Genomic DNA, 51,881 nt, shown 5'->3' on the forward strand with positions numbered 1-51,881 from the left:
TTAAAGGGGTCATATGATGTTGCTAAAAAGAACATTATTTTGTGTATTTGGTGTAATGAAATGTGTTTATGCGGTTTAAGGTTAAAAAACACATTCTTTTCCACATACTGTACATTATTGTTTCTCCTCTGCCCGCCTTTCTGAAACACGGCGATTTTTACAAAGCTCATCGGTCTGGAAAAAAGCGAGGTGTGCTCTGATTGGCCAGCTATCCAGTGCGTTGTGATTGGCCGAATTCCTCAAGCGTGTGATGGAAATGTTACGTCCCTTACCATATTGTGGGTATGCCGGGCTGGACTCCGCTTCGTCCACGGTGAAAGCCGATCTGGCGATCCACAGCGCAAAGTTGTAGTATTTCCTCAGCGACCAGCACGGATCAGCTCCAGACATGATGAAGCGATATCGTCCTCTTTTGGAAGACCAAACAAAGTAGTTTCGCTTTCACAACGAATCACGACATGGTGGCAGCGAGAATAAAAGTTACGCCCTCTGTCTTTGCGTGAACATTTGGGCGACGTAATGCAAATCTTCCCAGATAGTGACGTAGGTATGTGGGGGCGTGTTAGAATGAGCCGTTTTAGGTAGGTGTGGCTGACTCCTAACTTTTATAAAGAATATCTCTTTGGATTTGAGACTTTAGTCTTTGCAACTATACAGATCTTCTTTATGCACCAAGAGCTTGTAACACTCCAAAGAGAAAGGAAAACTTGAAATCACATCATATGACTCCTTTAAATGTTTAGGCTTAATTTTTAGGGCATAACTGCATTTATGGAGTTATTGTCCTGCATTTGTCAATAGTCTGTATGGACTGTAAGATGACGTACATGTCTGGGCGCGGGGTCAGTGCGTTTACAGCGTTAAAATATTTTAATCGCGTTATTTTTCATAACTAATTAAGTTAACGCGTTAAACTGACAGCCCTAATATATATATATATGTTGTAGTTAGCCCTGTCCTAAAACCTTACCTTTGTTTAGTTAATTGTTTGTTTCATAAATGTTTTACAGCTTAAATGACTGTAATAAAACTATAATAAGCTCTAAATATTAAGCTATTTAATGTCAGGTTCCATTGTGACAACATCCACTGCTAAGATCAAAACTGTTTTTCCCCGAACAATAGTGGAAATGCCCAGTATCCCTTTTCGTAGTCAATACCTACATGTAGTCAAGGTATGTGCTTATATAGAACATAAATCAACACTGTGAGATCTTTACTGGAACAAAAATCCAAGTAGTCAAACTCTTATAATTTTAGAACAAATAACGCCACCAGTTGGCGACATTAGGAACTGTATAGCAGCAGTAGTAGTGTCAAAGCAGTGCTTGGCTGAACATAGCAACCGATTAGAAATATCAAATTTCATTTTTGCCATTATGAGGATAGTGTTCAAGACTTCATGGGATTTAATACTTTACTGGATATCGAAAGATACAGAAAGCAAATGCTTTGAGGACTGTCCCAAAACAGTCTGATCGCTTTCCTGGCAAACTTAGGAATGTCTGAAGGACACATTTGCTTTTATATTACAAGCTATTATAATAATACATTTATTTACACTGGGGTGCACATTGAGACGTGTAGCCCACATGATGTGAACTCTGCCACAAACCCTTGTGTTCTCCCTCTAACTTTTCTGTTGGTGTGTGACTGACTGCTCTTTGTGTGTTTCAGTATTTCTGCGCGTGTTGACATGAGCAGAAGAAGTGGTTCCTATCAAACAAACCTGCTTTTCTACTTTTCACTTCAAACCTTACGATATGCATCAATCTGGGTGATAAACAAATACTGAAACCACTAGTTTAAGAAACTCACAGTATCGATATTATTAGCCTATGTGAGGATCGTTCCTCTCGCCTGTCGCCACACAACAATATCAACAATAATTAATATTTCAAGATCGATCCGCCCACCCGACGTCAGCTGGATTGGACTTGAACTGTGACTCATTTATTGTGACCACCAAAAGAAAGTAAACTTTCGAACTTTATATTCAGAACTACAGAGATAAGAACAGCTTTCTAAAGGCGCGTGTTCCAGGTTCTGAATCAGATACAGCTCTACATCTGATATATCAAACAATTTGTCAGGATGAACGAACCAGAAAACACATCCAGATGTCAAGGGTGCTTGAGATGTTTTAGTTTTTTACCTGTGCACTTTACAAGAGAAATTGTAAACTTGTGCTCTCTAGCTCTGCCTGTGGTAAGTACAGTAGGCTACGTCCTCGTTTGTTTGTTTTATTTTAAATCTAAATCACATTTAACTGTATGGTTTAATCGCTTAACTTATCAATGTTAGAATTGTTCTAAGAGCATTATTATTTTTAACCAGTATTTAATTTTGTACAGTACATCAGTTTATCATCCATAAATGTGAAGTGTGTCTTCTTGAGCCCTGTTTAGTTATGTCAGAGGTGTCCAGTCCATCAATCAGAGTTTAGTTCCCTAATACACACCTGAACCAGCTAAGAAAGATGTTCAAGATTATTAGAAACTTCCTGAGATGTACGAAGCTTTCCACTTTTGCAGTTCAAGCAAATGCTTATTGGAAATTATTCAGTGTTTCACACGCTGGTGACGCCTGCTGGTCAAAACGTTATTTAATTTTTAGGGCTGTCAGTTTAACGCGTTAACTTAATTAATTAGTTATGAAAAAATAACGCGATTACAATATTTTAACGCAGTTAGCGCACTGGCCCCGCCCCCAGACCTGTACGGCATCTTATATTTCATATTGACTGTGACAAATATGATGCAGGGCAACAATTTCATAAATGCAGTTATGCCCTAAAATTCAAGATATTGATGCAAAAAAATGCCCCTGTATGAGTTTTGTCTCATATTTATATAGATATCACACTAGCAGCAAGAGCAATATCACAGGAGCTGATTTTGTCCTGATTATCGCGAGCTTAAATGTGATTTTATACAACAGTTCAGTAAATAAGTTAATATTGTGTTATATTTTAAACACAATATTATGTGTTTTTGCTCAATTTTGCAGAGAACATATTATCTATAAAGCCACAGCAGAACTGGTGTGCGTCTCTGAGTAACACAGCGGTGTTTAGTTTCTAAATGAATCCGCGTTTTGAACGAATCGAGTGAATCAATGATTCAAAGCCCATTCATTAAGAGAGCCGATTACTTCATTCCTGAATGAATCAATGAAAGACTCATAAAGACATTTACTGCCACCTGCTGGCAGATTTAGTTTGTTATTTAGAGTATCACTTCATTAAAAAATAATAATAATAATAACAAAAATAAAAACATTAAAGGGATAGTTCACCCAATTTTTGTCATCATTTACTCAGCCTCATGTTGTTTCAAACCTTTCTTTTGTGGAACATAAAAGAAGGTTTGAAGACTGTTGGTAACAAAGCTGTTTTGCTTACCAGTGACTTTCATTGTATGAACAAAAAATAGAGGTTACTGATATGTTTCTCAAATGATCTTCTTTTATGTTCCATAGTTTATGTTAGGCCGTTGCAGCCAATGTTTATGTATAATAAATTAATAAATTGGTTACACTTTACTTGAAGGGGTGTGCATAAGACTGACATGACACCTTCATAATCATGACATGACACATGTCATGAATATGAAGGGTTTTTATGCATGTTTATGACAACTGTCATTAAGTGTCATTCGCTCAGTTATGTAATTTTTAATGCATAGATGACATTGTTTGAGATGTCTTTGTTATGGGCTATGGTTAGGGGTAGGGGTAGGGTTAGGTTAGGGTTAGGTCAAATAATGTCATATTTGCATAAAAAATGACATAACTGAGCGAATGACACTTAATGACAGTTGTCATAAACATGCATAAAACCTCCTTCATATTCATGACATGCGTCATGTCATGATTATGAAGGTGTCATGTCAGTCTTATGCACACCCCTTCAAGTAAAGTGTTACCAATAAATTTTATGTTGAATCAAGTCAAATATTTCTTTCTAAAGCTACAATTTGTAATGTCTACTTGATACTTTCTAATTTAACACAAACATAGCTTTAAATAATCGTTTGTGGGTATTTTCACAGTCAAATTTATTTTGCAATTAATTAGATTAATTAATTGAAACATCATGTAATTAATTAGATTAAAAAAATTTAATCAACTGACAGCCCTATTTATTTTATATTTTATTTGATCTAGTATGTTCTCTGGTATGAGAATTTCTGCTTCCTTCCTACTACCTGCAACCAATTACAAAATAGCAAATAAATGGAAAACAGCTTTCTTTGAAAACCAATTGTCATCATGATTGTTTCAAGCCAGCAAAAGCAGTGTAATAGTATCGTTTTGGCATGCTGCTAAACCTTTATTATTCACCGACCATGTCCCCCATGTGACCCATGTCTCTGTTGTTTCTTCTCATAGTTTTTGTCCTATCTTTTCGACTATTTAATTATTTTTGTAAGCACTGTGTTCTGTGGGCACCTGGGAAAGGTAGAGCTTGATGGTGTGTCTCTTGCCACAGCTGTGAGTTTTATATATTTATCTCCTCTTTAACTGATATGTGTAAAGTGATTTTAAATATATATATATATTTTTAAATATAAGCGATTAATGAGAGTCCATTGTGTTTTCACCTACAGGTCATCAGTGTTATGGGTATTGGTATTGGTTATGGCTTGTCCGCAGCATGTGACACACTTATTTCTCAGGTAGAAATGAGTTTTCCTGTTCATTCACATATAAACAAATATAACCTTTTTATTTGAGTTTTTTACATTGCTACACTGTCTTTTGCAGGCTTTTGGAGCTGGTAACTTACATCTAGTTGGTGTTATAACTCAGAAAGCAATTTTAATTCTGCTGCTCGCATGTTTGCCATGCTGTGCTTTTCTTATCAATACAGAGTCAATATTACTGCTTGTAGGGCAAAGCCCAGAGGTTGCCAGGTGAGCACTATTCAAGATTGTAATTAGCAGATCGGCACATACTGACCCTGAAATAAAACAAGAATTAATCCATGCAATAACATCCTTCAATAATATCTTTATGGAACATATTCATGTGCTCAACAGGAATTAGTTATTAAAGAAGAAACAGGCTACAACATAACCTCAGAACTGTTATTCTGTTTCAGAGTATCTCAGCTGTATGTGAACATTTTTTTGCCTGGTCTTCCGGTATGTACTTCCATTATCTAGAAAAGTGATCCCCACTTCAATGTTACACACACTCTTATTTTGTCACATCTCAAATGTACTAAATGCTTAAAAGAAAGGCTCTCCTTTTTGGTCTAATGGTTGTTACGTCATAGATTTTGTGACTAAAATATGATTTTTCATGACCAGGTACATCTTTTAAAGTATTTAGGGCTCTCAGTGTAGAAAAATAACACTGTTATTTTTTGTCTCAGGCTGCTTTTGTGTTCATTATTGAAGCAAAATATCTACAGAATCAGGTATGAGAAAGACATTCAAATGTAATGCTCTGTGAAAGCATGAATGTGAAACTTAATGAAATCTCTCATTACAGGGAATTATTTGGCCCCTGGTCATTACCGGAGTAGTGGCAAATCTTCTAAATGCTTTAATCAACTATATCTTCCTCTTTGTCCTGGACATGGGTGTTCCGTGAGTTTCCATAATATTTGCTGTTAAACTACGCCACAGAAAGTAACTAGAGAACTTGCCAACCATGTGTATTTCATCTGCAGTGGATCAGCAGCTGCTAATACAATCTCACAGTACAGTTTGGCGATCATATTGTTTATCTACATCCGATGCACGGGTCTTCATAAGGATACTTGGCCTGGTAAGTTGGTGAGAAATCTGTTATTATATGGCCTCTCTCCATGTGTTTGTATGCAACAGTCACTGCAAGCTGATCCAGTTGACAGATACATTAAAGCATTTCTTTATTGATGTATAGGTTGGTCGATGGACTGTTTGCAGGAGTGGGACTCATTCATCCAGCTGGCCATTCCAAGTATGCTCATGATGTGTGCAGAGTGGTGGACATATGAGATTGGAGCACTGCTGTCAGGTTAGAGTGCACACTTGTCAAACTGTTGTACAACATTTTTTGAGAATATGTCTAGTCATTTGTTTAGTATTATTACAGTTGATATTGGAGTTGAATAGACCACAACTCACAGGATGTTGAACTGGAATGACAGCAAGAATTACATTATTTAATTAGCTCGCAAAACATAAATACATTATTAATTTTGAGCAATTATGACTTTAATATGTATTTATTTGCATTTTTTACATACAGCGCCGTTGCGCTACTGGCGTTCACTTCCTGTCAGTTCTGATCTGTCCTATCGTAATAAAAGGCAAAAATGCAAATAATAAGTCTTTAAAAAAATATGAAAATGTATTTTCTTTGATTATTAGTATTTTAAAATGTTTCTGATAATATGACTGTTTATGTGTATGATAACATAAAATGAGTGCTGTCAAACGATTAATCGTGATTAATCGCATCCAAAATAAAAGTTTTTGTTTACATTATATATGTATGTGTACTGTGTATATTGATTATGTATATATAAAAACACACACATACAATATATATTTTGAAAATATTTACGTTTATACATTTATATATTCCTATACTTATATTTTATATTATATATAAATATATTTAAAATATAAACGTATCATATTTTTCTTAAATATATACATGCATGTGTTTGCATGTATATATACATAATAAATATACACAGTAGTATACACACATTACATTATTATGTAAACAAAACATTTATTTTGGATGTGATTAATCGCGATTAATTGTTTGACAGCAACTACATAAAACTGATATAACTTAAAATTTATTTTTAAAACTATTCTTACAGCAAACAAATTTATGTATGAATGTGATTTAAATTGATCAAAAAAGGAATCACCCCAAGGCACTTGAAATTATGGGTGACACCCTAATGAAGGCTTGTTAGCTACAATGTGTGTTATTTTTTTATGTAAAGTCATGTGAATAATGGCTTTTTAAATTTTTACTATAATTTCTAGTGACTTGGAGTGATTTGTTTTTTTATTCATTTAGAAATCCTACATCCAAAAAGCATCGATTTATGGACTTTATACTGCAGCGGCATTTTTTGCATATTTTTGATGTATGATTTTAATTTATTTCTACTTTTTGAAATTAAAAATTTAATTGCAATTCTGCATCCCTTTTAATTCAGATTTGACTCAAAATTAACCCTGTTCCTGACCCTTTTTTTATGGCAGGTCTGATAAGTGAGGTGGAGCTCGGAGCTCAGTCAGTTGTGTATGGACTGGCAAATATCGCATATATGGTATATATTTATTAGTGTGAAAGTGTTTTATTTCAAGGTTGCATGAACACTTAAAGTCAGTGGCTTGTGTTCAGTTCCCTATAGGGTTCAGTGTAGCTGGCAATGTGAGGGTGGGCAATGCCATGGGAGCAGGAAATCTTGCTCAAGCCAAGCTCTCTGCCAAACTCTCTATTATTTGTGCAGGTAATACTTAGAAAGAACAAAGATTTTAGATTCCGCTTACACAAATCATTACTTTATGCCTGTATACATCACTAGCTAGTACTGTAAATTATTTTTATACCATGCTAATATTCTTATGGAAATGTGGAAAATATTTTATTGTATTTTATTTTCAGTCTCTGTTGCAGTGGTTTTGGCAACTGTCTTTGGTTCTTCAAGGAATGTAATTGCTTATATCTTCACAAATGACAAGTGAGTATTCTTCCTTAGTTAAAAACATTTGCTTCATAACAATTTTTCATCATTATCGCTGTACGTTTCTCCTAATATCACTAGTACTTAAGTGGCAACTCCAGAATGAACTTTGCTCATGTAGTACTTTAAATATGAACTTTATGTATTTAAGGCATTTCAAAATCTTTGTTGTTCAAAATCATTAGTATAGATACAAACAAAAAGTTAGTCATTTACAGTATACATTTTTTAATTCATAACAATATATTTTGCATCTATAATTAACATGAAATTAACCTGCTTTGAAAAAGAAATAAAATAATTTAAAGCCACAAAATTCAAAGCCTCAAAGTCATAAAATATGTAAAACTGATACTTTTGAAAACAGCATTTTGAGAAAAACAAGACTAATATTGGGGCAAATGTTTTCTTTCCTTTCTCTCACAGAGACATCACAATGAGGGTTGCCACGGTAATGGTTTTATTCGCTCCTTTCCATCTTCTTGACGCCACTGCGGTAAGTCATTAGCAGAGTTGTGTTAGAGCACTCACAGCCCTCATTAGTACTGACAATACTGACAATCAAACACATCTGAAACTACACTGCATAGAGTCATCTGGGGAGAAAATAGGAATTATTATTTCTTCCTTCAAACCAACCAGGCAGCAAGTGGCAGTATAGTGAAAGGTCTGGCCAAGCAGAAGATTGGGGCAGTCTGCAACCTTGTTGGATATTATGCTGTTGGCTTTCCTATTGGAATATCCCTGATGTTTGCTGCGAAATGGGGAATTTTTGGTGAGGCATATATATAATGTAATAAATGAAAATAAATATATATTTTCTATCAGTTACATATTGCATTATCAGTTAAATATAGTTTTTTTTACTGTTAAATACAATGTATCTTTATTATTAGTATGCTTATAGGTAATTAATGAATTCAAAATTTCTTTTTATCTTAATATTAATAAATTGTGTGTATATAATAAAAATAATACACATAAACAATAAAAAATAATATGTATTTAATATTTATAATTAATATTAAATATACATTAGAAATAAAATTTTCATAAAATTAATTAATATTACATGTAAAAGAAAAACAACTAATAATAGTACATTATATTTGATAATATTTCTAATTGAAATTAAAATACAAATACACATCAAAAATAGCATTTGATATATTTTATAATGATATTTATTATTAATATGTAATTTTTTTTCTGTTTCACTCACTGTCTTGCATTCTATGTAATCCATTCCTCTAATCTTAAGGTCTGTGGACTGGTCTGTTAATTTCCGTCTTCCTTCAGTCAGTGTTCCTCATTGTCCTACTTTTCAAACTGAATTGGAAGAAAGCCTCTGAAGAGGTGAGGAATATAGGATTTCCTTCCATTAAAAGTTGATTTAGACCTTTTACAGTGCACTTAAGTGAAACTTTTCACTGATCTACTGATGAACTTTTCACTTTCCAGGCACAGATCAGGGCTGGTGTACTGACGAGAGGGGCGGATGATGGTAATATGTTTGTTGTGACAGTCAAGAAGTCTGATTTTATTTAATGAGGCATGCTAATAAGGGTAATTTTCTTGAAAGGTGCGCAAGAGGACGGTGGATATATTGAGGGCTGTGATGCGAGTAATGCCACAGATATGGATGAGCTAGTAAATGAGGAGAATGAAGTGCTAGTTGCTACAGTGAGGGTGCAGCTGCCATTGAGTGTGTTAGTGCTGCGCCGCGGTCTGGCTCTGGCAACTATGCTAGTGCTCCTAGCTGCTGGACTCTCCGTTAAGTTCTTTCTAAAGAAATGATGATGTTATAACAGCTGAAGGACTGGTACTGGGGAAATGTTAGAGTGTCTTAAAGCAGACAGAGAGTCCAGCCAGTGCATGTCAGGGTGCCACCCAAAAGCAACCAGTACAACATGTCCATTATGTCCACTTTGTACTGTATCTGCAAGGCAGGTGAGGCCTGTCAGGCACAAAGCAGGGTAACTTTCTGGGATTTCAGACAATGTCCAGGCTTTAAATATCAAGGTACTGTTTTGTTTACATGACATTGGCTATGTCATTTTGTACTTGCTCATTTTGTATTAATGTTTATATTTATTTATATAAATATATTTATTAATATGTCATTTACTCAAAGAAAAACAACCTGTACAATCCCAAGTCCTGCAATAAATCCAGCATATAAGGCTATATTCTCATTCCCACATGCTCTCACATCTTTATCATCTTCCTTATCATCTTATGAATTTATATTTAAAAAAGCAAATGTTTTGCCGCAAACACAAATGACAAACATGAATATCAGGAACCTTTTTAAATGAATGCTATTTCATGCACAAAAATCTACTTTTCGCACACTGGTGTAATTGAAGCCACCGTGAAAATTCAGTATTCTTATTTATGAAATAATGCAGTTTTTATTATAAATGATTTATCAGTGCACATCATTTTTTATGCATATAATTCATGTGTACTCATAAAATAAATTTAAACATATAAGCGTTTATTAAGATCTCAGCAATTAACAAACAATAATGATCCAGTCAATTCCCAGTGGACAAAATCGAGTCCCACCCTACATTTTTTTTTGTTTGTTTGTTCAAAAACATTTAACTCGGACATATGTTGCAATATGGAAGAAAAGACTATAAACTTTTATTTCATGTCGACTGAGACCATGCCACATTGCAATTATGACTTTCACATAGATGTCGTTGGATTTCACACTGGACCAACATGCCAGGATCTGGCGATGTGCATTTTATATTACATTTTATTTGTCCTTAGATGACCTAGCTCTGAATATAGCTGATATAGAAAAATTACCCCAGACACTCTCTATATAATGGGATAGTGATTTATTGACCCAGAGATTTCATTTGTGATAAGCTGCTCTAAGTCAGCTATGTGCAATCTTTGCAGCTGTTTGAAAGTATGAATTAAATCTAATTATAGATCATCTTTTTACAATAAAAATGGGGAGTGCTGAAACACCTGACTTCTCAGCACAGGGCATGTGTGTTTTTATGTCTTGTTCAATTTAAATCATGTCACTGACTTTAGCAGTTCAAATGAAACAACCCCCATTAATATTACTCTTTGCGCCCTGCAGCTGAATTACCCTTCCACACGTGACACTTATCTGAAAACAGCCCAGAGTCATAATCTCATCAGACTGTTTAACCAGGACAATTCCTTTGATTAGTTCATTTTAATGGGATATAGGTGGATCAACATTTACATATAACAAGTTAGCAACAAACAATATGACAGCAGAGCTGTGGAGAGGCATATCAGCATATATGTGAATATATATTAAAGGGTTAGTTCACCCGAAAATGAAAATTAGGCTGTTTTTTACTCACCACCGATGCATCCTAGGTGTATATGACTTTCTTCTTTCAGACGAATCCAGTCGGAGACTCTGAGTTATAATAAAAATTGTCTTTGATCTTTCAAGCTCTATTGTTGAACTCAGCGAGTGTTGCAGTGCTTTGGTTCAAAAGACGTGAAATAAAAAGCACCTTTCCATAAAAAAAAAGGTGTCTCATATGGCTCCAGTGGGTGAACAAAGGCCTCCTGTAGCGAATCAATGCGTTTTTGTAAGAAAAATATCCATATTCAAAATGTAATAATCCCTTTAATCTAGCTTGCGCCAGCAGTTGTACACAGTTGTACACATGACGTATGAGGTCAGCTTTGCGCATGCGCCGGTGAGTCTCGTGAAAACCAACGTTTGTTTACAGGATCAAAAGAAGCAAAGTATCCTTACTTTAGCAAATGAAAACAAGTCTCCTCTTGGCTTATATCGAAATCCTCCGACATTCTTCTTTACAAATCCTCGTTTTGTACTTCTAATTAGTGACCGTTGTTTTTTTTCGATCTCTCCGCGTGCGTCACTTCTGAGTGCGCAAAAGCAAAGCTGACCTCATACGTCATTCCCCCGGAACTGCTTCCGTTTACAACAGTGAGCGCAAGCTAGATTCAAGTGATTATTACGTTTTGAATATGGATATTTTTCTTACAAAAACGCATCGATTCGCTACAGGAGGCCTTTGTTCACCCCCCGGAGCCGTGTGAGACACTTTTTTTTATGGAAGGGTGCTTTTTATTTCACGTCTTTTGAACCGAAGCACTGCAACACCCACTGAGTGCAACGATAGAGCTTGAAAGATCAAAGACAATTTTTAATATAACTCCGACTGGATTCGTCTGAAAGAAGAAAGTCATATACACCTAGGATGCATCGGGGGTGAGTAAAACAGCCTAATTTTTATTTTTGGATGAACTAACCCTTTAATAGGCTTAGGATGGAGCGACGGACAAAATATTTATGATAAAAAGTAGATAATGTAGTATATATAAGTGGTGCATACAGTTTATGCACAAAGACACTTAAATTTAAAACAAAATGATTTACAGTACAAAAAAAATGAAAGACAACAATAAACGGATGTCCTGTTCTATTTCTGACATACAGTACGTCTTGTGGTTGTTCTACTTCATACAACAGTACAAATGGATCGAAACATTTGCTTTGACGCTTCCAGTGTAAACCATCTAAGAACCATTCTTTCAGAAAGTTTTTTTGTGTTTAAAAACACAAGGGCCAAGGTAGTGTAAAGGGCTGTTCACACAGAAAGCGTTTTGACTGTTGTGCTTGCATCTCATGTCTTTTGCAGCATCTCATGCAAGACACTGTATTCTAAAAATGCAGCACTCAAGTTAAAAGAAGTTCAACTTAAAAAAAACACTAAGATCTTGCTGTTTTCCATTTCACTAATTACTATGCATGTTTTTCAATGCAAAACCCCATTCTACGTGAATGGCCCCTGATGACGCCCCCACAGAGTCTAAAGTTTATTTTAACTTAAACACTGTGTTTTTAGAATGCTATGTTGAAACATGCCCATCTATTGCATTTTTTACACTGAAAACAACTGAAAAGCAGCACAGTGGAATTCATAAACGTATTCTGTGTGAACAGCCCCTTCTTGTGTCTTTCGCAGGACCTCACGCATGATATGTAATTCCAAAAGTGTGGTGCTTAAATTAAGTGAAGTTCAACTTTTAAAAAGCATGTCTCTAGACCAGTGGTTCTCAAACTGGGGTACGCGTACCCCTGGGGGTACATGAAGTGACAGACGGGGTACACAAACAAAATTCTGAGTTTTGGCATTCATTTAATTCTACCCCAACTTAAAGTAACATTAAAACCAAATCAAATACATGATATCCAAACCTTTAATAGAAAAGGTGTGACTGCGGTCTAAGTGGAAGAGAGGGGGTCCGCAGACGAATGTTAAATGCCCCAGGGGGTACACTGCTGTAAAAAGTTTGAGAACCACTGCTCTAGACCATGCTTTTTTTCATTCCACTGGCCTGCAACTCACACTTTTAAACACAAAAACGTGTTCTGTTTGAACAGCCCCTTAATATAGGCAGGCAGGATTCCTTAGGAAGGTTCCGCATGCAATTGACGTTTGCTTCGAGTTTCCACCATTCCACCATGTTTAATAATACAGATTTCTCAATATATGACAGCGGCTTTATAGAATGTCTTCTTTTTGGCAGCATTTCTCCAGCCAACTAGAAATGTCAACTGAAGAGATTATATGACTGTGTCACTGGGGAACAGACCTTTTCCTGCTAAGATGCTCGATTTTCTTACTACTTGGCCTAATGTTGTGGACAAAGCAAGTGCACACAGAATAAAAATATAATCATCTGTCTAGGTAACAATATACAGCCTGAGACCAATGTGAAAATGCTTCTACTTTTCTAATTCAATACAATTTCTTCATTACCTCTCATGTTCACAGCATAGAGATATTCACAGTGAATTTATCTGAGGTCCAGGTTTCAAAAGATACTCACTGACTAGATGGGAGTGGCTGTGGTAAAGTTTGAGTCCAAAGTAAAATTTGCACCAGCACCATAAGATACCTCAGGTAAAGGCACAGTGAGATGGACACCTATTCCTACAGCTAGGATGAGAAGAGCAGCGAGGGTGCTCAGACCCCTCCTGAGGATCAGCTGAGTGGTAGAGAGCAGAACTGCAGGCTTTTCCTCCACTTGAGTCACGTTTGGCCCCTCATGCACCACAGTATGGTTGAGCCCCTCATCCTGGTCTTGAGAGCTCACAACCACGTATCCATTCCCATTCTGAAACTGTAAGATAGACTGTAAGCGTTTTTTGTCAACACAATCAATGTAAATGTGGTACAATTATGTATCTTTCATTATATGGACACAACTGTTGAAACATTCTTCATAATATCTTAATCTCTTCTGTGAAATGCAAATAAAGTCATAGATAGGTATCATGGGAACAACATGAGGATGAGCAAATAACTATTTTTATTTTTGTTGAACCGTCCCTTTAAAAGTGTATGTATGAATGTACAAATCAGCAGAGATCATTGAATGCATTCGTGTGTTTTTTTTTTTAGTTAATGCATTAAACTTCTAGTTCTTGTTGATTATTTAAAATAAAAACTACAAAAGACAGAAAAAATACCTCTGCATTGAGCACCACCTGGTAGAAGCTGTTGCGATGGTTCAGGGTCATTGCTCCATTTGCTGCTTCATTTGCACTCTTTCCTGTACGCGCAATTGCCTTTAAAAGAGAAAGAACCTCTTTTAATCGTCAACTCAGCACATGATCATGAGGAGTATAATAAGAAGAAAGGTGCCGTTTTAATAGACCTGATATGTTTACCTCTTCTGTCATTTTCTTCCAGTTTAATTTAAAAATAGCCACAATGAAAAAAATCGCTAGCAAAAATACTGCAATGAGGAGGCCCAGCCAAAAGCCTGAAAGAGCAGACAATAAATAATTGTAGATATTAATAGGTTCACTGTAATCGAACACCAGTAATTGTGACACGAGTCACTATGACACATTTAGACGAACCAGCAACTTGTAATTTAGCTGTGAACATCAGAACAATGCTCGATGGGAGTCCAATGCAGTAGTAGCCAAAGAGGTTAGCAATAGCGGCTATCTTCTGCTGCCCTGTGCCAAGAAGAATGCCCATGCCAACACCCTGAAAGAAAAGAAAACTGTAGTGCAGGAACTCATAATATACACACAACCAACAAAAATGATATATAATATAATATGAACATAATTTCTGGCAATATTGTCTGCTTGATTGCACAGACACTATTTGAAGAGAACTGAACTGAGCTGGACGATGACATCACTGAAAAATTGACTATTTACTATTGTCCTCCTGCATTATCGACACACCATTTTCCTGTTTAACACTGTAAAGCTGCTTTGAAACAATCTGTATTGTAAAAAGCGCTATAAATAAAGGTTACTTGACTTGAACTGCATACAGGCACATATACATTACATCCATACATTTTATTTCAGTCATTTTTTTTAGTTCAACTTGAAATAACTAAGTACTAAAATAACTAAAACAACTAAAAATAATTCATGAAAATATACAGACATTTAAAAAAACATGACAAAAACAACAAAATTACTAAAACTTTAACAAGAAAACTAAAAATTAACAAAAACATGAAAACAATTGTATTGAAAATATAAAGAAAATCGAATTAAAATGCATATAAAATAACATACATATAAAATGTCAGTACTTTCATTCCTACACTCCTATACTTCTGCATTACAGATTCTCCCATTAATTTCAATACAGGTGGTTCATTCTCCTCCATTTATATACTGTCACTGGTAAAAAAATTAAAAAATGAGAAAAGTTGCGTAGAACTCACCAGTATTCCATTGAAGAACTGAAGAGGGCAGTAGATGTTCAGTAGGTGAGACACAAGCTCTGCTATAGCCCTAAATATGACAAACATCACAAAACGGAAAATTGAAAGGCAGCTGTTGTTGACATTGTTTCTGCTAAGTCTTAATTCTTAATTTGAAGACAGGAGTGTTTATAGGTTTGTTAAAGTGTACTTATGCCAACAAACATTTTGTTATTTTTTTGGTGCTTGAAATAATGAGATAAGTGGCTTTTTTTGGTGCTTGAAAAAATGAAATAAGTGGCTTACTCATCGGAAGTGAATATGTAGCCAATGACTGTTTTTGTCGAGCCCAGAACAAAACCTTGAAAGATTGCTATAACAGCTGGGGAACAAAATGAATGTGTTTACATGACATCAATCTGTGCTGCATATGACTGTTGAAGTGTTATGACAGGCTTGCGGATGATTGATATCAAATGTTTTTACCTGCACTGATGAGAGACACCTTGCTGGTGAGGATGGCAGCAGCTGTTTCTCCAGCACCAAGGGCGTTTCCCACACGAACACACGCTGCACCTTGCATTCCTAATGGGATCTGGCATATAAGAAAGGAGGTGAACAAAAACAGCACCATCATGAAAAGGAAAAGGCACATTTTTTAGGATAATATGAATATTCTCAGATCATCCAAACACACCATGTAGTTGATGTATGCCAGCATGATAACCACGTGTTGAGCAGCCAGGTCCACCTCACTCAGCATTCCTGATGGGAAGAGGAGAGTTATTCATGAAGGAATGATTCAATGAAAAAACAATAGTAAAAGCAAACTGGTTAAGTATACAAACATAAACATATTTATTTTCTGTACTGTGAATACGCCACTGTTATTTTACCACTATTGATATACTATAATAGTTGTTATCAATATTTTACATTTATTTTTACGGTTTTAGTTCACTATTATAACCACGGAATGTACCTGCCAAGAAGCCTCCAACTTCATAGATCCACCATTCAAAACAGGTCATCAGTGTGCTGGGAATGGCTAGCTTCATGTAGGACCCCCAATCCTGCAAGGCTTCTGAAGACCACCCTTTTGGAGGAAAAGGAAAACCGTAAGAAATTAGTCTAAGTCTGAGTGTGTTTTGAACCTTCATGACCCAACCAACCTTCACACAGGGACCTGCATTCAGAAGTAAATACGCAAATGTAGCGAGTAGCGACGGTATACTAACCTTTCAGCTATACGAAGGATATGTTTTTTAAATTGTGTAGGTTGTCCAGTAACAAGACAATAGACAAACACGCTCTTCAGAAACTTTCCTATTAGCGATTCATTATAGTGAGAAGCGTTAGTCTGATTCAATTTATTGTCTTGGAAAGTCTTATTCGATTTAGTTAATGGCCTCGTCTTTTCTCTGCCATATGCGGAAAAATATATAGGCCTACGCAAGAATTATTCCAGTGAATCGACTCCCAGTAGACGGCCATGGAAAGTCTATTTCAATTTAGTGAATCGAATCATTCCAAACGATGCTCCCTGTCATATGCTTAAATCCGAATTATTGTAGGAAAATGGTTTGCCCTAAACAGCATTCAAAGCGTTATTTTGTTCAAGAAAAAGACTAAAGTAACAAAAAGTAGCTTGACTAGGTAGTAGGCAGTTTAAAAAAAACAGGCAATCAGGTAGCTTTGCAAACTACACTTTCAAAGTAACATCCACAAAACTCACCTCCCCAAGTTTTTTCATGGAGCCTCCGCCAGCGGATGAAACAAAACAGGGCAAAACAATTAAAAACCTGAGCAAAGGTATTTGCAGCAGCAGACCCACTAAAAATGAACAGAAAAATATGAGAATACTGAAAACCAAAGACATGTGAAAAGACACATAAATAATATGGAAAACATTTATACTCACTAGACTCCAAAATCCCACCAGTACAGCAGAAAGTAGTTCACTATCACATTGGCAACATTGGCAACTGCAGATGCGAACATCTGAGGCTTGATCACTCCCTACAGAGGGTTCATGAGCATGACAATATCAACGTACAAGAACTGAATGCAGTTATTAAGTTGTTCATTTCCTTAAAAAAATCATTTTATGTACCTGGTTCTGAAGATATGACAGTTGCAGCTGATACAGAAACATGGCCTGTAATATAGACATGGGACAGGATGAGGATGAACAGCAATGTATACAAAGAATTATTTGATTTGAGTTCATCTGGGCTGGAAATGCAATCCATAATCATCCATTAGTGGACCTTACCGGAATTGCTGGCAAATATGCAACCACATACAGCTGTGCAATCCTGAGAGAGAGAAAGTGTCAGTCAGTCAGTCAGTCTCCATAGTGTACTCTAGTGCATCAGCATTCAACAGTCAATATCAATCCAAATATGTTCAGAAAGAGTGCGCCGGTCACCTGGCCACCTCGGGGTCCTGCCCCAGATAGAGAAGGAGAGGCTGGGTGTTCACAAGCAAAGCCCAGCAGGGCAAACTGAAGAGCGTCAGAATTATGATGCCTCTCTGCAGGATGACGCCTACACGGAGAAGGTTCTTACTCCCGAATGTCTGAGGGCAAGATGAAAGACTGTCGTAAGCTATCAGTTATTTTACTATACACTCTCAGAAAACAAGGTACAAAACCGTCACTAGGACAGTACCTTTTCAAAAGGTACTAACATGTACTCTTTTGGTATGTAAGTAAATAAACACTAATATGTAATTTAAAGTCCTAACATGTGCTTTTAAGATACTATTACTGTATATACCATCATGGGGATAAATAAAGGACAAAAATGTACCTTTTAGCTTTTTTACCTTTGCTTCAGTAACAGCTTTATAGCCTACCCTTTACTCTGACCTGTGTTAACGGATTAGGGGAATCAACCTAAAAAAAATTTATGACTATAAATGTTATGACAGAATCTTGTTTTTACCAATTACTTTAACTGATCTATAATGAAATATTTATGTTATTTATGTTGATTTCTTTGCATACGTAAGCTATCAGTTATTTTACTATACACTCTCAGAAAACAAGGTACAAAACCGTCACTAGGACAGTACCTTTTCAAAAGGTACTAACATGTACTCTTTTGGTATGTAAGTAAATAAACACTAATATGTAATTTAAAGTCCTAATATGTGCTTTTAAGATACTATTACTGTATATACCATCATGGGGATAAATAAAGGACAAAAATGTACCTTTTAGCTTTTTTTACCTTTGCTTCAGTAACAGCTTTATAGCCTACCCTTTACTCTGACCTGTGTTAACGGATTAGGGGAATCAACCTAAAAAAAATTTATGACTATAAATGTTATGACAGAATCTTGTTTTTACCAATTACTTTAACTGATCTATAATGAAATATTTATTTTATGTTGATTTCTTTGCATGTCATACAGCATTTCATCTATATGGAATGCAAGACGTCATGCAATATGCTTGAATATAACAATGGAGAATCATTTGTATTCTAATGCCTTTGAAGTATTTAACATAAACAAGACACGTTATTTATAGACCTTAGTAAGGTTAGACACCATATTGAATTTCACACGTATAAACTAACAACAAGCACTAAATAAAACTGATAGATAACAATTTTCACAACTGTTTATGGAGTTTTAGTCCACTGAAAGTTTTTTTCGGAAAAACATTTTGTCAGCTGAACAATCGGTATTTTGTTAAACAACAGTACAAGCCATTATACACACTGTACTTAAGTCCCTCACAGCCTCATTTTCATTGCTGTCAAAAACTGTTGTGTGATTCACGGTAGTCCTTTCATTATTTAATTCTTTTTTTTAATTCATTTCAGGCTTTTGGTTTATTATTTTATTAAGCAGTTGGAGTGATATTTGTCTATAAAACACACCTGTGATACCAAAGTGTCGCATGCCAAAGCAAGTCCCAACCCCGTTGCTGCAGCTGTCACATTTATTGTCTGAAAAACAAATCGAACACATTTTGCTTAATGCTCTATAACTACATTGCACATCTTATTAATGTGGTCCATTACACATATTGGCCGGCAGAAGTTTTGAATCGAACAGACTTACAGCTGAGGCCATGGCATAACCCGCTAGCACAGTGTTCCCCAGGCGGCCACAGAACATTGTCACCACAAAGAAAAGGAGGAAATTCAGGAACCGGCACACAAGCTAAGAATACAAACAAAGAAATATTTAGCACAAAATGAAGATGAAAGTTCTGGACTCACATGGATTATGGCTGTGAAAGTACACAGTCACATGGATGAAAAACAAAGCACCTCTGTGAAGATTCTTGAGAGAATTTCATTTGTAAACTAATTTCTTTAACTGATATTCTTTTGGAAATATCCCATGCTCTTAATGTGATTTCTAATCTATTCATGACAGGCATATTTTTTATACATATCGTTCATTATTATGGATACATTTAACAATCAAGAATCAACTCATCCAGGATTCATTTATATTCAAATGGACATGCATGAAGACATAATACAAACTGTACCCAAAACAGATCATGGTCTGTTCAGTAATGGATAATTTTTTTGTATAAGCGGTTGCATTTCTCTGCCAGCTCTCTACTATTCATACAAAACAAGCATAGCACATTATCATGATGGGTATGTGACAGACTCCTCACCAGGGGTCCAGTCATGCTCAGGATGTGGTATAGCTCTTCTCTATACACCAGAGGGATGCAACGCCTCACGAAACCACAGCAAAACAGCTTGGCACTGGGCTCCATTGACACGGCATCAGTTCTGGGACTCGAGGCGTCCATGATCTTCTCAGTAGTGATCCTCGAAGACACTGTAAGAGGCCTGGCTTTGCTTCATAGACTGTAAGGGACCCTTCTACGGCTGTTCATTCTTCAGGTCCGCATTCAGCACCTTTGAAAGCTTACTGATTAACTGAGGTGAAGACAATGAGAAGCTTTGATTTAATCCACAGGATGGGAGGAGGATGTTTGCAATCCTGGCAAAGAGTTGCATTGTGTGACGATAGATTTTTTCACAAGATCAATCATTTATTTTTAAAATCTAATTACAAGTTGATTAACAACTGTATTTACAACACATACGTGTAATAAGTATAATGATTCTATTTAATATAGCCAGTATTGAGTTGAAAATGTATAGTTTAGTGTATTTAACAGCAGAAGACTTCCAGCTCTAACTATGAAACCGTGCCTGAGTTACAGTTGGCTCTAGTTCCACCACAACAACAAAGTTACTACTTTGAAAAAAGCTTTACATATTACTTATTGTTACTTAAATTATTGACTTATTGTATCACAGCTTGGTGGATCGTTTACTAGTGGAGTGTTCTCTGGCATACATATGAAAAAAAAAGTACTCCTCAAGTAAACAAATACTAAAAATTACTATTAAAATTCTTACAAATGTTTTTTTTTTTTCAAAAGACATTTTTACTTTTATTCAGCAATTGGATGCATTCAACTGGTTAAAAGTGACATTAAATACATTTTAAATTGTTACAAAAACATATTTGAAATAAATGCTGATCTTTTGGACTTCTTATTTCATCAAATAATCCTGCAAGAAATGTATTATGGCTTATACAAAAATATTAAGCAGTGCACACTGAGCAAAATTAAGCATATTAAGCAATAATAAAGCTGTTTTCAACATTGATGATAAGAAATGTTTCTTGAGTAGAAAATCAGCATATTAGAATGATTTCTGAAGGATCGTGTGACACTGAAGACTGGAGTAATCATGCTGAGAATCCAGCATTGCCATCACAGGAATAAATTACATTTCAAAATACATTTAAAAAGAAAACATTTTAAACTGTAATCATTTTTCGCAATATTGCTGTTTTTACTGTATTTTTGATTGTCTTGGTGAGCATAAGAGATGTCTTTCTTTAAAAACATTAAACAATACAATGTGTAAAAATACACTTTGCATAAACTTATGCTACTAAATCCTCTCGTTCTCAGGTTTTTTATACTCCACATGACCTTTGGCCTTTTCACTTTCAATGACCTTCAGATTACAATAACAAATATGTTTTGCCTTATGCATGCCATTCACATGTTATCTTTCCTCTTTTCCACATCCCCCTCCATTAGCCCATATGAAATGATTCATCCAGCTGCTCTTTTCAACCCAGAGCCACAAAATATGACTTTAACATTTAAAAGCCAAGATTTGTTTATCATTACAACTGACTTTTGATTGTCGTTTGCCAGTAATGTCACTGTATTTGTAGATCTATTTTGGTTTGTTTCTTCTTATGGTACATCTCACAGCCAAGAACATTTACAAACAAATAAGTGAATCATCAATCAGCTTCCAAGAATCAAGTTCATGAGTGACTAATACCTAAACTAACGTACATTAGACTCACGATGTGTTGGACCATCATATACAGTAGATGCGATTTCATAAAAAGGATAACTTTTTTAAGGAGAAAGGCAAACATTAACATGTTTTCCCTTCCTCCTCAGTGCCTCACACCAACCTTTGAACCAGTTTGATGTTCACAAAGCTGAAAGTTCTGGCAAGATTTCAAGAAAAATAATTTAAAAAAGAGAAAGAAAAAGATGTTGTAACAGCTGCTCTGAGTTCCTATAGCTGGACTCATGAATTTTAATATTGCAAATGTGTGATGGGTAACAAATTATACATGTAAGTTATTTTAGTAATTTTCCATTATTTGCCAAATAAATATTGTGCATACACCAATATGTCTCCTTTTATTCTTTTTAAAATTATGTTTAAAATATTCAGAATGTGTGCTTAAGATGAATGAATATCAGAACATCTGTTTTATCATTTTCACCTTTAATCTGTTTTTTTTTAATCAAAACAAATCAAATCAGGAATGACTGATTATATAAAATATGATTTAGAGACTGCTCATGATTGATTTTAGTAATTTTCCATTATTTGCCAAATAAATATTGTGCATACACCAATATGTCTCCTTTTATTCTTTTTAAAATTATGTTTAAAATATTCAGAATGTGTGCTTAAGATGAATGAATATCAGAACATCTGTTTTATCATTTTCACCTTTAATCTGTTTTTTTTAATCAAAACAAATCAAATCAGGAATGACTGATTATATAAAATATGATTTAGAGACTGCTCATGATTGAAAACTTTGCAGTTGTATTTGTTGCATATTATGCAAAGCTATGATGTTTAAAAATACATGTAAAAAGTGCTTTGTATTTTGTTTCTTTTAAGAATCATAAATGGCTTAATGTGTCAGGCTTAATGTGTCAGAGGACACGAGCAAAATAGGAAAAGGCTACAAATCCCTGATTTTTTCTAAGGATTGTGGCATTTTCCTTTCTCATTACTGCAGAACATGGTCAGCAGATGGGATTGTTTCATTCAAGGTGACCGTAAAAATGACTTTCTGCCCCATGAATCCCTGGGGAAAAGGTAAAGATGTGATAGATTATGCTATCAATGTTGTTCTCAAACAATTTCAGTCAAATATAAGAGTCCAAAACATCAGTAAACACTGCTGCTGCCAGCTGGGGATTTAAAAATTGCAAATAAAATATACAATTTCGAAACAAACGAAAAGTTAATTTTCTAAAGTATATATATATATAAAAACGAAGTCGTCTGCAGGTTTTGAGATAAAACATTTTAAAATAGTACTTTCTTAACCAGTGTTTTGTTTTGTTTTCCAATAAAACGAAATATTCTTAAAACCAAATATATTTGCATTTCTGTTGGTTTGTTAATTGTTTTAAACCTCATGTATGTGATGCTTCAGAAATTATTAAATGTGACCCTGGACCACAAAACCAGTCTTAAGTCGCTGGGGTATATTTGTAGCAATAGCCAAAAATACATTGTATGGGTCAAAATTATAGATTTTTCTTTTATGCCAAAAATCATTAGGATATTAAGTAAAGATCATGTTCCATGAAGATATTTTGTACATTTCCTACAGTACATATATCAAAACTGAACTTTTGATTAGTAAGATGCATGGCTAAGAACTTCATTTGGACAACTTTAAAGGCGATTTTCTCAATATTTAGATTTTTTTTGCACCCTCAGATTCCAGATTTTCATCAAATCTCGACCAAATATTGTCCTATCCAAACAAACCATACATCAATGGAAAGCTTATTTATTCAGCTTTCAGATGATGTATAAATCTCAATTTTGAAAAATTGACACTTAAGACGGCTAAACAGAAAATACCTGGGATATACTGTATGTACAAACAGCTACAGCTCTAGGCTCTGGTTTTCAGATTGAGATTGAAGTTGAATGGATGAGAGATGTAGGCGTAGTAAAGTTTGAGTCCAAAGTAGTATTTGCTCTGACAGCATAAGACACCTCAGGTAAAGGTACAGTGAGATGGACGGCTATTCCTACAGCTAGGATGAGAAGAGCAGCAAGGGTGGTCAGACCCCTCCTGAGGATCAGCTGAGCGGTAGAGAGCTTTTCCTCCACGTCTGGCTCCTCGTTCTGATCACTCGAGTTCATGCTCATGTACTCATCCCCATTCTGAGAGCAGACAAGACATCAAGCTCAGTTTCCAGAGATGTTTTGTGTTAAGATCAGTAAAAGTCATCAGACATACCTCTCTGTGCCTCGCTCTGAGACTATCCGGAGTTGACATTGCAGGGATTTTATGCTTTCCAGCTCTTTCCACTGCCTGAAATGTTATGGATGTATCATACCATATAATTGATGAGAACAGAAAAGAATTAAAAGCATGGAGATTTTAACTAAAATTACACTTGCATTTCTGGAAGGAAATAACTGTAATTGCAAGACAGCAAAAACTTTTATTTTTTATTTTTTATCAGCTTTACTCAACAATCAATACATACAACGCATCAGTCTTTGCAGTGTAAAGCTGAATAAAAAGTCAAAATTCACAATGTAAATAAACTCATAATATTAATAAATAAATTAATCATATTTATATAATAATAATGACAATTTAATTTATAATACTAATAATAATTTCTATAAAATATATATTTTTAAATAATGTATTCAGTGTAGTTATTATTTAATATTATCTAATATTTATTTATTTTTATTTATTTATTTTTGACATCATATGGGCAGTACAAGCTACTGGATAATGTTAACAAACAGCTTTAAAAAAATAAATAAAAAATTAAGCTAATTAGACATTGTTTTATCAAACTCACATTCAGTCTGGATCCATTTGGGTATGTAAAAGACACTTTTCATAATCTGATCAAATCCTGATGGACATAATCAAGTCTCACCCTATATTTTTTTCCTCACTGAATATCTGTTTTCAACACGTTATGAAGTAAAATAGACTGTGAATTGTAATTCATTTTTACTAAACATCTTAAAAAGATGATTACAAAAAAACTAAAATAGGAAGCACACCTGAAATACTGAAATATACCTCTTTGGTCACTCGCTCCCAGTTGAGCTTAAAAATGACTGCAATGAAAAAACTGGACTGCACACATACGCAAATGAGAAGTCCCAGCCAAAAGCCTGTGAAAGCAAGAGAGGACATTGCTGTAGGACAGCTGTTATCTCATTACAGAAATGTTTTAATGAATGCTGTTCTGGGTGCTCGAGATGCATTAATGCAATTCTGCAGGGACCTGTACTGCGTCCACTGATGTTCTCTACGTGCTTCAACCCAATGAAATTATGATTTAGAAACCAGATGCTAACATGGTGACCACAGAAGATGACAAGGTCACAGAATATCAACGAGTACAATGAGTGACAATTTATTTGAATTGCTAATAAGATCACAGGATGAAAAAATGAAGGAAAACAAACCAACAACGTCTAATTTCGCAGCAAACATGAGCGAGGTGCCAAGTGGAAGTCCAATGCAGTAATACCCAAAGAAATTAGCTACAGCTGCAATCTTCTGCTGCCCTGAACCCAACAGAATACCCATGCTGACACACTTGAGGACAGAACAAAAGAATACATTTAAACATTTACATTTACAGAATTTGCATTTATCTGACTGTGCATTCAAACTATACAATTTATCTGTTTGTGCTTTCCAGTTGAGCTAAACAAACACTTAAATGATTACACTGCAAAAAACATGTACTTAAGGAGCAAAACGTGCATACGATTTTGTCCAAGAAAATATTTTCTTACCCCATTGGCAACTATATTGTTGTTAAAATTATGCTTTAAAAGCAGAAAAACAATTCACCAATGGGGTGAGAAAATAAACTTCATTCAAGATACATTCTTCATTACTCAATATACATGTTTTATTTAATGTATATATTTATTGCGAAAAAAATTGGTGTAAAATTTCCTTTATATTAATTTTTTTGCTATAAAATTTTACAAATGCATAAAAATGGCAAGTAACACATTGAATTAAACATTAAACCTTTAGGTAGAAAGACTGAAATAGTATTTTCTTTTAATCTTGTATTATTTATAACTTTTTATTATATAGCCTACACTTTTTCAACTTAAAAAAAAAAGTACTGATTTTTGGATTTTTCTTAACTTTAAGAAAGAAAAAAAAAACAGTGCCTTTGGAAAACACAGCCATCTAAAGCCATGCATAAAAATAAATCACTTGTCAATTCTTCTGAAAAAAAATAAAAATAAATAATAGCAATGTAAAGTACTCACAACAAGACCATCAAAGAACTGAAGCACACAATAGACGTTCAAGAGTTTGGAGACGAGTGCCACAATATGCCTACAAAATAAGACACAATCACCAGTACAGTACTGTTTAAAGAACATCATTACTGCAAGTCTGATTTGCAAAACAAATACCTACCCGTCTGATGTAAATAAGAAACCAATCACAGTTTTTGTTGATGCAAGCACAAGACCTTGCAAAACAGCCAAGGCAGCTGCATCCAAAAGATAAAGGATGTGTCAGACATGAGCAGACAATGAAAGATGAATGTGTCTCAAAGGAATATGACTGTTTGTAAACCTGTGCAGGTGAGGGACACCTTGCTGGTGCGGATCGCTCCGGCCATATCTCCTGCTCCGAGTGCATTACCCACACGTACACACGCCGCACCTTGAATCCCTAATGGAAACTGGCATCCCAGGAAAATACATTACTGTTCAAAGGTTTGGGGTCATTTTAGAGACATGCTCACCAAGGACACATTTTTTTAAAATCAAAAATACATTAAAATATTATTATCATTTAAAATCACTTTTCTATGTTAATATACTGCATCCAAAAGATAAAGGATGTGTCAGACATGAGCAGACAATGAAAGATGAATGTGTCTCAAAGGAATATGACTGTTTGTAAACCTGTGCAGGTGAGGGACACCTTGCTGGTGCGGATCGCTCCGGCCATATCTCCTGCTCCGAGTGCATTACCCACACGTACACACGCCGCACCTTGAATCCCTAATGGAAACTGGCATCCCAGGAAAATACATTACTGTTCAAAGGTTTGGGGTCATTTTAGAGACATGCTCACCAAGGACACATTTTTTTCAAATCAAAAATACATTAAAATATTATTATCATTTAAAATCACTTTTCTATGTTAATATATTTTTTATAAAATGTAATTTATTCCTGTGTTGATAAAGCCGAATTTCCAGCAGCCATGTCACATGATCCTTCAGAAATCATTCTAATATGCTGACTGATTTGATTCTCAAGAAACATGTTATTAGCAATGGAAACAGTTATGCAGTTATTATTCTTTGAAAGTTCAAAAGAACAGCATTAAAAATGTCTATTCTGTAACTTTTGATCCATTTAATGCATCCATGCTAAATATAAGCATCAATAAATAAAAAAAAAAATCTTGCTGACCTCTGAACCGGCTGAGTTCTCTAATAAATTTCATATACTTTGTTTGTCTGATAATGTATCAAGTAAATCATTGTTTGATAAGGGACATAGTAGGAAAATGGAAGCATCTGTTAATTTTCCTTTGGGAAAGTTATAATTGGGTAGAAATTAGGACTTAAATTACCATGTAGTTTATAAAAGCCAGCATAATAACTGCATGCTGAGCTGCCAGATCCAACTCTCCTAGCATGCCTGAAAGAGACGGACATAAGGGAATGCGTTTGACAGTATTATAATGTTGCATTAAAGGGGTTTCTCTCTGTTAAAGCTTTTACACAAGCATTTTCTCTTTTCCTAAAGCAATCATGCATGAAAAATCATTTGTGGCTGAAATTAATAACCTTAAACCACATTAAGCACTACATCCAAACAGACATTTTAATTGGAGGCCATTCTTCATGTCTAGACCTAATAAAATACATAATTCAATTTCAGTTTACAGGCAGTGGTTTCTGTGTATTAACACAAAGGTTTGTTTTCGATTTTAGTCTTTAGAAAGTACCTGCTAAGAATCCTCCAACCTCATAAATCCACCACTCAAAGCAGAGCATCATGGTACTGGGGATGGCCAGTTTCATATATCCATCCCACTCCTGCAGTGAGTCACATGACCAGCCTGTGGAGAGCAAAGAAAGCTCTCACAGACATAGAGTGGTATTTTATGCATTTACAGTATGTGAACAATATAGTAAGTTTGTCTGGTTTATCTGTAAGTTTAACTAGCTAGTTAGCTCACCTCCCCATGTTTCAACATGGAGCTTCTTCCAGCGAATATATAAATAGAGGAAAACACAAATATAGACCTGAGATATGGTATTGGCAGCAGCAGATCCACTGAAATACAAAAGCCAGAAAAATACACGACTGTAGAAATTATACAGTAGTTGCATGTCCTTGTACGGATTCAAATTTAAGCAGTATCAGACTAAAACAAGTGTAGTTGTTCCGAATATCAGAGTACGATTATGACTACGATTATTACTGAATAACTTATTACACTTTAGATACAATGTGGTCAGTGCATAGCCAATGGGTGGAGCTTAACATTCAGCTCCCCCTCTTTGGATGTAATGGCTGGTGCTTGAAGGTCCAGCCACACCCTAACCCTATCACTAAATCTAATTAGGTCAAGCTCCACCCATTAGATCCGTAGAGGTGGAGCTGGACTAGGACAAACTCCACCCATGTCATTTTTTTTACTTAGTATTTTTACTCTGCAAACAAAAATAGTTCCAAACAGAGCCATAGCAGAATCATATGGTAGCCTTTTTCTGCCACATAAGAAAAAAATCATGCTGTGGTAAGTCATAATTATGAGACGAAAAGTCAAAATAATGACTTTACATGGCGCAATTATGACACAAAGTTGATATCATGAAATAGTCATAATTATGACTACATCAGAAATTTTGATTTGAATATATGCTTATATTCAGAATTTTGACAAAAATATCATAATTATGACAATAAGTCAAAATTATGAGATAAAAAAGCAAAAATGACTTTTTAAGTCATAATTTTGACTTTTTATCTCATGACTTTTAAAGTAAAAATTTCAACTTGGTATGTCATAATTCTGACCTTTAAGCCCATCACTTCAACTTTTCATCTCACAATTATGACTTTTAAAGTCATAATTATGACTTGCCAAAGCATGATTTTTTTTCTTAGAATGATTTTCATAGAATCGTGTCGCAACTATTAGAGACTATCATTCCTAAATCAGTGTTTTGAATGAATTGGTTCAGTGAATGATGCAATGACTCACTCATCAACATTTTTGATCAAATTGATTCAGTGAAGGATGCAATAACACGCTCATAAAGAGAGTGACTTGATTTATTCCTAAATGAATCAGTGTCTTCGAATGAATCGATTGAATAAACAGTTTAACTGCTCAAGTAGTCACATTACTGCACGACTAAATATGTTCAATCTGTTTCGAGAACCGGAACTGTTGCGTAAATAACCAATACAGCACAACTGTGTATAAATGATTGACAGGGATTACAACCCTTCAAACTTACTATAACCCAAGGTCCAACCAGTTCAGAAGGATGTAGTTTGTCACTACATTTGCAATGTTGGCTGCAATGGCTGCATACATCTGAGGCAGAATCACTCCCTACAGACCCAAAACAACCACTGTTAAACCATTCTTTGGATCTATTGTCACTGCTGTGAAATTACATTGAGTGACACATATGAAGTCACTCTGTATCATACAGCGAGATGATCTCTGCCAATAAAGATCATACCGTGACAGTTGGAGGCTGACTGTGAAAGTTACACAGCTCTGCAGGTTTTAAGATATTGCATGCAACAATGCTTTTTGAAGAACTCAGCTAAGGTGCTTATCTGCACTTATCTGCCAAAAAAAGATTGCATACCTGGTTCTGGAGATAGGCTACTTGCAGCTGATGCAAAAACATAGCCTGTGTGAAAAGAGAGAGAGAGAGAGAAACTCTGCTGGTTGAAGATGGGGACCACTGGGCAACAGTCCAGTTCTTCTTCTCCTTAGCCCAGGTAAGACGCCTCTGACGTTGTCTGTGGTTCAGGAGTGGCTTAACAAGAGGAATACGACAACTGTAGCCAAATTCCTTGACACGTCTGTGTGTGGTGGCTCTTGATGCCTTGACCCCAGCCTCAGTCCATTCCTTGTGAAGTTCACTCAAATTCTTGAATCGCTTTTGCTTGACAATCCTCATAAGGCTGTGGTTCTCTCGGTTGGTTGTGCATCTTTTTCTTTCACACTTTTTCCTTCCACTCAACTTTGTTAACATGCTTGGATACAGCACTCTGTGAACAGCCCGCTTCTTTGGCAATGAATGTTTGTGGCTCCTTGTGAAGGGTGTCAATGATTGTCTTCTGGACAACTGTCTGATCAGCAGTCTTCCCCATGATTGTGTAGCCTAGTGGACCAAACTGAGAGACCATTTTGAAGGCTCAGGAAACCTTTGCAGGTGTTTTGAGTTGATTAGCTGATTGGCATGTCACCATATTCTAATTTGTTGAGATAGTGAATTGGTGGGTTTTTGTTAAATGTGAGCCAAAATCATCACAATTAAAAGAACCAAAGACTTAAACTACTTCAGTCTGTGTGCATTGAATTCATTTAATACACAATGTTTCATAATTTGAGTTGAATTACTGAAATAAATGAACTTTTCCACGACATTCTAATTTATTGAGATGCACCTGTATATGTATCATATTTCAAGCTATATCATGTAAATTATGTAACTGTGCTGGCAAGAGGAAAATTATGCTATTTTTTATGACTCACTGGAACTGCTGGCAGGTAATAAACCACATAGAGTTGAGCTATCCTGAAAAGAAGCACATTTGTAACTGTGAAATAGAGGACACGGAAACATGAATGATTTAAAAAAGAGAGCTGTGAGTTATCATACAGCAGAATAAATCTGCTGCGCAGTGTCATTTCCATCTTGGCCTGCATCTAAATTAAGTATTACAACGTGTGCCTGTGCACATTAAAATGCCTCATTTAACAACATTGTCAAGATTTATTTAGAAAAATATATATTTGCTAGAGATAGGGAGGACTGTCATTCTCAGATAATATCTTGTTTGTACAAAACCTTGGGGATCTATAACTTTACACTAACATGAATAAATATTGCTTTTTTTGGTTCTTGTCAAAATGATTTATTCATTCTAAACAGTAAACAATGAGCCATTCACCACTTACTTTTTAGCGCAACCTACTGTTGGCCGATAAATAAATCAATATTTTTGTTTTGTTATCCAGTAAAACATAAACGTCTTTAAAACAAGATACATTTTCTTGAAGCAAATTGTTTTAGAGAATATATCTTGAAACTTTTTCCCACTGAAAAATATTTGTTTTTCTTGTTTTTAGCATAAAAGCAATCAATACATTGTGTTAGACGTTTTGCTGAAAATATACTGTAGTTCAAACATCTGATAAAAACATCACAATAATCCAGAAGTAATCCACATGACTCCAGTCCATCAATTAATATCTTGTGAAGTGAAAGCTGCATGTTTGTAATCCAGCATTATTATGAATTATGGATTGGTATTTTGGCCAGAAGTGAAAGTTTAAAGTTACAACACCTTAATGATACTTATATATATATACAAATACACAGCTTTTCGCTTCACAAGACATTAATTTATTGACTGGAGTCGTGTGGATTACTTGTGGATTACTGGGATGTTTTTATCAGCAGTTTGGACTCTCATCCTGATGGCACCCATTCATTGCAGAGGATCCATTGGTGAATAAATTTCTCCAAATCTTTTCAGATGAAGAAACAAACTCATCTACATCTTGGATGGCCTGAGGGTAAGTAAATACTCAGCAAATGTTCATTAAAAGATTCCTTTAAAACAAGAAAAAGCACAATGCTAATAGGGTAAAATAGATCAAATTAAATATGTTTTAATATCTTACAACATTTTTAATATGAACAAAAATTAAATAAATTTAAAATATTATATATGATTAGATATTCTACTGAACAAGAAGTCAAAAATATTTGAATTAAATTTTTTTTTTTGCAGTGAATCACCTGGCCACCTCTGGATCTTGACCCAGCAGCAGGAGGAGGGGCTGGGTGTTGATGAGCAGACCCCAACAGGGCAAACAGAAGATCAGGAGGATCAGGACAGTCCTCTGCAAGATGATGCCAACACGGCGCAGGTTCTTCCCACCGTAGGTCTGACAAGAACATGAGATCAGAACTCAGACACTTCAAATGTATTCTGTATTCCTGAATGTCTCATATGGTACCAAATTTAGAATTTCAGCAGAATGTTATGTATTTCATGTTTCATTGCAGGAGATCCAGGGGGTCCAATGTTTTATTTATCTTTTTTTCCCCCCTAATTCAATTTAGGTTTAAATCCCAGCTCTCTGGTGTGGTCTCATCCTGTTGGACCCCACTGCATATCCATACATATTTTCATACCTGAGAGATAAGGGTGTCAGCCGCCAATGCAAGACCTCCACCTGTAGCTGCAGTTGTTATGTTTATCGTCTGATGAATCAGAATAACAGGCATCAGCTTCTTCTCAGCCATGCTCTGAACTACTTCAATACACAAGCTTCAAAAACAAAGGCGTGTGATATGTCAAACCCCTGATGGCTGAACTTTTACAATACTGTGCCAACATTTGCATTTCATACACCAGTTTTTCTGTTTTACCTCAAAGCAAACAGTATGTAACACTCCAGGGAAACAATAAGCAGAGCAAAACATAAACTCACAGCTGAGGCCATTCCATAACCAGCCAGCACACTGTTTCCCAGGCGACCGCAAAACATTGTTATGACAAATGGCAGGAGATAATTCAGAATGCGCGATGCAACCTGGAATGACAACCTGAGAATTCTCAGTGGATGAGAAGTATATGAGAGCACTGAGCTACGTATATGGAGGAAATAATGGCAGTTCTTTGTTTTTCTGGATTGCAGATTCATTCTTTACCACATGAGGTGAAATTGATATAAAACTTCCAAAGTTTCCTTTATGTTAACATGAATAGATTAATATTTTATATTCATACATGAGCGTAAGTGAGAGAGAAAAAATGTCATACCAGGGGTCCAGTCATGCACAGGATGTGGTAGAGCTCCTGTCTATATACCAGAGGGATGCAACGCCTCACGGATCTGCAGCAGAAAAGCTTGGAACTAGGCTCCATTGATGAAGTTTCAGTCCTGGGACTTGAAACGTCCATGATCTCCTTAGACCTCATCTGCAGTGAGGCACAGACAAGGCAGGGGACGGTCCCACTGCTGCAGCTGTGTTGCTAGCAGGTCAATGTGGCAAAGTTTCACCATCTTAAAAGCTTACTGATTAGATGAAGCATATGAGTGGAAGGGTTGAAATCTGCAGCTAGATGACCTAAATACAATAGAGAGCTTTACTTCTTGAGAATAGTTACAAAATAGGAACTTGAGGAATATGTTCAGCATGTGCCAGAACAGTCAGGATTTTCATTAAATGAAATTGATTGACACAATATACATAAAATGTTGTTGAAACTATTTTAGAACAAACTCAGAAATTGCTAGTAAATTTCACAAATAATTGCAAAGAAATGTCAAGTAACAATAAATTAAATCCGAAATTTATTTAGAAAACCCCCCCAGTGTTTTCTTGTAAAAAATAATCCAAAAATATTTGTTTTATTTACAACTTAGAACATTTTTTTTTACAGTGCTATTTTAAAGCACAGCTCACATTTGATCAACTACTGTACTGACAGTACAGACCAACTTGGGGTACTAGGCCTTAATTTGCTTGGCAAATCTTAGCAAACAAATATGAAAACATTTTATTTTTCTTGAATGTCCATCTAATGATTCTGAATTCTTATTTAGGACATTTTAGTACGGCATTGTGACACTGACGCCACAATATTGCTACTGAATCAAAAGCGAATGAACAACTTTAATGAGTTGGTTCTTTTTAATGAATCAAACATACAGCTTAGAGGCCTAACTCACTAATGAGAATAATTTTAGCGTTGTTACTGACTGGTTGTTCATATGACAACGTTTATCTTTAGATGCACATTATGCGCTCAGTCCTAGTCAGTAAAATTTGATAAATAATGACAGAAATTTAGTTTACCTCATTGTTTGTTGTGTTTTGTCAGCTTTAAAAAGCTGCAAAAAGACAGTAAAAATGCTATTAAAATTCTCTCATCATCTAACAAAGGAACACTTCTTTTTCATATATAGGCTATTATTTAAAAGTGCTAAACAATTCGTAAATAGAATCTTAAGGGACTGGAATCGTTCCAGATTCTCATCCCGGTTACATCACTTGTGCTATTCTTCCACATGAACTAGAACTTGAGGACAATGATTCGAATTCACTGCATGAACTGCACACAAGAGGGGGCAACAGAGCTTTAATTATTGGCCTACTGGAAAACCCCCATTTTTCACTTCATAATGTAGAGGCTATACATTTGCCTTGTTCTTCTAGAAATGTACGGCGTCCTTTTGTAAAGTGCATGCTTTAAACAAAGGCCCACCATGACAGGATGTTTCCTGACAAAGAAATATCAAGCATAGCGTTAGTTCTGGCAGGTCACGTTAGTTAATCAGCTGACTCTCAGCTGATCCCCATCTACCTATGGGAATACGACATCTATCTAAGCATTCATATATAAGGTCCCTCAGTATTATCAGCAGTTTTCGCATTGCTCAATAGCTAATTACCCTCCTCCATCCCCAACTCCTCCTCAGTCAGTCAGGATTCAGCCTTCTGATTCTCCTTGAATCAGACTAATTCTAAAATGTGTACATAAAATGATTGAACTTAACAATATCTGCAATACATTTATGTTAGTTCTGTTTACCCTGGGGGGTTATTGCTGCTCTCCTTGCTCTCATCCATGCTAGGCTGCATGGAGGCGCAGGGAGTTCTTGCCCAGAACAGAACCATACCGCCAATCCAAACTGTATGCTAAGTATCTATCATCTTTGACGATAGTGGTCCTGACAGAACTAGTGATAATGCATGACAGATACATCTAGCGCGATATAGGCTAACTTAGGGGAATGTTTGATATTGATTTGCTTGTCCTGGCGGCTGAAAACCTGATTATTTACTTCAATACCACTCTGCAGTAGCCTACACGTGACAGAATTGACTGAAACGCATGTCATTTATGTCTGTAAAAACAACACTTGGAGTCTGTACATTCCTAGAATGACTCCAAAGTAAAAGCAGCAGGCTCGGGGTCGTTCTTTTGTTAACCTCTCTAATTGTTTGTAATACGACATTTACATGCGCTTAATTCTGCCGATTTAATTTTCCGCACCAGATTTGGTGTGTCGTCAAGGTGTGATCATCCATTAATTACCCAGGATGCGGCGCAGAGAGGAACAGGGGTCTCCATGGCAACCGTAGGATTGCTATGCAAACACGTCGTGATCTAGAAGCAAACTGAAACGCATGATTTGGGCTGACATGATGGAGATTGCGTCGTCATGTTTTGCCAATAACAATAAGTTTGAACAGGCGTTTGAAGACGGCTAACAAGACGATTCCGTGTAGATTTAGTAGCGATTAAATTCAGAGGAGCGCGCTGTTCTTATAGTGTTTCAATGACAGTCTCTCAGTCAGTATTCTCTCCTCATATACATCCCGATATCACCAATCAGCTCAAACAAACTGCTTTAGAGAACAGGGAGCAAATCATACAGCTAATGAAATTCTGCCTATTATGTTGACTCTTTGGCACTGTTACTTAATTTGCTGGTAAATTACAGTCCAAATCAATACGGCTTGATTTCCACCTACAGATGCGTCAAATCCCGCTGTCGTATGTGATTTATGGGTCAGATGCTGGTTTATTCCCGCTCCGGTTTTCATGCTATAAACAGAAATGGGCTCTCAAAACACTCTCAGCCCACTGTTAGCTATTTCTGTCAGGTATAATGTATTGTCCTCTACGTTTAGCTTTGGCAGTCTGGAATGAAAATAACCCAAATGTGAAGGCCTTTCACCCTCTCCTGTGCTTTCTATATCATCCAGTAGTCGAAGAGGTAGGAAAATAACAGCATCATTTATCCTGCAGAAACTCCCCCGACACATTTGTAGTATAAAAAGATGGTGAATTTGACATTTACGCACTTTTCCGAGTCAGCGAGATGGATTTTGTGTTGTATGCGTTTTTAAGATTGCAGTCAGTTAGATGAATTTATAATGGGCAGCTTTTATAAATGTTTAGGCTACTTGGCCTTTCGAAGCTTGACACTTTCTGTTTTGAAATTGATGGCTGGAAAAACCTGAATGGAAGCAAAATAAGGACAGCATAGAAAACATCACACTTCAAATTAAGCTTAATTTAATGACTTTATTTACACTTTTAAGAGCCCTCTTGTCGAAAAAACTGTGTGCAAAGTTTTATTCAGTGAAATTGAACACATTTATGAAAAAACATTTAATAATTCTACTAATTGTAGGATGACCACACGTCCAATTTTTCCAAGACATGTCCTTGCTGGGATTTCTATAAATGGCCTAAATTAGGCCTAAAATAAGCCCTATATCCATGTTTTGGCTTTGTTTTCCTATTGATGTGCTCTCTACAAATCCATGGAAGCCAGTTTCTGCCACGGATTGAAAAAACAAAAAAGGTAACTGCAACTTTTTGTCTCACAAATAATTTCTCTCGCAAAGAGTTTATATCTCACAGTTTATGACCATTCTCTGTAGATCCCACATCACCTTGCACGTGACGTCTGGTTATGTACAATGCTATTGGTTAAACAGTCATTATCTTCAGCAAATATGTAAACAATAGGAAAACAAAGCTCAAACCCTGACATTTTAAGGCACTTCAGACATCCCAGACGGGATGTGTCAAGGAAAGAAAAAAAAAGAGTTAGATTATTATCCCTAGTGTCATAATGCAAGGAAATGACAGACAGAATAAACTCAGCACTACTCCTACAGCAAAAATTTGAAAAAGCATGCCATGTGCACCCAAAAATGCTGCAACTTCACGTCAGTAATATCTTAAAATTGTTTCCTAGCCAGTTATATACAGCTTTGGCATATGTTGTTACCCACAGTAGTTTCTTGTTTGGCAGATGGTTTAATGAAATTATGCAATCACACTCTCAAAAAGTATGGAGTGAGAGAAAGAATTGAGCAGACAGTGTGTTTGCAAATCACATTAACTTTTCAAATTTTTGTTGAATGTCTTTTACTGTTACCTCAACTGAACACAAATAAACTAGCTTCCTGGAGAAGGAACAAATGGAGGAAATAATCTGACTTTAGAAGATCACCAGGTCACCTTCACTTGCCACTTAAAACAGAATCCACAGTCTCCATTTAATGAAGATGGTCTGTAAGCCCTGTGTGGAGGTGATGGGAACCTCTTATTGTCCATTCTTGTCAGACCATTTGAAAGAAAATTGGTTTGAATTATGTAAAAATGGCCCCGTTGCTTTGTGGTTAACACTGCAATATATTGATTGTTACGCACTCAGAAAGGATAGTACATAGTGCACATCCTCTCTAGAGAATGAAAGCGGTAACAGTGATTGAGGCTGTTCTGTACATGCTAACCCTCAATGTCAGGCTGGAGGATGGTTACGCTCTGAACCAGGACACCAGGGTGGTCACATGTCACATTAAATCCCCTGAGGCTTGCAACTGTGGCACAAAAATCTTTAATAGAACTTATTTCATCTGTCACTTTCTTCTCCAAAGTGTCTTTGTATACACTAGACTAGAGTGACAGCAAGAGCAGGTCAAACTGACTTTCAGGGCCTTGGTCTATGGCCATTATTTCCTTGATGGAAAAAAAACATTCAAGTTAACAGTTCAGATTATTATTCACTAAATTAGCTCCTCCTCATACATCAAATGTATGAGTTGTTTTTCTCTCAAGTCATGAAAGTACATATAACAGATGTGCCATAATTCCAAGATCGTAGCTCATGAATCTTAAAATAAAATATGGAAATAGTAGTTTCCACGAACATATTTCATCACTGGTAACCAGGCGTCATATATGGAATAGATGATGTAATAGTTATTTTTCTGGTTGGAATAGATATCAAATTATGGGCTGTCTCAGGAAGCATGACTGAATCATCTGAATGATTCACCACAATGATTTCAGCATCTAATAGAATAGGTTACACATTACTGTAAGGCTGGATGAAGTCATCTAAAACCACAAAAGATATGACATTCAAGTTAAATATTCATGCTTAGGTTGAAGGCAGAGTCCAACGAGGTGCCTGTGAGAATGAAGAAAAAAATCATTCAAAACGTAGAGAAGAAATTAACAGAACAAAGCAAAATAAGGCTGTCGCATCTAAATGAAAAAAATAAATAAACCACAAGACAAAAAACTACAAAACAAACAAAAGTCAAACAAAACAGCACGAAACCACAATGCAACACAAAACAAATCAAAGACACAGTACAAATAAATAAATAAATAAATAAATTCCACATAACCACAATGCAAAACAAAAATCAAAAGCACAGTAAAAAAAATACAAACTAACAGAAAAAAAACAATACAGGACTAAAATTCCACAAATAAGTATAAAATTAGAAAAAGAGAAGGGAAACAAACAAAAAAAACTGCTAGCTAACTATGTGCACAGTACAAATAAAATAAATAAGATTATTTTATAATAAAAATAATTCAAAAAACAAAACCACAGTACTACAGTAAAAACAAAAAAACAAACAAAAACTACAGCACAACAAACCAAAACAACGGAAAAGGCTACATGAACAAAAATGAAAACAAACAAAAACCCAGCAAAAACAACAGAAAGGCTGGTTTAAGAATTGAAGGACATGCAAATTATGCAAATTCTAATTGCATATGAACACACTGTGAATATTTTAACATCCTGAACATTTTCAGCTATCACAATAATGATGATTCAGGACATTTTAACAGTGCCTTTAACAGGAGCTTACTTGAGACGCTGCTGGATACTGCACGACTTTCCCATGAACAACAGTGACTGGGAAACTAGCCCCTAGGGGCTCATGGGCTTGACCCTGCAGCTGAAGAATGTTCTGTAGCAGGATATGGATTATGACAGACGGGCTGCTGCATGTAATATTTAGTGCGAGAGAACACTAATGTGTATTTGTGTTCATTTAGCAGAAGGTCTGCTTTCAGGGTGCGCGCTCTATTCCTGAGTCTTGCTTGTCAGGTCAAAACATCTCCTGTACTCATTCCAAAAATCATCCAGGAAGTTACTCAACAGTCTCAAAAGCCCCATATTCACACAAATCTACATGCTTAAAGAACGCTGCAACGAAACTGCTGGTCTTAAGGGCCCTCTTGACTGGAATGATATCTATAATGTGTTGAGTGTTTGATTGGCTTCCATAAAAAGGCTGGAATGGAAAAAACCCCAGTAACTACTAGATGGTGTCATGCTGGGACCAATCTTCATAATGATGAGAAAGGCACTAATGAGTAATTATTCATTTTAAAATCTACAGTATATCAGATTGAAATAGGCTTCGTTTCTCCTTTGTGATGTTTCAGATATAGTCCCTGCCTTTGAAAAAACATCCGTGGCTTTTCTATAAAAGGAAAAATTGAGTTCAAATCGGATCAGATGAAAATGCAAATAGTTAAAAATCTGGTTTTATTCCCCTAAACACAGTAACACAGAAAAGCAGACAGGACATTTTCTTTTCAAGGCAATCCAACGATACCAAAATAAACATGAATTTTGCTTTGCACTCTAGAAAGAAAACAATGAATTTTAATTCTCATTTTGTTGATAAAACAAGCAATTATCTGCAATATTTGCAAGCAGTAATTACCATGCGAGTCCAAAACGAAGACGCATTCAATCAAAAATGTGCAACAATGCTGGCATGTCGAGAACAATAGATTAGAAAGCATCCATCAATAATCCCAGCGATATGTACCTCTCCGGCACATGCCTGGAGCATTAATCAGCTAAAGTGTGTGATTTGTGATTAAAGGGCCATTTCCATAGCATCCCAAAGAATGAGCGGGATACATTCTTTAATGGTGAGCATTTGTTCACCTGCTGACTTTAAAAGACCACAGACAATATCCTGCAAGGGAAAAAAAAATGTCCCTTGAGGAGGAAAGAAAAAGTTAATTTCACTGGAAACCCGTTGTCTGCACATTTGTCGCTTTCAAGGACAGATGTTATTTGGGCTCGGTTTAAACTACTCGAACAAATTGAATGAGAAATACAAAAGCGACTGGTGTGTTTTAGTTTTGCTCAGGAATCATTCATACCAGCTTAAAAGTGATCAGATAGTATAATTAGCTTTGGATTTGCATACATATTAAAGAACAGGAATAGTCCATCTAGAGCATTGCAACTCTTGACAGAGTAATTGAGTGTGAAAACTCTGAGCTGCTTCCTCTGATGTTGTGTGTGTGTGTGAATTAATAGAGCTGCACTCACCTTTCTGGCTGGTCAGATAAAAGGTCACAAGTTCACACATCTTCACAGCACAGACGGAGCTAAAGTTTACACAGATATATCAAGCAGGATCTATAATGATTTATTGAAGAATGAGTATACAGCTCGGTATAGGCCCAACAGAAGCACATCCACTGAAATAGACCGACTGGACCAAATACCACAATAATACATGTTGTCAAGAGGCCTTGACACAGTTGTGTACTGAATATATGTACTTTACATGTTTTTAAAATACAAATATACTTTTTCACACACCATCTGAGAATATAGATATTAGACAAATAAATATACATCTTGATAAGGCTGAAAACACGTTCATATATATTGACAATTCAGCAATGATCACACACGAAAGAATGAAAAAGTTTGCCTATAAAATCTCCACAAATTACAGGCTTCGTTTATAACTATCAGAGGATTAAAAGGCAACTAGCACGATCTCTGAATTAAAAATATGTACAATAAATACAAAAGAAACTTGCATACATGTAACAACACGCGCGCATATAGATACAGACTAAAACACTCATGCCTACCCACTTTCACACAGTCTCTAGTGTTATATAAAGATTTAAAGTTATATATACGACAAAATAAAATTACATAAATACTTTTGCTGTGCAACTGCAATTTTCAATAGACAGCCCCATACAAAATACCAAAATCAGTAACTACGATAGGAAAATGTGACATTACAAGAACTATTGAGTATGGACACCCTCGTGGTGGCAACAGCATTATAGTGGCCTGATAGTGTCTTTTGTTGATTTACATTTATTTATTGTAACACCAAGGTTGTCCTCAAGTATACTTTAAAATACTAATATAGTATGTTCTTCAACAAGACCATCGTACCCAGTGAGATGGATTTACATGTAAACAATATCAACGTGTAGTGTTTGCACAAGTTGTCGAACCGATAAAGCCAATAATGTGACACGACGACATCTTGACAACTAGTCACTTTACAATACAAATCTAAAATGGTTATTTGGCCATTTAAGGTGTGCTATAAAAAAGTTTTCTTAATCAGATTTTTAAATCTTGGTTTTCACTCAAAATATCTGAGCATTCTTAAAAAGATCAATTTACTTGAGAAGCAAAATAAAGAAATAAGAGAATGTTTATTTCATTTTTACACTACTGTTCCAAAGTTTGAGGTCAGTAAGCTTTTACAATGTTTATGAAAGAAGTCTCTTATGCTCATGAAGTATGCATTTTTTAAAATAAAAAATACAGTAAAACAGTAATATTGTCCAATGTGTTTTAAAATGTAACTTATTCCTGTTATGGCTGGATTTTAAGAGCTGAATTTTCAGCATCATTACTCCAGTCTTCATTGTCACATGATCCTTCAGAAATCATTTTAATATGCTGATTTGAATATGCTTAACATTTTGTGAAAACCATAATACATGTTTTGTATGAATAGAAAGTTCAAATATAGAAATCATTTGTGTCAGTGAAAATTGCATTCATCAGTTGCATCAGTTTTTCCATTTATTTATTTATTCCCCAGATTTACTGTCTGAAAATAATCTTATGCTTCATGTAAATGTATCTTGTTTAGGGATGTTTAAATATTTGTACTGGAAAAGAGACAAATATACCAATTAAGAAAATGCTTCATTGCAGTGTGAGCACTGCAGATATTGCCACACACAAATGCATCACACATACGCATTTCGCTTCAGTGCCACTCATTATATATTTACAACACGAGTGAGAGACAGGCACAAGAAGAACCACCGATGGTTGTAAATATGCTTCTGCAGTGTACCAGAGCTGCGAGTCGTGGTGTGACCTGGCAGAGGAGTGGGTGGAGTTCAGTAGCAGTGGTCATCGCTGTCAGACTCTGTTCTGGCTGAACAGCTGAACAGCAACAGGGGCGACAAGAGTTCAGGCCAGGTCGCCACACTGGCACAAAAGGTTAATGTACAGTTTGCAAGTCCGTCTGGCCACAAGCGGGCCATAGACAGCCGCCCAGAGAGCAGACAAATGCCTGCAATATTAAAACAGAGGGATTATTGAAGGAGTCAGCGCTGCCACCTGTCCGAGCAACGGGATACTCCCTCTCCCTCTTCCTCCATATTGCTTAGGCACGAGGAAATTTGATGTTTTCTCTAAGGATCTTATCAGATATCCTCTTTGTTCCTGATGGGTGATGCGAGGAAGCCTTTGTACAATGCTAAATAAATCCAGAAGTTCTCCAAAGCATCACGGGCGGATGAAACTGAATTTAGAAACGGAATTTCCTCTGCTCCTGCTGCCGAAACAAAGCATCAGGACTTTGTAGTTTGTGTGTCGTTGTGTCAGATCCATGCGGATGGCACTTCACTGAGGAGTGTTTATCAGCTCAGGTGGGATTTGTCTTATTTTATGGTGTAATATCAGCAGAAGGAGTAAAGACACTGTGTGGTTGAAGGAGGAAAGAGATTATGAATCGAAGAGCGCTTCACACAGCAGTAATGCTTCAATGAATGCCCATATAAATATCTATTTCATTATGAAAATCATCAGAGAAAATTACAAACGGTTTCCCAAGGAGCCACACACAGGCCACGGCCGGAATCTATCTCATCAGACAAACATTATTTGGCAAAAGGGAAGAGCGCTTGAGTCGGGGCATGTCTGGGCACTGTTATTTGCGGATCACCGGGCCCAGCAGAGGAGCCCCTCAGTTGTACATTTGCATTCAGATTTGCACGGCGTGATGGGAGATGAGCAGTGGGAGGCCCGAGCTCTATTAATAATTCTTCAGCCTTTTTTACAGTCCTGAATCTGATTATGAATGAACCAGAGCTACAGGAGGGGTACCCTTTCATTTAATGGCAAGGTTCGGAAGTATGTCGAGCCACTAGTACTGTCCCTAATCACTTTTTCTGCATTTGCCAGGATAAAGCCACTAAATCATTCAAGGAGGGTTGCAAACAGACATCGTGGGGGTTGAGGTCTTGCAAGGTTTTAATGAATAAAAATTTTGGGTTATGAATTCAGCAATGCTGAGATTGAATTTAGGAATATTTTACAGCACAATGGTAATGTGGTGAGAATATTAGATGCCAGCTCATTTGAAATTTTAATTTAACTCTAATTTAAAACATGGTCATGCTCTATCCACACACAAAATCTGTTTTGCATTAGAGACCAAACAAAAAAGCCTAAGGGACTGTTCAACACGGTATATTTTGCCTTTAAAAATACAAAAAAAACGGAATGGGGAGAAAATTACATTAAATAATTTAATTCAAAATTTCAAACATTTCAAAAGCTAAATGCTCCTTATGGTTTACATTTTATTACCAATAGTCTGTGATTACAGAGATTTTTTAATTATTATTTTTTACTCAAGCAATTTCTACCCCAAAAAAAAAGAGACCAAACAAAAAAGCCTAAGGGACTGTTCAACACGGTATATTTTGCCTTTAAAAATACAGAAAAAACGGAATGGGGAGAAAATTACATTAAATAATTTAATTCAAAATTTCAAACATTTCAAAAGCTAAATGCTCCTTATGGTTTACATTTTATTACCAATAGTCTGTGATTACAGAGATTTTTTAATTATTATTTTTTACTCAAGCAATTTCTACCCCAAAAAAATAATAATTGTGTGTACATTTTAAAATGTAAAAGTTATATTCATTAAAAAAAAATGTAAGTACTTTTTTTATTATTATTGTATTGTATTTGTATTATTTCCATGACTTCCAGGTCTTGAAATCACACTTTTAAAATTCCTTGGTTGTTAAAAATGGCCATAGGAAAAAAAAAAATCTTTCTTTCTTGTTCCTTCTTTTTTTTTTCTCTTGTCCCATCTCCCCTCCCTTGCTGTTTCACTGTTCTCTCTCTCTCTCGCTCTTTCACTCTCTCCCACTACCTTGTTCCCCTCCTCTCTCTTATCCTTTTGGCTTGAAATAATGTTTTTTTTTACTTGAAAAGGGAAAGACTTGTACAAAGGACTGCCGCTGGGTCTGGCAAGCAAGGCTCTGAGAAGTCAACCGACTGAGGCACAGACTTCAGGAGCACTGTGAACATCCTGTACTAGGGTTTATTAAGGAGAGGCTGTGACTAGGTCATACGTCAATGCCCTAGAAGGGGCCTCCCTAAGACCTAGGATTCAAAGGAAATGGGTTCACATTTGATCTCGCTGTCTTCTCCCATCATCAGCTTGAAATAATTCAATCTCCCTCAATTTCTCTTTTCCCCTCTTCCTCTCGCTCCTCATTTTCCTGTCTATCCTTCAGTTTTTATTTTCTCTCCCTCCTCATTTTTTCCCCTATTAAACATAGGGACTTTTTTTTTATTATTATTATTTTTTTTTTTAGTATAAGCTATATTCTCAAGACGGCGGGGGTGACAGCAATGGTAAATAAATGGTAATGGTAATAAAAGAAAAAAAGGGGGGGGGGGGGGGAATTTTACATATATTCAAATTGGGAAAAATGTTTCTTCTCCCTCCTCATTTTTTCCCCTATTAAACATAGGGACTTTTTTTTAATTATTATTATTATTTTTTTTAGTATAAGCTATATTCTCAAGACGGCGGGGGTGACAGCAATGGTAAATAAATGGTACTGCATCCTAGAATGCAGTGCACTGAACCTGAGCATACATTTGACATTTTTACACATAATTAGATTAGGAATGCAAAATAGATGCTAATAACTGGCAATATGACAACAATATAGCATATTATTAATATTAGCTATTAATTATTTATTGATATTATTTTTCTTTGTTATTTTCTTCTTTCTTTGTTGGTATTATTATTTATTTTTTGTAAAGTATTAATTATGAGAAAGCGTTTGAAAAAAATATCAATATCCCTCAAGTTCTCTTTTCCCCTCTTCCTCATTTTCCTGTCTATCTTTCTTTTTATTTTCTCTCCCTCCTAATTTTTTCCCCTATTAAGTACAGGGAAATTTATTTGAATCGTTATTATTTTTTATAAGCTATATTCTTAAGACGGCGGGGTGACAGCAATGGTAACAAAAGAAAAGGGGGAGGGGATTAGGTACTAGGGGTGGAATTTTACATATATTCAAATTGGGAAAAATGTTTCTTTCTCCTTTTTCTTTACATATATTTTTCTTTTTATTATCTTCAATAATAGCAATGTGTACATTCTGGATCTGCATAATATATTATTATTATTACTACTATTATTACCACTACTACTACTGTTATTATTATTATTTGTTTTTTCAAACTTTTTCTTTTCACATGTATTAGAAGGCTTGGGAGTATTGCTGCATAACACATTGTATGTTTGTCCATATGTTTGTCTCTGGTTTTGGTGTAATTCGTTTGTTTTTCTACTGTCTTCTGTTATGTTTACTTTCAGTAAAAAAAAAAAGAAAGAAAGAAAATAAATGCTAACTTAAATAAAACAAAATATAATATAAAATAAAAAATGGCCATAGTTAAGGGGGAAAATTATATTAAGAAATATATTTCAGTAAGCTTAAAAAAAAGTTTATTTCAAAAAGCTTATTTTATTTAATTATTTCATTTATAGCTTATATAAACTCACACACACAAACACACACACATACATACAGTATATATATATATACATACAGTGTGTGTGTGTGTGTGTGTGTGTGTGTGTATATATATATATATATATATATATCTATATATATATATATATATCTATATTAATTTATAGCTTTATTTATATTTATTTACAGCTTATTTATATTGCCCTTTTTAGCATTATTTTAATTTTAAGCCATCTTGTGGCCCCCTTGTAAGTGTGCTTAGGCACCCTAGTGGGTCCCGGCTCCCTGGTTGAGATCCACTGGTCTAGAGCATGTTTACGTAAAAAAAATAAAAAAGCATGCAAAATGTGTTTTGTGCAAACAGGCTTAAAACTAAAGCTTACCTGGGCTCTGTCCACCGAAAGATCATAATCATCTGTCCTTTTTCCATCCATCCGATATATCTCTTGGGTCAGGGAGTGGTGTCGCCACGGTGCATGGACCCCCGTGCCCACATGGCATGGCCTGAACCCCCTCCACCCCCATGGTCCTTGTCCGACTCGGGCTGGCTCTGAGCTCGCTCTGGTTTAGGGTTGGGTGTCATGGGTGGCTCAGGCTGCTGCACCGACATGGTGCGGCGAAGGTGTGTCCGCTTACACAGGAAGTCCGGTTTGGCTGACAGACCAAATGAGCCCTTTCGAAGAACCATTCGCACCGAGGAGCTCTTCTTGGGCCGGGCTCTGTGACTGAACTGCAGGGAGGAGAGATGTACTGCATAGCCCTCGCTCAGGAACTGTGGTAGGTCAGAAGACATGAAAAGATATTAGAGAAAACTAGATTAATTTTGACCAGTTATGGTGGAAATTGAATGAAAGACGAAGAAGAATCAAAGTTAGTTAACCTGGCACTGATTCTGGTACTTCTTAGAGGGCCGTCCCACTATATATATCTGGTTGGGGTTGAGGCCCAGCATGCTATAGACGGAAATGTCCTTCATGGAGCCATAGGCGCAGTTGATTTTAATGTGACACTGCCAACATGAGAAAAGGGCAAAGTGTGATAGACAGCCTGAGGATACACTACAAAAACACCTCAGTTCCTGTGTGACTACTCATGCGTGAGACAGAGGAAGCAAGCGTGAGCGAGATGAACCAAGAGAAGCAGAAGTAAAGGAATAAAGAAAAATGATTCTTACTCTTCATTCCTACTGTGTGGTATATTTTCATGTCTCCATCAAATACAGCATTTGAAATGTACACTCCGCCATTCAAAAGTTTGCGGTCAATAAGATTTTTTAATGTTTTTAAAAGGAGTCTCTTATGCTTACCACAGCTGCGTTATTTGATCAAAAATACAGTAAAAACAATAATATCATGAAATATTATTACAATTTGAAATAACTATTTTCTATTCAAGTGTATTTTAAAATGTAATTTATTCATTAATCCAGTCTTCAGGATCACAGAAATCATTCTAATATGCTGATTTGGTGCTCAAGAAATATTACTTTTTGCTATCAAAATTGAAAACAATATTTTTGTGAAAACAGTGATACGCTTTCCCCCCCAGAATCAACTGAAAGTTCAAAAGAACAGCATTTCCTTGAAATAGAAATCATCCTTTTTGAATAAGAAGCATTCATTTTTGATCAATTTACTGCATCCTTTCTAAATAAAATTTATTTTTAATCTAATGCATCTCTATTTATTTATTTATTTATTAATAAACTAACCTCAAACTTTTTAAAAGTAGTGTATATTTCTATATATAGGATAAAATACTTTCTTACTATTAAGTACAGAAATCATATTAGCTAGTTTATCACAATTAACTCAACATAAATGTGAATTTTAAATAATTTCACTAGTTGTAAACAAAGTGTCCATTTTTGCCATGTTTTCGGGTGCTTCTGACATGAAAATCTGGCAATTTATAACATTTGAAGTGTTTCTTCATTAATCTTTTCTTTAATTTAAAATATTTCTTAAATTTCACTTTCCATCATGTTAAAAATTCTTACAAAAGCCAGTTCCTCAATGATATCATCCTCCAGCAAGTGACATAATTTTTGATGGGAAAGCAACAGCAAAAGCACCAGCAAGTATTCGCAATGGATTTGAAGAAATCTTTGATGTTTTATGGTATTTGTTTATCTTACTCTTATTCTTGATCAAATTTTAAAACCTATATAATGTCATAACATTTGAAAGATGGTTAATTAAACAACTGGAAATTGTAGGCTAAATCTTAATCCCTCATTGAGCGCTGGTTGAATACAGCTTTTTATTTCCATCCTGATAGGCATCCTGTTTGTTTTAAAATGTGCACATAAGAAGTTATGACTCATAAAGTGCCTGAGCTTAACCAGAGCATATTTCTGAAAGTCTAGTGAACCCTTTTATAGAAACACTTCCCTAAACTTCAACACAGGCATATTCGTATTTTACAGTTACAGAGTTCAAAAGGTACTTCAGAACAGGAATGACCCATATACCAAACATGTGGACACGGTAGTAAAAGACTAACCTCTTGTACCAAGTTCCTGAGGAAGATGGTTTTCTGGCGAAGAGGATCGTGCACCAACCCTTCCGAGAAGAAGATCATCCCCTGAGGGAAGTTGTGTTGAGACAGCCAGGACACAACCCTCTGCTTCTGCATGTCTGGACGGCCAGTGATGTAAATGATCAGGTAGCCCAGATCCTGCCAGTGTCTGCATGCAAAATACAATCATTTACCCTCTGAGCAATCCCATAATGCTTAGCGAAAAACAGTTGGGGACCGATTCCTGGACAGTCACGGCGCCTGGTCCTCCAGCAACAGATTGCATTTGACAAAGCAGTAAATTTGCCCAAGGACAGTCTGGGAAACAACCCAAGATTGTCCATTTGTAAATCCCAAACCCCATCTGATATCTGGTATCAGCACTTTTCTATCTCTATATTAAATGAAATCCAATTGTGCCTCACCGGCAGGCCGGTCCTTTTCAATATTGCTGTGGCATGAAATGAAAGCATCGATTCTCTCTCACACGCATTTACACAGAAAGCCACCCTGTGAATTTGTTACCTGACCACATCCACAGCTCCGGGCCGTACTTTAGGGTCGCTGCCCATAATAGAGACGCTAGCGGCAAATGAACCGTCAATGCTAAAGACGACACACTCCATCCCCCGCGGCAAGACCGTCAGGAAAGCCTCCGCGCTTGTCTGGTCACCCCTGCGAGGAAAGAGTGACATGAACAAAGATCCGGCTCTTGATCAAGCTCAAGATGCGGCATGAAGCCTGAGATCAATTTAACAGCGAGGAGTCGTTCTCCTTCAGCCCTCAGGGTGAGAGTTTTATAAGTGCCAATTGAACGCTTGCAAATTATCCCGCTGAGACAACCTTGAGAGCATGGCCATTTTGGATACATTACAAGTAATCCTCAGGGTCCCATTGACTTACTTGACAACCATTTTGATGGGGTAGACCCCCACGGCCAGTTTTTTGCTTTTGGGGATGGTGTAGGTCACTCTGCCACTGCTGTTGGTCACCTCGGTGTCTAAGTGCTCCCAGCGACCCGACTGCGGCTGGGTCATCACGTACACATCGACCTGAGAGACAAAGCAACAGACAGTGGGAGGAAGCAAGTGAGATGGAGATTATTGAGGCATACTAGGGTTGTCACGACACCAAAATGTCAGTAGTCGATCCCAGTACCAGTGACATTGCTATATGCCAGTTTCAAAACCACTGCAAGCACTGTTTTGCTATTTAATACACTCCTTTATTTGATGCATTAAATATTAATACACAAATTGAACAAAAGTGACAGTAGAGATATTTACAATGCCACTCGAGATTTCCATTTCAAATAAATATTGCTCTTTTGAACTTTACTTTCATCAAAGAAACAGATAATAATAAGAAATATTTCTTGAGCACCAAATCAGCATAGTGCAATGATTTCTGAAGGATCTTGTGACACTGAAGACTGGAGTAATGGCTGCTGAAAATTCAGCTTTGCCATCAAATAAATAAATTACATTTTAAAATGTATAAAAATAATAAAACAGTTACTTTAACATGGGTAACACTTTACTTAAATCCTTTATGTGTGATGCACTATAAAAGTAGTTTTAATGCATTAATCATGCCTTGTAACACACCTTATAATGCATTGTACAACCTCATGAATAATTGCAACCACAGTTAAGACTTCATTGTTTACACTATGTTTTTAAATTCATTTATAATTATTTACAACAAGATTACATTATGGATAATTATAATGGATTATACCCTTTAATTACCATTTATAATGCATTACACATAAAGGCTTTAAGTAAAGTGTTACCTTAACATGTAATAATATTTCACAATATTACTGTTTTGCTGTATTTTTGATCAAATAAACAGAGCCTTGGTCAGCATAAGAGACTGGTTTTATAAACATGAAAACAAAAAACTGACAAAACCCACACTTTTGAATGGCAGTGTAAATAAGTTTTTAGAAGTAAATATTGTTTTTATATTAAAAATATTGTATAAGGCATGCAGTATTTATCAATAACATTACATTTTGAATAACTCAAAAACAGTCAGTAATTAAGAAAGTAAAATGAAGTGGCTTTGTGTCATTTTTATCAATTTTAACAACAAAGAGTAAATACTGTAGGTATTATTATTATGTTTACATTTTTACAGCCCGTCAAAGTATAACTTAAAAAAGTTTACATTAGTACTTTACCAAGATATATTAGCCAATATATTAGTTATTGGCTTCAGAATATACTGTAGATAATGAATGGTTTACATATTGACACGTCTGTATGTAATCTAACTATGCGGTTCATCAGATGTTTACATGTGCAGCCACACATTACAAGGTGCAAGTGCTATTCACAGAGAACTGAATGTGTACTGATACTGATACTAAGTTACTGGTAAGCTTTCACTTGCGGCCAAACTACCAGTATTATCATTCGTTTTTTCATTAGTAGTTTCACTGTGAAAACAACAACCCCTTAAGAAATCCACTGACATTTTGGTTGCACGCAAACACCTTGTTTGAATGCATATTCTATGATAGTGGACCACGGCTCTCTCACCTTTTCCCCAGTCAGGGTCACCATATCCAGCGGACCGTACATGAAGCGACCAACCAGGGTCTGATGCCCGTCCTCGGTTCCGATGACATCATTGACTCTGTGGTTGGCGGTGACATTCTGCAGACAGAAAAAGATGTCAGGTTGCCTCTTCTTTTCTATCAGTTTCTTGCCACAAGAGAGTCTGTTATGACAAATAAATAAGACAAAGGATAAGCATAAATGACACTGATAATACTGCCATCCTTCCCTTCTTCAATAAATTTCATTTCAGTGATAAAGCTGTTCTACACAGTGCTCAGTGAAGATAAATCCTACAGGCAGCTGATCTTAAATGGGAAATTAAAGCATGCAAAACAGTAATACAAATCCTGAAAATAACTGGCCACAGTCACCTTCAAGCCAGCAGAGGAAGCAGGCAAACAGAGAGAGGAAGATAAATGCAAGAAGCTTTTACTCTGCTGCTTCATAGAGCAAAGGCAAGGCTTTGAGACAGCGTCTGAATTCACAAAAACTTCTTCCCATAAGCCTGACTCAAAACATCCCTCTCATATACCAGCTACTATAGTGATGAAATCCAACAGGATACTGAGGCTTAAATGAACTGGGGCCTTAAAAACTGCAAACAGTACTAGATTTTCACATTTCTGAACTATGTTTGAGTGGTGCTTGCCCACGGCTTTATATGCCACTGCTAAAGCTTTGTGAGTGGTTGTTAGCATGTTGCCATGTGGTTGCTAGATGGTTATTTACCAGGCTGCATGATTTGGGGGGAAAAAATCTAATTGTGATTAGTGCTGCCAAAATTAGCACATTAACACATACGATAAATTTTTTCAAAAATATTGATCGCAATTAACGCACAGGCGGAGCTAGGGTAGGCCACCCTACTCACAACTGCTGCTTCTGTCTATTTTTTCTTGACAAGAATTGCGCTTATTTATTTTTGGCATTTTTTTGGCTTTATGATAGGACAGATCAGCGCTGACAGGAAGCGAAGTGGGAGAGGGAGAGAGAGAGAGGGAGAGGGAGAGAGAGAGAGAGAGGGGG

At 35.9% G+C, this 51,881-nt stretch overlaps 4 protein-coding genes and 1 long non-coding RNA gene across 7 annotated transcripts in view; 2 read left to right on the forward strand and 3 right to left on the reverse strand.

Moving 5' to 3' along the window:
* Nucleotides 1–1,983: 1,983 nt before the first annotated feature.
* On the forward strand, nucleotides 1,984–10,072 carry LOC107548553 (multidrug and toxin extrusion protein 1-like). 2 transcript variants are annotated; one of them, XM_016229272.1, is made up of 17 exons: nucleotides 1,984–2,217; nucleotides 4,393–4,494; nucleotides 4,611–4,679; nucleotides 4,768–4,916; nucleotides 5,105–5,147; nucleotides 5,381–5,425; nucleotides 5,500–5,597; nucleotides 5,681–5,778; nucleotides 5,896–6,009; nucleotides 7,224–7,291; nucleotides 7,366–7,474; nucleotides 7,630–7,705; nucleotides 8,135–8,204; nucleotides 8,351–8,483; nucleotides 8,970–9,064; nucleotides 9,170–9,212; nucleotides 9,291–10,072. In XM_016229272.1, exons 1-17 carry the CDS (start codon nucleotides 2,095–2,097, stop codon nucleotides 9,503–9,505), a joined length of 1,650 nt encoding a protein of 549 aa, XP_016084758.1. In that variant the 5' UTR covers nucleotides 1,984–2,094; the 3' UTR covers nucleotides 9,506–10,072. The 2 variants fall into 2 exon arrangements, with proteins under 2 accessions (XP_016084758.1, XP_016084759.1); XM_016229273.1 differs by having other exon boundaries at nucleotides 1,984–2,208.
* Nucleotides 10,073–13,081: 3,009 nt separating this feature from the next.
* Nucleotides 13,082–20,323, reverse strand: LOC107548554 (multidrug and toxin extrusion protein 1-like). The gene is made up of 17 exons (XM_016229274.1): nucleotides 20,088–20,323; nucleotides 19,514–19,615; nucleotides 19,330–19,398; nucleotides 17,868–18,016; nucleotides 17,712–17,754; nucleotides 17,550–17,594; nucleotides 17,358–17,455; nucleotides 17,172–17,269; nucleotides 16,419–16,532; nucleotides 16,134–16,201; nucleotides 15,923–16,031; nucleotides 15,743–15,818; nucleotides 15,458–15,527; nucleotides 14,622–14,754; nucleotides 14,427–14,521; nucleotides 14,226–14,324; nucleotides 13,082–13,876 (listed from the first exon to the last, which is right to left on the reverse strand). Exons 1-17 carry the CDS (start codon nucleotides 20,226–20,228, stop codon nucleotides 13,586–13,588), a joined length of 1,800 nt encoding a protein of 599 aa, XP_016084760.1. The 5' UTR covers nucleotides 20,229–20,323; the 3' UTR covers nucleotides 13,082–13,585.
* Nucleotides 16,478–22,016, forward strand: LOC107548555 (uncharacterized). Its single transcript, XR_001604474.1, has 2 exons — nucleotides 16,478–16,554; nucleotides 21,924–22,016. It is a non-coding gene; the product is annotated as an uncharacterized lncRNA (long non-coding RNA).
* Nucleotides 22,017–22,780: 764 nt separating this feature from the next.
* LOC107548544 (multidrug and toxin extrusion protein 1) lies at nucleotides 22,781–33,006 on the reverse strand. The gene is made up of 18 exons (XM_016229260.1): nucleotides 32,866–33,006; nucleotides 32,534–32,635; nucleotides 32,235–32,303; nucleotides 31,836–31,984; nucleotides 30,563–30,605; nucleotides 29,667–29,711; nucleotides 29,304–29,401; nucleotides 28,013–28,110; nucleotides 27,779–27,892; nucleotides 27,401–27,468; nucleotides 26,722–26,830; nucleotides 26,225–26,300; nucleotides 26,071–26,140; nucleotides 25,240–25,372; nucleotides 24,848–24,942; nucleotides 24,035–24,109; nucleotides 23,776–23,958; nucleotides 22,781–22,858 (listed from the first exon to the last, which is right to left on the reverse strand). Exons 1-18 carry the CDS (start codon nucleotides 33,004–33,006, stop codon nucleotides 22,781–22,783), a joined length of 1,746 nt encoding a protein of 581 aa, XP_016084746.1.
* An 8,647-nt stretch (nucleotides 33,007–41,653) lies between these two features.
* LOC107548564 (membrane-associated phosphatidylinositol transfer protein 3-like) overlaps nucleotides 41,654–51,881 on the reverse strand; it is a 77,033-nt gene continuing 66,805 nt past the window's right edge. Inside the window, exons 11-17 of one of the 2 annotated variants that reach the window (XM_016229283.1) lie at nucleotides 50,835–50,951; nucleotides 49,189–49,337; nucleotides 48,811–48,960; nucleotides 48,271–48,454; nucleotides 46,646–46,774; nucleotides 46,149–46,537; nucleotides 41,654–42,669 (exon numbers count right to left, since the gene is read on the reverse strand). In XM_016229283.1, the coding sequence (XP_016084769.1) occupies nucleotides 46,217–46,537; nucleotides 46,646–46,774; nucleotides 48,271–48,454; nucleotides 48,811–48,960; nucleotides 49,189–49,337; nucleotides 50,835–50,951 (1,050 nt within the window). In that variant the 3' untranslated portion in view covers nucleotides 41,654–42,669; nucleotides 46,149–46,216. Of the gene's footprint in view, nucleotides 42,670–46,148; nucleotides 46,538–46,645; nucleotides 46,775–48,270; nucleotides 48,961–49,188; nucleotides 49,338–50,834; nucleotides 50,952–51,881 lie in introns of those variants that run through there. The other variant, XM_016229284.1, reaches the window with a different exon arrangement.

Source organism: Sinocyclocheilus grahami, unplaced genomic scaffold (genome assembly GCF_001515645.1).
Source record: "Sinocyclocheilus grahami isolate Dianchi unplaced genomic scaffold, SAMN03320097.WGS_v1.1 scaffold350.1, whole genome shotgun sequence".
Classification (NCBI taxonomy): Eukaryota; Metazoa; Chordata; class Actinopteri; order Cypriniformes; family Cyprinidae; genus Sinocyclocheilus; species Sinocyclocheilus grahami.

Coding starts and splice junctions, on each gene's coding strand:
- LOC107548553 (XM_016229272.1), top strand. CDS start 2,095: ATGAACGAACCAGAAAACACATCCAGATGTCAAGGGTGCTTGAGATGT. Junction 2,218..4,392: donor CTCTGCCTGTGGTAAGTACA/GTAGGCTACGTC, acceptor TTCTTCTCATAG/TTTTTGTCCTATCTTTTCGA. Junction 9,213..9,290: donor GACGAGAGGGGCGGATGATG/GTAATATGTTTG, acceptor TTTTCTTGAAAG/GTGCGCAAGAGGACGGTGGA.
- LOC107548554 (XM_016229274.1), bottom strand. CDS start 20,228: ATGGACGCCTCGAGTCCCAGAACTGATGCCGTGTCAATGGAGCCCAGT. Junction 17,595..17,711: donor CATATTTGCCAGCAATTCCG/GTAAGGTCCACT, acceptor TCTATATTACAG/GCCATGTTTCTGTATCAGCT. Junction 16,533..17,171: donor CCATGAAAAAACTTGGGGAG/GTGAGTTTTGTG, acceptor TTCCTCCAAAAG/GGTGGTCTTCAGAAGCCTTG.
- LOC107548544 (XM_016229260.1), bottom strand. CDS start 33,006: ATGGACGTTTCAAGTCCCAGGACTGAAACTTCATCAATGGAGCCTAGT. Junction 26,141..26,224: donor TTCTTATTTACATCAGACGG/GTAGGTATTTGT, acceptor CTTATTTTGTAG/GCATATTGTGGCACTCGTCT. Junction 24,110..24,847: donor GGGAGCGAGTGACCAAAGAG/GTATATTTCAGT, acceptor ATAACATTTCAG/GCAGTGGAAAGAGCTGGAAA.